Here is a 72,089-nt window from a genome sequence, read left to right as displayed (position 1 = left end):
AGGAGCACCCCTTCTGAGGCTACGACACACCCCACTACCAGAACTCTTCATGGCTTCTGGCAGAGCAGTGCTTTCAAGGGAGTCCTGGGGGGAGTGAGTTGTTCAGTGGAAAAGTACCGCTTTGTATGGGATTTGAAAAGCCCCAGAGATCTGTGAAGACCGTCTGCTGCAAATGCCTTCATGGGCTTTAATTTGCTCTCGTCCCACAGCAGATAGAAAATATTTTCAAAAATTTTGTTTCTGTTAGAAATTTTGATTGGTATTTTGATTTTACAGAACTCAGAGTTATGTGGAAGAATTAAGTATCTATCCAGTGCATATTTTGATGTCTTTAGAAATTGAATGTCTATCAGGTTATGGAAAGAATTATGGCTTTGACAGAATTTGGCTTGCTCGTCATCTATAATACTGGCTGTTTTTCTTTAGTTGCAATAATAAACGCAAATCACTCTCAGGTTTACAAAGCCCTTCTGCAGCCTGCCTGCATCTGCTCACAGATGATTATGACCCCAGTTTTATAGAAGGCGTAGGGGCTGAGAGGTGCAGGAACATGACAAACACACAAAGGTAATAACAGAATAAGCACTCCAAAGTCAGTCACTGGACTCGGATTTTTTCATCTGTATTCAGGATCTCACCTTCTCCCATTTGTCTGTAGACATATGAAGACCAGATTCCAAAGGAAGACAACCAGAACAATTGGAGGGCATATTTTCTAAAATTAATATTGACAGGAAAAAAAATAAACCTCAAGATCCAGAGATGATGTATATTATGAGTTCCATTGCTTCTCCGTTCTCCTTTCTCATTGCCAGGCAGATGCTACTTTTGCCCCAGAGTGAATTTATAGATAATAGGAACCCCAACTTCTGGGTCTGGGATTCATATAAACATCCCAGCAAAGCAGAAGTTCACTGTGTTACATGCTGGCACAAAATGGAATTGCTATCACGTTCCCATATGCAAACAACTTGCCAAAACAGTGTAGTGCTTCAAAAGCTGTGTACTGGAAGGAGACACGATCTCAGTACAAGCCGTGGGAGCAGGGGGGAACCTATGAAGCAGAAAGTATGGCTGAGGAAGAGATCAGCCCAGTGACAGTTGACCGGCCTTGCTGTTCTCTTAAGAGGCACTAATGGTAGTGGACTGGTGCAGTGGAAGAAAACCCAGCTTCATTTAAAGCACTAGCATGAAATTGACTGCAATAAAATTATGCATTAAGTGTGCATTATGTTTAATAAGACCGGATTGTACTTCCCATGTTTACTCTGTGACTATTGAGGCTGATCCAATTTTCTCAAGTTCTCCAATTGGTTCACGATCGAGTTTCTGGCCAGAAGGTCAAATTTCCCTTGCTGTTATTGTATGTCTCTATTACTTTACTATGGCATTTACACTTTATATTCATTACTTTTTTTCTATCTCCTGAACCTTCCCCATTCCAAAATGTTCCCTGTAGATGGCCCGTTTGACACAAATTAGAACAACCTTGATAGCTGTCAACTGAAGACGATCAGAGAACAAAAGGACATTATCACAAGCCAGCACTGGAGGTAATTTCATGTGCTTTCTCTGAAGGCTTCTTAATAGCCTTTGAGAAATAATACAATTCAGAGCTGCAGCCAGGAGATGAAGAGTGGATGTTGGACAGCATGACTAGCACGTGACTTGGTCCTTAGACCCTACTGTCCTGGGCTTAGGAGGATTCTCATCAGAAAATAGAGATATCCAGCCTCATCTCACTCATGTGTACAGCCATTAGTTCATCTAACTAGTGAACACTCCACGGGAGCCTACTGAGTGCCAGACACCGCGAACAGGATGATGCTACAGCAATGGATGTCACGGTCCTGCTGTGATTTCATAACAGAATAAGGATGGGAAAGAGTGCTATTGGGCCACAAAGACAAATCCTGATACATGAAGCAAACAGATGAAGATGAGTTGAGGAAAAACAATTCAGTTTCTAATGAACAACAGGGATACTTTGTGGACAAACTGAAGCAGCTCTCTTGAAAAGAAAAAGAAAGAAAGAAGAGGCACTGCAGGCAGTAAGAACGAAATAGGTAGAACGTGGAAGTATGGGAGAAAAGGACATCCAGAAAACCGCAGGAAGAAAACAAGGTGGGGACATCAGTGATATGAGGGTTATGGGAGGACACAAAATACCTGGAAATGAGGCCAGAGTACAGAGAGAGCTCTACACAAAGTCATCAGGGATTTAGAGATAATCCCACTGTCACGGAGGAATAATAAAAAAGTCTCCCAACCTCTATTATGATGCTTAATCTTTTACTTCTACAAATGGGTTCAACTGGATGAAGAGCAGAGACAGCTCCTTCGGAGTATCATTCTGTATTCCCTCACATGCTGAGGCAAATGCAAGACAATGCATTGGTGTATGTGCTGTGGATATCACGCTGTATAAATAAACACTAATTGGCCAGTAGCCAGACAGGAAGTATAGGCGGGACTAACAGGAGAATTGAGGGGACAGGAGAGGAGAGGAGGAGACTGCTGGAGCCGCTGCCAGGACAAGGAAGATGTAAGGTACCAATAAGCCACGAGCCATGTGGCAAAATACAGATTAATAGAAATGGGCTAAATATAAGAGTAAGAGCTAGACAATGATAGGTCTGAGCTAATGGCCAAGCAGTTTAAATAATATAAGCGTCTGTATGTTTATTTTGTAAGTGGGCTCCGTAACTGGCAGGACTTGGCGGGACCCAGAGAGAAAACTCCAGCTACATGTATGCATGTGTCTGTCTTTGCATATCTGTATCTGAACATGCATACCTCATCTATAGCAGGTGTGCTTTAGGCCCTGACCCCCACAGTGGATTCCTGGCATTGAAAATGGTACTAAACCTTGGTGGGATAACCTTTTTGTACACTGTGAAGATGTGTCTCTGTTTTATCTCATCTGCCTAAGGAACTTTCTGATTGGTTTTAAAAAGAGCTGAAAGGCCAATAACTAGGCAGGAGAGGATAGGAGAGGCTTCTGGGCAGAGATAGGAACTCTGGAAAATAATCTGAGGCACAGGAGATCTGCCAGCCAGATGCAGAGGAAGTCGGACATACAGTACTGAGGAGAGGTGATGAGCCACGTAGCAAAATGTAGATTAACATAAACAGGTTAATTTAAGTTTTAAGACCTAGTTGGGAATAAATCTGTTTAGTTAAGGCCAAGTTTTCATAATTAATAAAAAGTCTCTGTGTCATTATTAGGGAGCTGGAGGTCCAAAGAAAGACCTGTTATAATACCTTTTTTGTACTAGGGTCATCCTATACATACATATTTATAAAAATCATAGTAAGAGATTAACAAAAGGCCATGGTTTGTAGGTCTTGGTAAACTCAGCCTGTGGGTTGCTTATAGATTTTTTTGTTGTTTTGTTTTTGTTTTTTCTTTTTCTTTCTTTCCTTATTTCCTTATTGGGATCTTTCAACTTTTCACTTTGGGAAGTAATTTGTTAGTTTTCTCTAATTTATCCTAATTCCTTTATTCTGTACTTTGGGCAATTACTAATAAATAATGAGTTTAAGTTTAGTTTAACACAATAAATGAAATACTGTGACAGATTGTCTAGTAACAAAGATGGCTACTGGGTACTATGGAGCATGTAGATGCCAGACAAAGGGATTTTTGTCCATGAATTTCCTCCAATTGTCAATGAATTTCCTTACGTTTATAGCAAAATGTCTATCTACATGTGAGAGGGAAAGATTGAAACAGGCCTGGAAGAAACAGCTGCTTGCAAAGTGTGAGATGATCAGAAACCACAGGGCTCACATGATGCTGACAGATGCTGGGTTTCTAGCCCTCTCAAGGAGACTGTCCTCCTCTCTTAAGTCCAGACATGACACATGTTGAGATAGGACTTTGACCTTAACCAAAAAGTAAGACTTCCTTTAGAACTGAGTTTAAGACCAAGCCTTGAAGAGACCCAACTGAACAGTTGGTAAATTAGCTGGTAAATTTCAGAAAGAGAGAGATAGGTGGTGTGTGTATGTGGGTGCGGGGGGAGGGGGTGGATCCCTGAGAGAAAAAGTAAGACAATAACAAAACCCAGATTATTAACCATGTAGCAACTACAAAATCCAAGGAATAAAAGCTTGTTAGATATGCTGAGGAGCAGAATGATGTAAGTTATTAACGAACACTGGTATGCAAACAGAAAAAAAATGAGACATTGTGTTTAATAGGTAAAGAATTTTAAATAATATTATTATACATGTGTTCAAACTATAAAATAATATACACAATGAATAAACAGATGAGGAATTTTAGTCGAGCAAAAGAGAGGAATTTCTTAAAGGAGCTTAAGGAAAGTTCTGGAGCAAAACATCACAGCATGTGTAACTAAATTTTAATTGAAAAATTCAATAGATGGTCTTAATATTATATTGAACACTAATGAAGGGAAATTGGAGAATTTTAAGACAGAAAAATAGAAAGCATACAGACTAAAGAAGTGAATGGAGAAGGAGTGGACACTAAGATAAAAAAATTAAATGAATTGTATCTGACTCTGGGAAAACATCAAGTAGTTTAGTATATGTTCAGTTGGAGGCCTGGACAAATACAACAAGGAAATAAGGAAAGAAAAGTAAATTAAAAGACGACATTTTTCCAAAAGCAGATGAAAATACAAATAAAAAAGACTGAATAAACACACAAAAAAACATATACATATGCACATACATACACATTCACATACACACACATATATACACATACACGCACATGCATACACACATATACACAATTGTAAATTTTCTGGAAAAACAAAGAAATCTCAAAGGCAATCAAAATAAGGGAAGATTTTGTTTAGAAGTTAGCAGTGATGAGATTGCTTTAGAAGTCACACCAGACTAGGCCAATGAAGACGGAACAGACATCTATAAAGTGCTGGGAGGATACATTTTAAAAACCTTATGTGTCCAGAAATGTGTGTGTTTGTATGCATGTGTATACACAGAGATATATAGCCTTCAAAAATGAAGGTGAGATAAAGATGAGTTTAGATAAACAAGAGCTAGAGAAACATGGTGACTGCAGATATGCCTTCCAAGAAATGAAATGTTCTTCAAGCTTAAATGATTATGCCCCATTGAAATTCAGACATACAAGAAGAAACAGAGAGCCTTTATATATGATAAATATGCCTGTAAGTAAATGAATACTAGTCCTACATACTTTAAAACACCTTTGTCCCACTTGCTTTAAAATATTTTTTAAAGTTAAAAATGACGTTTTGTAAGCTTTAAAAGCATAAGTGGGTATAAAGGTATAACACCAGTGAAAAGGTAAGGTATATAAGTTGCTGTCCTCAATATAAAGTTCTTATGTTTCTGAGAAATGGTACAACAAACACAGTTAAAATAGATACAAATGAAAATAATTATACGCATTATCATAGAATTGTTTAAAGGGGGTTGGTCTAGTAAGTTAGAAAGGGGGAAAATACAAATGGAAAATAAATATTACAGTAGACTTAACATTATTCATATAATAATTAAACTAGACATAAATAAGCTAATTACACCCAAGTAAGAGACAAAGATTAATGGACTATGTAAGAATATTTGATCTAATCATATGATATCTATGAGGCATATATTTTAAATAAATATAACTTAAAAGTAAGAGTAGAAAAATAAGAACCACACTAACACTAATAGAAAGGAAATTGTTCATAGACTGTCTGCATCAATAGCATGGAAAGTAATCTGATGAACCAATTAATCAAGAACACGTAATAGTTTCCAGATGATAACACACATGATAACAACTTCCTAATGTATGATGGGAAACTAAGTGGAGACCACTTGCAAAATTGTAGTGGAAGATTTTAACACGTCTTTATCAATATTCAATGAACAAATAGTTAAATAATTAATGAAAGTACTGGATATATATATATATATATATATATATATATATATATATATATATATATATATAAACTTACATAGGACATTTTTACAGCAGCTCAATTAGCCCCTGCAACACGTTTTTTTGCCAAATGAAAAACAGAGTATGCATCAAGATACACCATATACTACAACATAAAATCAACCTTAACTACATTTAGTTAGGACAGAAATGACATAAAATTCATTCTTCAAATACAATATAATTAAAGAAGAAATTAATAATGAAGAGATAACTGGAGATCTCCAAATACTTGAGAATTAAATAATACTTATAGTAAATAACCCTCTAAAGTCTGATGTAGAGTGCTGGCCTAACATGCATGGGATCCTGAGTTCAATTCCTACAACTGAATAAAGTAGGCATGCTGTGGGCATGCTGCTACACAGCATGCCTACTTTATTACACATCTCAGGACTCAAAGGGTAGACACAGAACAATGTGAAGTTCAAGATCATCATTGGCCGTATAGAAAGTTTGAGGTAGCCAACTGTCCTGGATAGTTTTATATCCGCTTGACCCAAGCTAAAGTCATTTGAGAGGCGGGAACCTCAATTAAGAAAATGCTTCCATAAAATCAGGCTGTAAGCAGATAAGCCTGTAGGACATTTTCTTAATTAGTGATTGATGAGGAAGCTCTTCGCCCATGGTGAATGGTGTTATCCCTGGGCTAGTGGTCCTGGATTCTATAAGAAAGCAGGCTGAGCCGGGCGGTGGTGGCGCACGCCTTTAATCCCAGCACTCGGGAGGCAGAGCCAGGTGGATCTCTGTGAGTTCGAGGCCAGCCTGGGCTACCAAGTGAGTTCCAGGAAAGGCGCAAAGCTACACAGAGAAACCCTGTCTCGAAAAACCAAAAAAAAAAAAAAAAGAAAGCAGGCTGAGCAAGCCATGATGAGCAAGCCAGTAAGCAGCACCCTCCATGGCCTCTGACTCAACTCCTGCCTCTAGGTTTGTGCCTCATTTGATTTCCTGTCCTGACTTCCTTTGATAATGAACAGTGATGTGAAAGTGTCAGCCAAATAAACTCTTTCCTCTTCAACTTGCATTTGGTCATCGTATTTCATCACACCATGACACCCACTATGCGTGAGACTCTGTCTTTAAATAGATAAGTAAACAAGCATTAAGTCAAAGAAGTTCAATAGAAAAAATAGGGAGCAGATATTGAGCTCAGTCATAAGGAAAACAAAACAAAGCTTGCTGAATGCAAATACAACATTGCTTAAAAGGCAGTGTACACCTTTCTACACATGTACTAGGAAATAAGAGAAGTTGATAATCAAAACCCTAAGTTTTTACCTTAAGACTCAAGAGTTAAATCCAGAGAGTAGAAAGAAAGAAAGAGAAAGAGGGGAGAGAGAGAGAGAGACAGAGAGACAGAGACAGAGAGAGACAGAGAAAGAGAGAGGCAGAGAGAGACAGAGAGAGGAGGGATGAAGGGAGGAAGGGAGAGAGAGAGAGAGAGAGAGAAATGATAAACAAACAAAGAGTGTTAAGTGATAGAGAAAACTTAAAAATCCGAACATTCATTTTTTTGAAAGATCAGTAGTAGGCAACCCTATAGATAAAATGATCAAATAAGTTAATGTTAAAGATTAAGAAAATATGGTCATAACATGACAGATAACCAGTAACAGAATGAATACATAAGACATTGCTCTGAGTCTACAAGCATTAAATGATATCAAGGAAGTATTTTGATATCATCATGCCAATATATTCACTGACTTAGGATGGAAAACTCATACTCTCATGAAAAGCAAAGCTGGTAAGTTATAGGCCATCAAGACGGACACCTCAGTATCAAAGTTATGATTTAGAACATTAGCATGCAAGCCATATTTTGAAGAAAAATATTTCTTCAAATATTTAAAAGAAAAGGAACTTTTTTTTTTTTTTTTTTTTTTTTTTTTTTTTTTGGTTTTTCGAGACAGGGTTTCTCTGTGTAGCTTTGCGCCTTTCCTGGAACTCGCTTTGGAGACCAGGCTGGCCTCGAACTCACAGAGATCCGCCTGGCTCTGCCTCCCGAGTGCTGGGATTAAAGGCGTGCGCCACCACCGCCCGGCTAGAAAAGGAACTTTTAAAAGTCAATTTTTTAAAATCAAACTGCGTTTTCAGATGCCAAAATGGTATTGAAAAGGTACATTTGATGAAGAGCTTGTGAGGTTGCAGAGGATGTAAAAATAAGACAGTGGACCACAAGGCTGCCTCTACTGCTGCATAAGACAAAGAGGAAGGAAGGACTGATAAACTAGAACCTCAGGCTGCAAAACAACCTGAGCCCATGTAAGCCCTAAAGCAACAGTTGTCCTTCAGAGACACCCGTGGAAGGCAGAAACCGGTTCCACTTGTATTCCTACTAGGCTCTGGCATGGGCTGCGAGCAGCAACTGGTACTGTCAGTCAACAATATTCCCTGGAGTAGACTGTTCCAAAGGAGATTTCAGGCCCATGCTTCCATCGCTCACAAGTTGTCCTGGTAGAGAACAGGGTAAAGGGCTGGATGGGGGCTGCGGTGACGCACGCCTTTAATCCCAGCACTCCTGGGAGGTAGAAGCAGGTGGATCTCTGTGAGTTCCAGGTCAACTTGATCTACAGAGCAAGATCCAGGATACCAAAACTACACAGAGAAACCCTGTCTTGAAAAAACCAAAAAGAAAGAAAGGAAGGAAGGAAGGAAGGAAGGAAGGAAGGAAGGAAGGAAGGAAGGAAGGAAGAAAAATGGGTAAAGAAACATGGGAGACAGTGTCCAAGGGAAGATATATAAATGGCCAGAAAGGACATGAGAACTGGTTCTGTATCATTCATACAAATTATGAGCTCTCTGTGCATACCCACCAGAATGACTGTGAAGAAAAATGATAATGCCTAATATTGATGAGGATGTGCATATATTACCTTCATATATTACTAAGCAAGTGTGAAGTAGGGAAACCTGCCCAGGTAAACACTCAGCTTCTTATAAAGGTATGGACTTAAGAAAGAGAAATGAACACATTCTTCAATAATGTTCTAGTAACTTCTAGGCCAGAGAGAAGGCTCAGCAGTTAAGGAGCACTTGCTGCTCCTGTGGAGGACCTGCACAGGTTCTGAGCACTCACAGGGCAGCTCACAACTATCTGTAGCTCCAGTTTCAGGGGATCTAACACCTACTTCTGTCCTTCCTGAATACCAGAAAAGCACATGATAGATATACAGACATGCAAGTTAATACTCCTGTTCTAGTGACTTTAGTCATGAGAGTTTAAGCTGGAAACAAGTCAAGCATGCATTAACAAGAGTGAGGTAAGTCAAGGCATGGTCATACAAAGAAATACCATTCAGGAATCTAAAGGAATGACCTACTGATATGCACATGGATGAATCTCAAAAGCATCTTTCTGAGCAAAAGAAATCAGACAAAAAGAGCGCAAACCTATGATTCACTCGGATGAATTAAAGTGATCATTTCCCATAATAATTGAAAACAGATCAGCGGCTGCCTCTGGGAGGAACAAGCAATAAGTAACTGGGGAGGGACATGAGGAAACCGAGTGATGGAAACATTTTGTGTCTTGACAAAGTTTGACACATACATCCCTCTGAGGTCATCAAAATGTGTGAAAGAGCTGTGAACATAAAGATTCAAGTATTACATACAAATTAGAATATGCAGATATGATGCTAAACATTGGCTTGTAGTAAAGCAACACATTTAAAATATAGCTTCTTTGTTTTCCAAATGTGCTCAATTCTTCTTCACCTGAAAGGTATCTGGGAAAAACACACAAGCAGAAATTTACATTATCTCAATCTCTTTCCCAGTTTAACCGGATTCAGTACTGAATATAGCTAACACTAACCTTCCACTTTGAGAAGACTCACATTTTCATCATTTGTGAACAGTCTTTTGCTTTGGGTAAATATTTCATTTTACAGCATGGCTGACTCCCTCTGTTCTTTATCCTGAGAGAGTTTCTGGATCTCAAGGTTTCTTTAAATACTCTTAAAGAAGAGAGAAGAGAGGCCCTGGGTCCAGGAGGTGATCACTTGTCCTCTCTGATCTTTCCTAGGAAGTTACTGCTCTAGTCTGGTCTCTGAACTGGTTACCACTAAAATGTCCCATCCATAGCAAGGTACTACTATTGAAAATAAACATCATAGCTCTAGGCACATATCCCTGTTTGAGAGGTCCCTAGGTGGAGTGACCTCCTCACCTATGCAGAGTTTCATATAAATTCTGTCTTACAGTTCTTCAGGATCCCTTCACTGACGCTCATAGAAACTTCTGGATGCTTAATTGATTTGGAGACTAAAAATAATGTCTCCATTTTGTCTGTCAATGTCTTGTTATTCATTACTGTCGTGTGTTGCCCACACACAGTGGAAAAAGTCTTAGGAAGGATTCTCCCTGGAAGCATACTACCTACCATTCTTTAGCGTCTCAGAAGGTCAAAGACTGTGATTCTCCATCTTATCTCATTGTGTTATTTCATTCTCTAATAGCTGCCTTGATATTTTAGCTCATCTACACATCTCTCTCCCAACTGCTAGCTTTTACAAGATGTGTTTTTGATTATTTTTGTGTGTGTGTGTGTGTGTGTGTGTGTGTGTCCATATGCACACATGTATGTAGGTACTCACAGAAACCAGATATAGTCATTGAATCCTCTGGAACTGGAGTCATGTGTTCAATGTTGGTGCTGGGAAACAAACTTGGGTCTTATGCAAGAGCAGGAAGCTCTCTGGACCTCTGAGCCCTCTCTCTAGCCTAACCAATAGGTTTTAGGTTTTAAATGCTCTATGTCATCATATCCTGAGTTTCTTATGCTTCTTTTCCAACCTCCTGGGACTGACACCAGCTGGAAGGCACATCAGCTTACCACAAGGACTGGCTGGGAAGACCAAAAATACTACCACATATTATTCTAATGGTATCCTCAAACTCTTGTCCCATTGTATACAAAGTGCTTGTTCCTAAGTCTGTTCTCATAAGCTTGATGGTCGAACTATTCCCTCTGGGTTTTCTTCCTTTGGTTTTCCCTCCAACATCTGCCAAGGCTTTCCAGCTCTAACCAGTAACATACCTGTTGGTAAAGAGAGGGGCCACCAGTGGACACCTCAGCAAAATAATACCTCTTCAGTAATACAATGTTTGTCCTTCTCTGACCTTTGGACTTTTTAATTATAAATCAAAGTTCTAAAGGAAATTGGAGGATAGTGAAGACAGTAGACATGGTGATACCTAAGGTGGGAAATGGAAGTCATCAAGAACCAAACTCTCCATGGGTCTGAAAGGTTAATCACAACAGAGGCGTATTCATCCTTCCAGCTGTTCGACAGTAACATCTTCATGGAGAAAGAGGCAGAGGGGGAGAACCTGTCCCAACCACACCACATTACAATGATGCCAAGCTCCCATCACAGCAATTGACCAAAGCTGCCCGAGCACATTTCAACTTCTTGAACTGTACTATACCAAGCAAAGCTCTACCTGGTCTCTTCCCAGCTTGAAGACAGCCTGTGCTTTGTCATGACACAGTAGGGACACCACAGCAGCCACTATCATCTCCATCTCATTGCATTTCATCTCACTGTAGTTCACAGCACTGTGTTCACACAACCAGGAACCGTCTGTAAATCAAGTGAGTGGCATTATCTAGAACCTCCGTGTGAATGTAAGTTCTCCTCTACTGTGGCTGTTGGAATCTTTTCAGCTAGTGAGACCCAATTAATGAAATCATTGAAAACAACTCAGCATGCATATGTGTTCGTGTTCAATGTACATGTCTTAATAAGGAAACCCAAGTCAGAGGGTCCAGTCAAGCACTGGACTGAAGACTAGCTGCACTCTGTAGTCTGAACCCCTGACCTGAATGCCCTGTCCTAGGTGTGTCCACACAATACCAAGCACTGTTAGGACCAGTTAAGGCCCTGGCCAGGTCAGGGAAGTCTCCTTTGTTTTGAGCTGTACATTTGATAAGAAGAACCAGCTCTCTGCAGAAAAAGTGGAAATTTATTTTATGACCCTTCTGGAGACCCTTCCCCCCGCTCCCCCGCCAAAAGCTGCCACATTCATGAATTTGGTATGTGTCTTATCACATGTTTATCATTTCACTCTACCTACATCTACATGTGTCCCCAATACATTTCTTAAATGCTGTCACATTGCCTGCATTGTTCTGCCGTTCTTCTTCCATTTAAAATAATGTTTATAAGATAAACTCACATCAGTACATATGGATCTCATTCATTTTGGCAGCTGCAAGCGGATTCCATCACAGGAGTAAAGCAACATTTGCATATCCTTTCTGCTAGAGATGGACCTTTAAGTTGCTTCTAATTCTTCTAAATTTTAAACAATACTGCAGAGCATGTCTTTGTTCAGGTCCCTTGTGTACATGCAGGAATGACTGTAGCAATCCTTAAGGGTGGGGCTTCTGGGTGCTGGAACATGTCTGTCTTCTACTTTCTTATTGATACTGACATTAATTCAAATGCATGTTATGAACAGGGTGGTGACTGTTCTGTAACTGCCATGCTGGCTGGTCCATCTGGAATTCTACTTTGCATCTCACATAGCAGGGGCAGGAACAGAACTCTCATGGCCATAACTACATTTGGGACTCAACTATTTCTCCTAAGAGCTCTTCTGTTCCCACCAAGGATACACGGCAAAGCTCAGCTGCTCATACCTGGAGCTAGATGAGTCCTGCGGTCTCAACTCTCTCTCACTTTCCCCATCCCTCTCACTGACCCCACCACCACCAGGAGATTCCACTCTCTCCCTGTCCAAGAGAGTTTTGTCTCTGTGAATGCCTGTGGCAGCTTCAGATCTAGAATTTCATTCTGTATCTCCCCACGCAGCCGCTAGAATGAGAGTTTTACCTACATCTGATCATCCTGCTTCCTTGCTTGAAATCAGCCATCATCCTTGGAGAGAAGCCTAAATGTTTAGCTCGCCTGTTTTACACACTCTGCTGTGAGATCCTCATCACGCCCAATTCGTCTCCGAATCCCCAGGGCTCTGTGGCTACATGGAATGCATGACAAATAAAAAAGGTACCTGGATGGATGAAAAGTTTCCTGTCTACTCATGCTACAATGGTCCAAACCAAAACGAGAAAAAAAAAAAAAAAACAAGCAAAACAAAGGAAGGCTGACAGACACTCTTCTCCAGCCGGACAGCAGCAGAGTGAGCGCGCAGCTAGCCTTCAAAGTAAACAAACACAGCAAATCTGGGGCTTCAAGGGACCACCAAATAAAATCTTGTTTTTCCAAGCACATTTTAAGTCATCAAATTTGCTTATAGTACAGGAAAACCTCCTTGGTCTTGTGCGTCTTCTGTTTAACAGTCCATGTTAACATACATACAAAATATCCTGGCTACTGTGTGGACATTCCATTTCTGAACTTATTCTTTTAATTAAGTGTGTTTGGGTCTCATCTGACTAGTGATATTTTTTTCAGTTTTTTCTTAAACAGTTATTATTGTTTCCATGTTTGCAGGAACGTTTTAAAATTTGTACAATGAGCATTTTCATACTCACCACCTAGATTCAGTAATTATTAGCATCTTGCCATATTATTTCAGATCTTTTCACGTATATAGATATGCATGAATTTCTATTTTTGTTTAAATTAGTTTATTGTGCACATTATGACACTTCACTACTATTTCTTCCTGAAATTCTGAAACTGGAAAGCATTAGTCTACATAAACAATTCTTTATGTCATCTAATAACTGGTCCATATTCAAATATTTCCCAACTCTTCTCAAATAATACCTCAAAGATTATGTTCAAATCATGAGGGCTGGCGGGTTTTGCTTCATTACTGGGTCTCTTGCCTCTTTTATTCCACACCAATCCTTCTCATAAGAACTGTGTGTGTGTGTGTGTGTGTGTGTGTGTGTGTGTGTGTGTGTGTGTGTGTTATGTGAGCCCATGTGTGTGTTGTGTAGGTGTACACACACAGAGGCCAGAGGAAGGTGTCGGGTATCTTGCTTTATTATACTCTGCCTTACTTTTATAAGCCACAGTCTCTCACCAAACCCAGGGCTACAGTAGTAGCCACCAATCTCCCTGCTGTCCTCTCTGTCCCTAAAATTTGGGTCACAGACACACACACACACAGTCTTGTGTTGCCTTCTTCCCCATGGATACAGACACTTAAACTCTGGTTCTCATGCTTGCATGGAAAATGTTCACATCCATTAAGCTGTCTCTTTAGCCCCTACAGGAAGATTTGGTTTCTTTAGTTTTTAGAGAAGTTCAGATCAAAATGCCTTCCAACATATCAACATTGGATCTGTTGTGAGGTTTCTTTGTAATGTCGTTTAGGTTTTTTGTTTTGTTTTGTTTTTGATAGCCTGTTTTTCCTCTAATCTAAAAGTAAAGACTAGAAGCTTGATTAGATTCAGGCTAAATTTGTTTTTTAAAACAAACAAACAAAAAAAACCTTCATAGGTAACAATAAAGTTCCATACTCTCTCAGAAGTACATCCTGTCAGGCTGCTGTGTGGCTGGTGATGCTAAACTGGATCATTTTCACAAAGCTGGAATTTTCTCTTCAAGATTAACAATTAATTTCATCCTAAGAGCCTAGCAGAGCTGACGTCAGAGCAGCCTCCTGTGCACCAGGCTTAGGGATGTATTTCTAACCTTCCTACCAGTCCTGAAGAAGAAAGGTCACTCCTGTTTGTATAGAGATGAGAAACAGACTCCAGTACAGGAAGACACTTTGTCCAAAAAGAAAACCTGCTTCCCTGTTACATGCTTTCCAAATTGATGAGGATGAGTGAAATGGAGAAGGAACCATACTTTGAGGTGCTCAGGCTCTTTCCTTGATTTATCTGACATCCATAGTCAGATAGAAATGATAACAATGCCTACTCTTATACACAAAATGAATTGTTGAGGATTTATGACTTTCTTTAACTCTTACTTCAGCACTTTCTACACAGTGTTGCTCATTCCTAAACAATCTTAAATACAAAACTGACGAATGAGAGAAACAAAGCCTATTTTATTTTTGTGGTTATTAGTGATACATCTTAATATTAGAAAAATTTCACCACTGGAATTTGGTGGACAGGAAGTTGGGATGATAGGTGGTTGTGCCTTCCTGTCACCACTGTCCGACTGTAAGAATCTCGGATTTCAGTGACAGAGAACGTGTTCATTACTATGTTGTCTAAGCATTCCTGGTTTCCTTCCATCTTAGGGGAAAGGAAAACAACCATCCTCTCAGATACAACCTGGACTTTTCTGTTCCCCTCACATGGACTTATTGTCAGAAGAACCATCCTGCAAGTTGCAGCCTCTGAGCAGGGATTTTCTGGGCTCTGATAGACACACAGGGTAGAAGGAAAAGAAGTTACAAGGGACAGCTATTGTCTGAAAAACAAAAAAGGTAATTACTACCATGTGGGGATTGATATGTTTCTTTTATATTTAATAAAGAGCCTCCTTCTTGGATAGACTGGGAATAGAATGGTCTATACTTGGTGTCTACTGACTCTGTCTCATACTTAATTTCCTACATTCTGGCTCCTGGAACATCCTATAAACTTCCATTTAACATTGTTTAGTCCTATGGCTGAGAGTTCATTCAATGAGTAAAATTCTTGTCAAACAAGTATGAGGACCTAAATTTCAGGAGAGTCCCTGGACACTTGTCTGCCAGCTAGCCTGGTTTACACAACCTCTAACAATGAGAGACCCTGTCTCAAAGCAGGGTAAAGGAAAGGACAAACCCCTAAGGTTATCCTCTGACCTCTAGATGCATGTGCATGTCTACACACACACACACACACACACACACACACACACACACACACACACACACACACACATACACAGAGAGAGAGAGAGAGAGAGAGAGAGAGAGAGAGAGACAGAGACAGAGACAGAGACAGAGACAGAGAAAGGCTGTTAAAAAATGTTTAGCCCTTACATTGCCTGATTTTCTTATAACACTTTATCATATTATATGTCCTTGTTCTCTTATGTGCTTGATCTCTCTCTCTCTCTCTCTCTCTCTCTCTCTCTCTCTCTCTCTCTCTCTCTCTCTTGGTATTCCATCAATCTTCACTTCCCTGACCTTTCTCCCATTTCTCTGACCACTCTTTTCTACTTGCTTTGGCATAGAGAAGATGCTGATGTTCTCTGGGGTCATATTCTTGGCTACCATTGTAGTTGGCATGCTCTTCATGAATGACCTCATCACTGCTGTGGCTTCAACCACTGCTTATGTCTGGATAAGTCTCAGTGTGACCTTGGGGATCCAAATCCCCACAGTTCTCCAGTGGACAACAGACTGGAGTGTATAACTTTCCAAGTACATCTCCACTGTGTGTCCCCAAAGAAGACTCCCTTCCTCTGCTCCCCTATCCTGCCCCCTCCTTCATTCCCCACTCACCTGAATGAAGCACCCCTCTCCACTCCCCCAAGTGAGCAACATAGGACCCAGTTTTGACTTGTCTCCTCTCGCCTGCACCACACCCTGTGAATCATCAAGTCCTTGGGGCTAGTCTTAACTACTTTTTTATCTTTTTCATTTGACTCATAACCCCACTACTCTACTCTATTTGGGGGCTACATTTCTGCATATTTCCTAACTGGTATCCCTGTTCTAATCTGTTTCCCTCCATCCCTCAATAGCCAAGTAATGGATATAAACCACAAATCTGATATTAATCACCTATTTAAATCAATGATATCAATGCCTGTTGCCTATAAACTCCTTTGCACAGTCTAGAAGGTCCTCATGACCTGCCTGCACTTTCCCCTCTGGTGGACAAAACAATCCCCCTACCCTGTAGTCACCTGAACTACATTTCTCAGGACAGTGCCTGCTCATACTCTGCTCCAATGCTTCTTTGCCCACTCACTGTGGCTGAAATGACTCACACATGTCCCTCAAGATTAACTTCAGCCATGTAAAGGTCATCTGGCTGCTAAATCTGTCACACTGTTGATCACTAGAGTTGGTTTGGCTGATCTGGCTTGCTAAGCAGGTGTCTCCTTTTCCCCTCACGGGACCATGTGTGTCCCTCCCGAAGTTGTGTACTCAGTTGAAGAAAAGGACCTTCCCTGGATATGAAGACCATTCTGTCACTGGTATATAAGTAGCTGTACTCCCCTAGCAAAGCCTCTAATCTCTCAACATTAACTTCAGATGGCACCATAACCAGGAAGCTTAACAAGCAACGTATTTTCACTCTTGTCCCATCTACAGATTTGCGATCTCAACTCATTAAACATGTCCGTCATTAGCAATGATTGAACGTCTACTTTAAAATCTGAGATACTTAGGTTACATGTTCACCTGGGGCGAAAAGAATAATTTTGGTTCTCTTCATGAACATTGTTCTTCTTGTGGAAAACAAAGTCCCGTTTACAAACCAGGTAGCCTAGTGATCATCTATGGAAAATTAAATTCCATCCACATTTTTTCACCATTTGTCCAGACAAAACCACCACATACATTTATATAGGATGTGTTCTTGGCAAAATCACCAAGGAAGCTTTAATAGTTACTGTTAACTGTCATCTTGAGAGGATCTGGAATTTCGTGTGAGATGGACCTCTATTCATGCCTGTGGGATCATCTTGTTGTTAATTGATGTGGGAAAATTCATCTTAATTATGGGCAGGATCATTCCCTGAGAAGGGGATCATGGAGTGGATAAAATGTAGAGAGTAAACCAAGTGTTACCATGCATCTGTCCTTGTCTGTTTCCTGATGGTGGATGTGATGTGACCAGCTGCTTCAAGCCCCTGCCACCTTGACTTCCCACACCACGAACAGGGAGCCAAAAAAACCCTCTCTCCTTGATGCTGCTTATGTCAGAGCCACAGGAATGTAAACTAAAATGGAACCCGTGAAAAAATCATGAGCCCAGAGCCTCCTCTGTAACAAATGACCACCTGAGTCTAGAATGGCATAATGTACACATTGCAGCCACATCAATGGACTGAGGTAAAACCGTTCAGTTTCAACCCTTTTCATGTCTCTAGGAGATTTTGTCTTCATTAGCTGGCTAGCCATTCATTTCAGGTGCAATCCTACGTCCAGCAAGAGGCAGAAGTATTTCATGGGGGACAGGGGGACAAAAAACTAACTTGATTATGGGGTCAGTCAGAACTAAGCAAAAAAATTTACCTATGTGTCAAAAATGCAAAATTTTATAGACTGAATAGAGTAGTGGTCATCCCCCTGCCTAGATGATTTATTCTTTAATTCTTTAGGGAAGAAACATAAGAAAGTAAAACTGTACTAATCAGAAACTCTCTAGTTGCATGCCCTGGGTTCAGTGGAAGAGACGTCTTAGTTAAAATTATTGCCACTTATGTTTTTGGGGTTTGCTGGGATTTACTCCCACTGGTGCTTACACACTCAGTAATATTTTATTGTGTGAGTTCTCAACAGATATCTGGTTTTGTTCAAATTATATCCCCCCTCTCTCTTTCCTTCTCCTCGGATACACGTAAAATGCTGGGATTAATCAGTTGAAAAAATGAAGTCTAAGATTTCTTGTCAACAACAGTTCAAGTTATTTGACAACAAACCAAAGTAAAGCAAAGCAGCCCAAAGTGTCCCCAAGGTCAAAAATGACATTTTAGAACTGTCTAGGACAATGCTTCCAGAGTCTAAGCACAGGCTGAGGAGGTGGGGAGCATTTTTCCATGGTAGATGGGATGAATGTCTCCAGTGTAGATAGAATATCCTTACCATTCTTTTGGACTTCTGTTCCAGACAAATCTTTCACAACATACCTAGATCTATAATAGTTAAGCCTTCTCACAGTCTTATGTCCCCTAGCCAAATCATACTGTCAAAAGGAAGAAAAAACATACTAATGCCGAAAATATTTTACTCTTGGAAAATAAAAGAAACTACCCAACAAGAAAGAGCATCAAGGAAGAAACAAATGGTTTTCCCAGTTGTTTGGATTGCTTATATCAACCTCAGTCTTGATTCTAATACCCAGTACAGCAGTTCTCAATCTCCCTTATGTTGTGACCTTTTAACACAGTTCCTCATATTGTGGTGACCCCAACCATAAAATTTTATTACTACTTCATAACTGTAATTTTGCTACTGCTATGAATCATAATGTAAATATCTGATATGCAAGATATCTGATATTCAATCCCCAAAGGGGTCGAGGACCACAGGTGGAGAGCTGCTGCCTATCACAAAGAGGAACTGTGCCCAGTGGAAAGGACATGGTTGTTCTGAGACAGAAGAAATGAATTGGAATCTCTTCCCTAGCTCCACAACAAGTGCTGAGTCTGCATATAGACAGTCCAAGTCTCTCCTAGCCACATGGTAGGATGGAATTTTCCACCCACTTAAGTTAGCTGTGACCAGTGAAATATGAACTCATGTTTCCAGCTGAGTTGTTTCTGAATGGCAGATCTAAGAGTACACTTTCCTTTTGCCGTGGTGATGGTCAGTACTGTAGTGACAGCCACTGTGTCAGCCTAGACCCAGGGTGAGGACCATGGCAGTGGAGAACAAGCCTTCCAGGGAATGCTTAAACCCACACTCAAGTAGAGTCACAGGGAATTAATTTTTTATGATTTGATGTGCCTGAGATCTGGGCATTGTTTGATCTTGTCACATGATCTGGGCTGTCCTGGTGGATACAAGTTCTTTCTTTAGATTATTAAACACAGTCCTTACTTATTTGAACATCCTGGTTCTCGTTTCAGAAATGAAGATAGCTATAAAAATAGCTACTGCCATCCAAGGATCTAAAATTAGCACCTAAACAGTAAATCTTCTTAAGAATGGCCATTCTTAGCCTTGACAGGTCTCCATTACCAAGAATGGAGGACTCTGTCCTAGGAACTTCAGAATGTGTTTCCTTTGAGAGCTCTGGCTTTGTGTTAAAAAGAGCGGTCTCACAGCTAACAAAGCCCTCCAATAAACTTTATCATCAGACTTCCATTGAGAGGTAGAGTCTGGGCTGGAGAAACTGCTCTGCAGCTAAAGGCACTTATCATAAGAGCCTGGTGACCTGAGTTCCATCCCAGGGAGTCACATAAAGACAGAAAGAGACAGTCAATCCCACAAGGTTGTCCTCTAACCTCTGCATAGACATGCCCCCTCACCCAACACACAGTCACGCACACACAAACATGCACACACAATGATGATAAATGCATAATTTTTTAAAAGTAGAATCTACTTGCTCACACATTAGCTAACAAAATTAGAGACAAAACTAAATTTTTTTTTTCATTGGAAGGAGGTCAGATCTAAGATTAGCACTCCTTTCACTGCCTGGCAACAAGTTGACTGAGCAGTAGAGTATTTCAACAGAGTACTCTCTCACTCCCCAGACCAGAGAGGCCATCCCTTTACCTGGCAGGGCTGTGCGACTCAGGCCACAACCAGGCAGCAGGAGCCTGCCTGCTGAACAAGCAAGCACTTCTCTCCAATGGGCTGCCGTCCTGAGTTTACTTCGTTGTGTTATGTGTGAAGGGCTGTGAGCCGCAGCAAACTGCAGATATTGAACCCATATTCCTTCCCCAAAGGCAGTCCCTAAATAGTCTCCTCCTATAATGACCATTAGGTCAAACTCACAGCATTTTCTATGAATGATGGCCTTACTGAACCCCAAGATTCCTCCATCCACAAAACAGTCTCTCTTACATTTAAATAATCAAATAGAAGTCTTAGGACACCCACTCCCTGTGATGGGTCCCATCTCCTAAAAGGAAATGGAGTCAGCCTACCTTTTCTTTCCTGGAAACTTCAAACATCTTTACGTGGACCCTTACTCTTTAGGTCTCCTCTGGACTCTGAGTTCTGGACCCCCTTACTGCTTCTCAGACCTATAGTTTTCATTATCATTCTTCAAATATGAAAGGCTAGAGATTATTTTGTCAAGTAAAATGCAATTTTGTTGGTAGCATAAATCTCATCTACCGTGATAATAGTTAGTTCTTCACTGCCTGTCAAAGTTTCTAGCTCTTTATAGGGGCTCAATAAGTATTTTTGAAAAAGAAAAAATGTCAGTCACCCTGGCTAGCATGGTCTTTATCAGTTCAGCTGAGACCACATCTTTCTATTGTGACCACAGACCTTTTCTATCTCAAACAGTTCTCCTTGCCACTTCCTTTCTCATGTGTGACCACAGGAACGCATCTAACTGGACCCTGCATCTTATCAGAGCAAAAAGCTCAGAATGTTTGTCTACCCCACCCCCCCACCCCCCCGCCAATGACCCTGCTAAACTCTCCAGACAGCTGCTTCGCTGGTCTCCTCCACGCCATAGGGCCTCCAGAACTATCTCAGGCTATACCATCTCCTGGAAGATGGGGGTCTTCCCCTGACACAAAAATATCCATGACGTCTGCTGCCTGCCTCCTCCAAATCCCTTTCTGGTCACCCCCACTGCGGTGCACCTGTTCTCTGAGCATCTGCTCTATTCTGGCTCCATGGAAAGGCTGGGTTTCTTTCTGTCTGGAGGCCTTTCCACAAGCTTCTTCCTCAGTGTGAAAGGTCACCCCCTCACCCTTCCATTGCTCCTCAGTTTGGTGCCCCATGAACTCGGGCACTCAAGCATGGAATCCTCAGCAGCGGCACCCCATCCAACATTAGGACAGGATGTTGTTTGGTTGCCTGCTACCATACCCCCTTCTTTTAGAGAATTAGTCAGAGTTGTTAACTATGAAGTGATTTATGTCCAGCTCTCAGCTCCATAGAGGCGAAAACCTTATTTATTTTGATAATTTCCCCCAGTGTCTAAAAGGACAGTAGATATATAGCAAGTACTCAAGGACTCTGCCTTGAAAGAATACAGTAGCATCTTTCTTCATTACATTTACAGGTTTGTTGCTGGAGTTTTCCTGCCTGGCCCACAGTCAGGACAAATCTCTATCACCTGCCAGTCCCACAGCCGCTCAGACCCAACCAAGTAAACACAGAGACTTATATTGGTTACAAACTGTATGGCCGTGGCAGGCTTCTTGCTAACTGTTCTTACAGCTTAAATTAATCCATTTCCATTAATCTATACCTTGCCACATGGCTCGTGGCTTACCGGCATCTTCACATGCTGTTTTTCATCATGGTGGCTGGCAGTGTCTCCCTGACTCAGCCTTCCACTTTCCAGCTTTATTCTCCTCCTTGTCCCGCCTACACTTCCTGCCTGGCCAATGGCCAATCAGTGTTTTATTTATTGACTAATCAGCAACACATTTGCCATACAGAACATCCCACAGCACTAGAGAGGAGAATTGAGGAAGGAGGAAGGAAAGGGAGACCGGCTGGAGCCACCGCCAAGACAAGGAAGATGTAAAGTACCGGTAAGCCACGAGCCACGTGGCAAAGTAAAGATTAATAAAAATGGGCTGAATATAAGAGTGAGAGCTAGACAATGATAGGCCTGAGCTAATGGCCAAGCAGTTTAAATAATGTAAGAGTCTGTGTGTTTGTTTTATAAGTGGGCTCTGGGACTGGTGGGACTTGGTGGTGGGAGCTGGAGAAAAATTCTCCAGCTACACAGGTTTCTTGGTAACAGACAATATTATATTTTAATTTTTAAAGCATATTTACTTTATGTGTATGAATGTTGTGCCTATGTATATATACATATGTATCATACATATATACACCATATATATACACACAATATATGTACCCGTGCCTATGAAAGTCAGAGAGGGTGCTGGATCACCTGGAACTCAAATTACTGATGACTGGGAGCTGCCATGTGAATGCTGGGAATTGAACCAAGTTCCTTTCAAAGGGCTGCCAGTGCTTTTAACTGCTCATCCATCTCTCCAACCCCTATTGGACCCTTAAGGAAGGTTCTACTAAGTAAATCTACCACAAGGCAGCTAATAAACAATAATGTGAATAGAGAGAGACAGATAAGAGGGCAGAAAGACAAAGGGGGCATAATTAGTAATAATGTCCCCTTTGTTCTTGGCAGTACCTCACTTTGAACAATAAATTACAAGATCTCCCTAAGTGTCATTAATGTTTTAAAATTGTCTTTTCAAACAAGGAGCGAGGGATTGAACTGGGGTTTGGATTGGAGACTTAACTTATATCTGCAGAGAGTCATGGGCACTCAAAAGGACAGAGAGGACGATTTAATTTCTGATAGCCCCTAAGGAATGTGCTGTGGGGCCAGGAGGACATGAAGTGAAATTTTAAATAGGTATAAAATGGAGACTCAATTCTCAACTTGGTTTCTTGGTTATGTAAGTAGAAAACTGAAATGTCTCCAGAACATTCCCCTATCCTGTAACACTCACATCACTTTGCCAACATGTCTCAATTTCTTTGAATAAACAAATGTATAGATTCACCATGGTATTTGTGAGTAGATAGAGATACTACCACTCTTAATGTACTGTGTAATCCAACAACTATATATACATATATATATATATGTATATATATACATCTATTTTTCAGTAGATGTAATATTGGTTAATATAATGCTCATGAATTTACTCATTTATCCATTTAAAACATATACACTATATGTCTTATGTGAATCAGTCTTAGGTTTTTTTTTTTTTGCTTTATACATACCAATGAGCAAACATCTGAATACTACATTCAAAAGGAACAATAAAACATAATTTCCTCGACAGCGTAACCACCAGGATGGGATAAGAAAGGTCTGAAACATGTCCTACAGTGGCAGGACGGGGGGATTGCACATTTCTAGGAGTGATGAAGTGGTTGTGCAGATTTCATCGACATGCGGAGATTTGTGCCAAGGCACAAGGAAGTCAGGAAGCGGTTTGTGTGAGCTCTGCTGGGGAAGATGTTGCTGTACAGAGAAGCAGAAACTGAGGTGAGAACGCAACTGGCATCTGTGGAAGAGCCGGGAATCACTTGGAAGGGAATGATGGTGGAGGAAGCATTGGAACAGCAGAGAATGGAGTCAGCAACGACTGAGAGCAGATCATGTACCACATATGTAGACATTAGATGTAGCTGCTGTGCACGTATGCATCATACACATACCTGGATATGTTTTTTAATGCAAGTTTAGTCCTAGATGTGTATTTTGGATATTTTTATATCTACTATGGTGTTTTTCAAAATAAAAAGGGGCTATTTATTTATTTATTTATTTATTTATTTATTTATTTACTTATTTATTTATGGGGGATGCTCAGTGTGCTTGTGGGGGTCAGAAGACAACTTGCGGGGGGTCAGTTCTCTCCTTCTACCAGGTGGGGCCTGGGACTAACTTAAGTTGTCAGATTCAGTGGCAGGCACCCTTACCCACTAAACCATTTTGCTGGCCCCACATGTATATTATTGCATAAACATGCTATAAATGTCTGCTGGATGTAAATAGGTAACATCCATGTAACAGTTTTATTTAATTGTTTCTATATCTATTCTACACAAGTGTACTTGTACATGTTCACGTAATATCTATTGTGCAGCTGAATGAATGTGGAACTTTATAGACTACATATGTGGCTTTCCATATGCATGTGTGTATATTTTCATGTTATACCAGTATACATGCTGACATCTCATAGACATGCGTATCTATCTATGCATCACTTCAGGTGACCAAAAAGTCTCATAGATCTATAATGAGCTCTTTGCTGACACCTGACAGGAGACAAGTATTCATATCATTTGTCCCGGTCACCTCTCATCTGTAGTAAACTCCATCTCATGCAGGAAACATTGGTGTTGAAGTTATAAGCAAACCATATAAGTTTTTAAGATGGTTAGGGTTCATGAGACAAGAAAATGCCAAGTCATGAGCATCTGAGGCTGGAGAATATGCAAGAGTTCTCAGATAGCCCTTCTCATCCAGCACTTACTTGTATACCCTGGGAGTTAGCAATGCTAGTCTGTTCTTTGACTTTGAAAAGAGAATTTCTTTTCTTTCCTGTATGTTGTTTCTTCTTCAACTTGTTGCACTCAGATAAATCACTGATCCATTTGGATTTTAATTTGTGGTTTTATTAATACAAAGTTTTGTGTATAGGATGAGATGTGAGGAGTATGTTTTTTTCTTTTTCATTTTCCATACTTTGCAAAGTTGTAAACCCTAAGACCAAGTTAATTAAAGTCAATGAAGAATGTATTTTTATTAAACTTCTTCTTTCTATTGATTTTTCCTGCTCATACAAATAGTACAGAGTTAGTTCTCAAAATCAAAAACATTGTAGAGCAAAGAAAAGGAATAATCAGCCTCCCAAGATGATTTACCAACTCCAACCGAGACTTCAAGAGTGGGAGGATTCAGAGATGAGTGAACTGGAAGGGTGACAGGAATCTGGGTCAGCTAAAGATAGGCAGACCAGCTTTGTGCCAGCTACCAGCTCCAGGTACATTCGGTTACAAACGTGTGTAGGTTCCTTCACACCACAAACACGGGGGTTGGCCATTGTAGCAGCCTCTCCCAGTCCCTCCCCTCCCCCCCCCACCCCCCCCCCCCCCCCCCCCCCCGCCGCCGCCACACACACACTTTTTTAGTCCACTCTCTTCTATCATTCTCTACCTGGCAGAGGGGTGTGTCTTCCCAAGGAATTATCTAGTGATATCATTTGCAGTCTTGGTGTCTCCGATGGCTTCCTCTAGTTTAAGGTTAGTAAACAGCAGCTCTCACGGCAAATCCATCACATGTTTTATTGCCTACATCAGTCATGACAGCAGAGTTGAGTAGTTTTGAAAGGGACCACATGGCTTGTGTAGCCTGAAATAGTTAGTATCTGCCTTTTGTAGACAGAGGTGTCAACCTTCTTTCTAACTCAGTGAATATTAACTGTTTTCTTGGTCTCACATTCAGTGCCTTCAAGGCAATGATGGCAAGTTGACTTCCCACTTGAACCCCTTCCTGTACTTCTTCTTTACAATGCTCATTTTAGGGCTTGGTAACCCTTAAACACCCACTGGTGGACTGACCCATGCCCATGTACTCTCCTGGAAGCATCGCTAGACTTTTCCTTTGGGAAATTGCTCCTTTTACCCCATCTTTCTACTTGTAGAAAGGGCTAACCCCTCCCCAAGCCTATCTTCCTCCTGGTCAGTCCCAGGAAGGAACACATGACGAGCTATGGTAGTGGGCACATAGTCTCTTGGAGTCTAAAGCAGGACCAAAAAAGCAACATTTGTTCTGATGCTTTCTCGGAACTACTGAGAATGAGAGTCTTTTCCCCACCAGGTTCTTAGATCTATCGACTGTAACTTATCACTGGAAAAGATTGTCTTGAGAGTGAAGCCAATACAAAGAGACATGAAGACATGGAGAAAGAAAAGTATTCCTGTTCTGGTGACATACTATGAGGTACCTGGTTCAAGATGTACCATTTCTGTACCTGCCCCTTACATAAACCAGCCAGGTTCCTTTGTGGTTCTTGTAACAGTTTGAACAGATTTCTGTCACTTGTAATTGAAACAGCACTGTCAACCTCTTCCTGGTTATTTCCTCACACCACTGTTCTGTCTCCTCTTTCCTTCTACCTTGTTTCTGCTTCTGCCTGACCACACCTTTTCAAGGCACCACTTCACAAATCTGCACACCATCCTTGCTCAGGGGCCCTGCTGATCTTTTGTATCATTGGAGCTTCAATGAAACTAATTGAGGCTGTGAAACTAAACAACAACCTGGCCATATTTTACCCATCTTTGAAAGTTCCTTCTCACGTGCCTCTTCTCTATGGAACTTTCTCCTAGGCAACAATAAGATGCAGTCTCTTTCACTTTTATGCGTCATATGTTCTACCTTTCTTATTACCTGTGTTTACATGTAATACTATGCCCGTTACAAGATGTGTTAAATAAGGAGCTAGTGTTGAAAGACAGACTCCTGTAACTACTGTCCGGGCACAGGGAGCTGGGGAGAGAGGAAAGGCTTCAGGCTGCAGCATCCGGCCCTTTGACTTTATAAAACTAATCCTGGTTTTTATAATATTGAACTTGTGGACATGTCACAAGAGCAAAGCAGAGTCCTTATGTCCTCGTTATGCAGATTTTCAAATGTCAACCTCTAACTGTTTTGGTGTCTTCCTCTCCAAGATACACACAAACACACACACACACACACACACACACACACACACACACACACACACACATGTAAATTATTCTCATTCTTTTCCAAGTCTCTCTCAAGCACTGTATTCTCAAAGCAGGCTCACACTTGGTACAATATAAACACAGGGCACCACTACTGGAGATGTCTCAGTAATTAAAAGTGCTTGCTAATCTTCCAGAGGACCTGAATTCAGTCGCATATAACTCTAGCACCAGGGGGAATTAACACCCTCTCCTGACCTCTGTAGGCACCTTCATATATGTCTGCATGTACACACACACACACACACACACACACACACACACACACCACAAATATAGACAAATAAAAAATAAAGTAAATATTTTTAGAAAATCCAGTGTACCCATCTAACTTAGGTGATTCATATCACTATATGTGGTGGTTTCAAAGAAAATGACCCTCAAAGGGAGTGACATTATTAGGAGGTGCGGTCTTGTTGGAGGAAGTGTGTCACTGTGGAGGCGGACTTTGAGGTCTCATATATGCTCAAGACATGCCTGGTGAGACAGACCACCACTGTTGATGTAAGATGTAGCACTCTGTGCTCCACTCCAACACTAAGTCCATGTCCAGCCACGACGATAATGGACTAAACCTCTGAAAAATGAAAACCACCCCAATTAAACATTTTTCCTTTATAAGAGTTGCAGCGGTCATGGTGTCTCTTCACAGTAGTAGAAACCTTAACTAAGACACTACGTGACCTTCTTTTGATGCACAAGCCCTATTTAATTATTGCTTTCTTATCAACATCATTTTTCTTTCTGGCATGGATTGAATTGAGCATCATACACTGTACTAGGTCTTTCTTGACCTTGACGGTGGCAGTTTGCAGATTTTTCTCTGTACTCTTGACTTTATCATTGCTGGGACCACAGCTGTCAGAAGCAATCTACATGAAAAAAAAAGACTTACTTTGGCTTCTGGTTTAAGCCCGTCATAGTAGGGAAGACGTTACAGAACAGCTCCGCTCATGGTGCTGGATAAGTGGCGGAAGCTCTTCACAACACAGTGGACCAAGAAGCAGAGAGAGAGAGAGACAGGAAGTGAGCAAGGATAACATATAGCCAAAGACCCTCCCCTAGTGAACAACTTCTGGCCACTAAGCCCCACTTTCTAATGGTTCCATGAATTATCAGAATGGTATTACCAGCTGAGGACCATGCACTCAAAACATGAATCTGTGAGGGACACTTCATCGTCAAACCTAATATCCCCCAGCCTGTATTCATTTCATATCTCCTTGTGACCAAACCTGGGCAATGTGCTTTTGCCAGATACATCACCAAAGTAAACATTCCATTTCTTTCAAAGGAATCTGGAGTGAGTCACTAAACGTCACCATCTCGGACATGTAGTGGTGCCAAACCTCGATCCTCTTGTCAAATTGTTTTGGGCAACATTTCTCCACTGTAGAAATCATTGCCTTTTCTCTTTGTGTCTAATAGACGTATTGGACACAATGTCCAAGGTAACCAATATAATATACTTCAACAAGCCACTAGTCACCTCTCTGGGCATCCCCTGATAATCCTTATTGGAAGCCACCACCACCATGATGGTTGTGGACAGATTCAATCTTCAACATGCACCTACATTTCTCCAAACTGAAGGGTTCTCTCTCCCTCACCTTCTCCTCTCTCTTTCTTCCTCTCCTTGGCTCATCCCTCTCTGCTCTTCCCTTTTCTCCTTCCTCTTTCTTTCTTCAATGTAGACACAAAGATCTCAGTTTTAGAAAACAGATAGAAATTTACTAGAATCACTTATTTGATGTTTAACCCCTCTTATATTTGGCCAAGCAGGAACCTCTTCAAGCTGAGAACCCTGTTGACTTATCCCTGTGTTCTTTCAGCATGTTCCTACTTTATGTTGCCAAACATTTGGGGGCCCATCTGAAACTCTTTTGGTGGCTTTCAGCTTTGGAATCAAACTTTCCTTCCCTAAACCTTGGTTTTCATCAGTGGAAAAATTCTGTGGCTAAGAACGGCATTGATTCCAGATGTCTTCTACAGACAGTGATAAGAAAAAGGTAAGAATGTATATACACACACACACACACACACACACACACACACACACACACACACACACACACATGTATATATGACCTCACAGACATATACCTATACACGTCTGTATGCATCTGTGATCAATTCTACATCCACACACATACATTTAAAAGCAATGCTGTGAGTTTATTCTCTATGTCTAATTCCTATCTGACACCATAGGTTTCTTTGCAGACTTCCCCTTTCCACATGTCTAAGTCTTTTCCCTAACCATGCTCAATATGCTCTGATACCTTAACAAATTGCAGAAGTCTGTTCTTGCATGTGTACACAATAGAGAGCACCCAGTGTTTAGAAATTGCAGGTTCTCATCCAGTGCTCTTCTTTGCTCCATAGATCAGGGACAGTGAAACTCTTGACTAAAGGAATAATTATATCAGGAGACTATGTTGTACCCTATTATGTGATGAAAACTGATAGGGAAAATTCCTTTAACTAGTCTCATTGACTTCTTTTGTTTAAAAATGTGTGTGTGTTGGCGGAGGGTTGCTAGTGGTGGTGGTGGTGGTGGTGGTGGTGGTGGTGGTGGTGGTGGTGGTGGTGGTGGAGAAATGTGTGTGTGTGTGTGTGTGTGTGTGTGTGTGTGTGTGTGTGTGTGTGTGGTGTGGTGTGGTGTGTTGGTGTATGTCTGTGTGTGGTGTGTGTCAGTGTGGGTCTGTGTGTCGTGTATGTGGTGTGTGTGGTGTGTATGATATGTGAGTATAGGCACATGGATGCTATGGGATACATGTAGAGGTCACAGGACAACATTCAGGAGTCGGTCCTCTCCTTCAGACTTGTTGAGACAGGTTCTCTCTTATTGTTTCCACTGTTTCATGCTCAAGGCTAGCAGGCCTGTGAGCTTCTGTGGATTCTACTCTTCACCTCCTCTCTCACTGTTCAGGTTCTGGGGTAACAGATGTGTGCCAATGCATCTAGTTACTTTTCGATATGAGTTCTGAAGACTGAGCTCAGGTTGTCAGGCTCACCTGACAGGCATATTAACCCACTGAGCCATCCCACAGGCCCCTCATAAACCACTTAGAGTGAGGACTAAAAAAGGACTCTCAACATCTCTCAGAGGTTCTCCAAGGACAGATGCTACATAAACCCAAAGTACAATCATTGTTGCTATGTGGAAAAAACGTCCCCATCTGCTTTGTTCTACCATAGATGGAGCCTGATTTTGAGGAGCGTTGCTATTCTCAGGCTTCCAAACAGACACAGCAGCTAAATATTGCATGAGACGGATACAGTGGCTTCAGTCACAATGAATTGCAAACCCTCGACTTCCACATTTTACATTTTCCTCAGACTTGAAAAATGCAGCATGACAGAGGGAAAGGATGCGAACCTGCCTCTCCTGTTAACTCAAGGAGGGCCTTCGACTCTGAGGTCAGACAGGGTGTGCTTGTCCAAGGCAAAACAACCAGCAACAAACCAGAAGAGTCCAGGTGGCTGTCGCCATAGATTGCTCTGTCTTTTCCTCACTTGACAGCATCTCGGAAAATGATGCTCTCTCCTGCTAAGGCCTTTCTCTTAGAAGGAAGAAATTGATTAGGTCCTGGAGGTTTCCATAAATGCATCAGGCAACTTTCTCAGCAGCATCTGAAGTAGTTAAGTGAAGAATCAGGACTCACAGAATGCTACCTTTTCCATTTTTCTAACAGCTGCTTCCTGGCCTCTGGATGTAGGGTTATTGCTCCATGATTATTCATGGCCAGCTGTGTTTGGGTCCACCCAATGCAGAGACATACAGAGACCCAATTTCTGTTTTGAGCTTTGCCTGAGATCATAAGAATAGCTGAGATAAAAGAATACTTGGAGATTTCATCCACTTGCATCATTTTCCAGATGAAAACATTTTGTAGATTAAATCTGCCCGAATCCGCTTCACTCCTATCCACTTTGCTTCCCCTCTTGTAATCTGCCCTCACGCCTTCGGGAACTATATCTTGGCGAGGGGTCAGCTCTGGGTTTACATATCAAGGTAGCACACTTTCCCTACCTAAGTTTTAACTAACAGGAAATGGCAGGGTGAGATTTCCGTGCTGCATGCCTAGCATAGAGGAAGGTATATCCAAATGACTCTAATTCAGCCACTCCTGTCAATCAGCCGAGCAAGCTGGATCAGATCTCTAAACCTCCATCACCTCATTTTTTCAAATATAAGTACCGGATGAAAATACTTAGTCATGGGCTGGGGAGATAGCTCAGTGGTTAAACTGCTTGTGGCATAAACATGAGGATTGGAGTTCGGATTCCTGGCTCCTATGTAAATACTGAGTGGGTGTGGCAGCCTTTCCGTGATTCCAGCCTTGGAAGAAACCGATGGGGATCCCTAGGGCAAACTGGGTACATGAAATCAGTTGTATCTGCCAGCCCTGGCTGTGATTGAAAGACGCTGCCTCATTGGATATGCAGAAGGGCAGCCATCACATATACTCACATATGTATTTTCCCATGACATACACTCACACATATATTTTCCCACACACATGCAAACACGCTAATACACACACATACACATAGAAAAATGGGTAGCATGCACATAGAAAAAAAAGAGAGACAGAAACCCAGGGAGTGAGAGAGAAATGGGAAAAAAAACATAAAGTACCCACTCATTCAACAAATACTATTTAAAAATAAAACTTTTCTCTGTCATTTAGTATATGGCCTTTGGCAAATTATTAGACCTATCTGTAAGTCAGTCCTCTCATCTATGTAGTGGGGAATTACAGAAATAGTTGCTTCGATGACTTCCTGCAAGAATCAAATGCATGACCATGTAAAAGCACTTACAACAGTGATTGACACACGGTACTTAAACATGCTTACTGTTACTGTTACTGTTATCAGTATATTGTTGCTATCTCCTTGTTGCTCACTGGACTTTGTCTGTTTTTCTTTTCTCCTGCTGAAGCTGACTTTCCTCCTATTGGTTAAGTACAAATTCAGGGCCCAGTTCAAGTCCTTTTCCAACCAGCCCTCTTTGATTTGAGCCAGCTTCGTTCCTGAGACACAACTTGACTCAAATGTCCTGTGTGCACACATCAGATGTGTTCCCCTCATTTCCATTTGAACCATCTTTAACCCATGGAGCAGGCACAGATCAACAACTTATAAACAATTATGTTAGTTGAATCATGGGGTATAATGTTGCTCAAATAGTAGACCTATATTAGTTGTGTGAATGTGTTGATTTCAAATCAATATAACAAAGAGGCCTATTTTTCTACTTGTTGTTTATAAAATGGCAGATGATATACACAAATAAACAAAAATCTACATTTGCAGTCCCAAATTTTGATCTTATATTTTTGGTTGTGAGCCTAGCCTTTAACGGCTGAGCTATCCCTCCAGCCCCCAAATTTTGATCTTAATCAAGTCAACCCACCTCATTCTTGGTATTTTTTAAGTTTATGAAAACCTGGTTCACATTTTTCAAATAGTTTGACCCAGTAGGAGTGTGTGTGTGTGTGTGTGTGTGTGTGTGTGTGTGTGTGTGTGTGTGTGTGGCCAAAATGGGAAAGCTCAAGTGTCTATTAGCTGGGACAGCATTCTCCAATTTCCCTTCCCTACATGAATTATTAATTTCTATGAACAAACGGATGACCTGAGAGTCTCTTTACTCTTTTTATGTTCGTCTCAATATTTTCATTCTACATAGATGATCCCCCAATAAATGATACCAGCTGTTAAGAAGAAGTACGTTACAAAGAGTAATATTCTGAATGACAAGAGATACGGGATAAATTTGACCAAATGTGTATGAAGGTGAATAACCTAGTTTACATCTCTGGGTTTCACTATTCACATCTTAAAAATGACAACAATTATACTAGCAGCATAAAGCTCGTTCAGAGATTTTGAGATCATCTTGATTATTTAGCATTATCCCACCACCAAAATGCTATTTGATTTTGCTAGATTTAAGCCTGTCGTAAGTGAAGGTATCTTGAGAGTATTTTAGAAGCAACCCCTGTAACTATTTGGGTTTTTCCTTCTAAATGTTTATGTTTATGCACATAGACTAGTGCTGTCCTTAACCTTGACCAGAGAAGTTGCTCTCTGTCTTGGTCAGAAGTTCATGCAGAGAGTCACAAGTGGTGCTGAGAATAAATGACCATTGAGTACTCAGCCCTAAAGGGGGCATCTATATCAACCTCTCCCCTGCCCAAACCAAGGCTCGGGGTACATTATTGGGAAGAGGTTGGAGAGAACCTAAGAGCCAGAGGATGGAGAACAGTGCTGTAAGATGCTGTGAAAATCTTCCAGACATAACATAGTTATTGCACTAATTGGACTCAGTAGGTCACGAGAAATACCAAACAACAATAATGACTACAACAAAAACAGAGAAGACGTGAAGTGAAGAGGAAATATACTGGCAGTGCATACAATCCATATACATTGTGTACCCATATGAAATTGTCAGTGATAACATAAAATACATGAAAGATACGCTATTTTTAAAGAGAGATTGAAACTAAGGTTTTATTTTTACTTTTATTTGTGTGTACGTGTGTTTGGGTGTGTTCACACATGAGTGCAGTGTTCATAGAGACCACAAGAGAACTTCAGATCCCCTGGAGCTGAGGTAACGGTGAGCAATTGTGAGCTCCCCGATACTGGTGCTGGGAACCAAATCCGGGTCCTCTTCAAGAGCAGTATACACCTTTAACAGCTGAACCATCTTTCCAGCCCCACAAAGAAAGAAATATTGATTTTAAGATATTTTGAAGAAGGCAAGAACTTGTCTACATTATTTGGTGGAAGAATCAACAATTTTGTATGAATGGGGCTGTTGGCCACAGAATTCCAAAGGCTTGCCTTGGCACCTCTTTATGGTTTAGCAGTTGGGAAAATGTGACTGGAAGTTCATCTCTGATGATTAGTGTTAATCAAACCTGTTTGGTTGCAGGTGACAGAAACACAGGTGACTCTTAGGACTACCTCATGGGCATATATCCCAGGGATGCTGTGTCCTATCACAGGGACACTTGGACAACTGTGTTTTCTGTTCCTCTTTTCACAGTAACCAGGAAGTGGAACCAGCCTAGATGTCCATCAGCAGATGAATGGTGTGTAATGAAAACGGACATACACACAATGGAATCGTATTCAACTGTAAAGAAAAAAGTGGAATTATGAAATTCACAGGAAAATGGATATGACTGGAAAATGTTGCATTAAGAGATGCACTGCAGACTGCCCAAGACCACAGGTGTTCTCTCTCACATGCCGGCCATAGCTTCTGAGTGTTCACTGTGTGTTTCTGGGTGGGAATATATGAGGATAAAGCCAGGAAATTAGAAAAAAGCCCAGAGATGGGAAAGGAGGCATTAAGGAAGGGGACTGGAAAGTCTAGTAGAGAATACATTAGAACAAAAGCAGGAGGGGGGAATCCTGGGTGTAGACACGTAGAGTGGAGGTGGGGGGTCGCAGGAAGGTGGGGGGAGGAGCTGGACAAATGGAAGAATCCACCACAATTGAGTATCATGAAAATGACACAAGGAAACATTTCTCTCTAAGTTAATGTTTAAAATGAAGAAATATTTTAAAGCCAGGCTGGTGGCACACGTCTTTAATCCCAGCACTTGGGAGGCAGAGGCAGACAGATCTCTGTGAGTTCAAGGACAGCCTGTTCTACAGAGTGAGTTCCAGGACAGCCAGAGCTGTACACAGAGAAGCCCTGTCTCAAAAACCACCAACCCCCTCCAAAAAAAAGAAAAGAAAAGAAATATTTTAAAATTAAAAACAAAATTAGACACACTCATGCAAGTAAACATATAAATGTTTTTTAATATTTGAATAAATGTAAATAAGGTTTGTTTAGGTCACAGAAACCAGACACTTGCAGCTGTGCTTGGAGAATAACTGAAGTAGAGACGGAGAAGCTGTGTGGACCTCCAGTGCTCTCTGCCTGTCCCCTCCATGCACTCTGCCCAGGACACGTGGCTATTGCGTACATCTTTGTCTTTGCCACCGAGGAGACACAATTTTATCTCATATTCTGATTTGAGAAATCTGAGGGAAGGACTTTGTGCAGCTTTATACACGTCTATACCCTTGGCCAACTGTGGAGAAGCACTGTGAGAGGAACAGTTCTACACAGCAGGGTAGGAATACGGTGGGGTAACAGAGAGGCCAACCAGTGTCCACTTTACTGTCTCTTCGGCATCCAGGTAGAAGCACATACAAAAGAGTTGTAAGCCAGTCAGTGACACTGCACGTAATGCAATGAATCAGGACTCAGTTCTGCCACCAACTACTTATGTGACATTAAACCATGTTCTTCATCTCTGAATTCTGGTCACTAAAAGTGGCTGATTACTTAGTTTAACTAGGGCTTTTTGACATCCAGATGCCAGTATTATTCATATTTACCTCTTTGGTACTAAGCACCCCTTAACAAATACTCTATGTTACTTTTTTTTTCAGTTTCTCAGGGAATTGGACCCAGGTCCAATTAAGCACATGCATGTTCTACCTCTGAGCTATGTCCCCAGTCCTTCTATAACAATACACAAGCAAAATTTTGAGTCAGGCTTATTGCGGTGCTTAGAACAGATAACATTTTCAATGAGGTAAAGAAAGCAAAAAGAATATAAACAAGAAAGATAAAGCAAGATAAGCATGTAAAATCTTATTAGAAAATGATGATAATGCATTTGACTTTAAGTGTCTTAACAGTTAGGGCAAAGACAGGAGATGGGAACACAATCCTATAATTAGTATTACAAGATAAAGAAAAAATAAAAAGGAAAACAATAATGAAATAATAGAAAGTCTTAAACTTGAATTTGTAACAAAAATAAATAATTTTTCCATTCTATGTTTATGCTCTATTTGGAAGAACATACTAAAAAATCATTATCAAGAAAGGTATTTATTATCTAGAAGTCTTATATCTGGGCAACATCACCTATAAATAGAAGAGCCAAGCCAGTTGCTCAGGTGAGGTGGAGATTTTTATAGGCATGGGCTTCTCCAGAGAGTCGATGCGGTGTTTAATGGTGCTTGAGTAAATGCGCTCCTCTCCACTCTCCAAGTCTTGGTTGCCCATCTGTACAAGGAAGGAGTTTGGCTCAGTGACCCATTAGTCTCTCCCTGACCAATCCCATTGGACTGGGATTTTTCCATGCCCTAGCATGGAACTTTTAGACTCTTATGCAGCCAAAGGTTGGCAACTGGAGACTTCCAGACTTCCACTGAGGTGGAATCTTTATTTCATTCAAGGGGAAAGCCTGTTATTCTGCCTTGGGCAGGTGGCTCTGCAGAGCCCTCACTCTCAACATGTCCTTTATCTCTCTGACTGTACATGTACCCTTCCCCACAGAACTCCTAGATCCAGCAAGAGAGGTGATGATTGCAGCTCTCCTAAAGAGTTTGGAATAAGCTCACTCCAGAATCTAAAGGAAGCTCAAGAAGCAACCTGACTTATCCCAGGGGGGGTAGGCCAGTGACTCATGCCCATCTTCAATAGTCTTCCCAGGATGGGATGATGTTGAATAAAGAACCTAAGCCACAGAATCTTCTAGAAGCATGCTCAGTTTTCCATAGTGTAACCCAAGAATTTAAAAAGTGGGGAGAAGTGGGGGACAAGGACTTGTTGCCCAAGAGAAACTCTTTAAGCTTAGATTTATTTTAAAGATAAATTTTATTATTTATTTGTGTGTATGTAGTAAGGGGGCATGCACAAATGTGGGCAGGTGCCTGAGGACGTCAGAAGAGGGGTCAGAGTTCCTGGAGCTTGAGGTGCAGGAGATTGTAAGCAGCCTGTCACAGGTACTGGAACTGATTTCCAGTACTCTGCAGGACTAGCTTGGGCTCTCAGCCACTGAACCACCTCCCCAGGCCCTAGATTTATTTCTTAAGCCATCATTTTAGTAGGCTCATTTAAAGGCTTCAAGATAAGAAAAGATAATCTGGTAGATCCTTTCTCTTTCCTGGACTAGGCATCATGGACTACACGTCATGGACCACACTGGAGATTTCAACAGCATTGTACCACTTATAAACCCAGCCCGCTCAGTAGGCTCCTTCCAATCTCTTCACCAGGCTTCTGTCTGCCCTGAGAGGTCCCAACTCAGCAGTCAGACAGCGGTGTGCTTATCCCTGAAGATGGCACATACTCCCACATGTGGAGCTTTTGAGGCTTCCCTCTGCCTTTAAGACGAAGCTCAAGAGACACCACTTCTGAGAGCCTGTCCAAGTTGCCTTGAGAAATTAGTTATTGCCAGGTGTCTGTGCATGTCTCCACCTCTCCGCTGACACGTTGCTCAGCTAGTGACTCATTAGCTTCTTGTGGGCAGTTGTGCTTGTCAGCATGTAGCGGAGCATTTAGTGTAAGTATTTAAAGGAGAAAAGGGAGGAAAAGAAGCCAGAAAGGAGAGAAAAGAAGAAAGAGCATTTTTACAGTTGTTGGGGTTCTTCAGAGAAACAGAAGCAGTGGGAAGAAGGTGTGCGTGTGTGTGTGTGTGTGTGTGTGTGTGTGTGTGTGTGTGTGTGTGTGTGTGTCTGTAAGAGACAGAAACAAATAGGTAGGTAGACATAGGAAGTAAGTGATTTGTTCTGAAGCATTGGCTGGTGTTGACCATGAAGGCTGACAAGTCCCGCAATCTGCACTCTGGGAACTGGAGAAGCAGGGAAGTTAATCACGTGATTTGAAGGTCCAGGAATCGTGAGCACCAGGGGCAACTGAAGGTCAGTGCCAGTTCAACTACGAAGCAGAGCGGGTGACTCTTCCCTCCACCTTGTTATTCTCCTCAAGCCCTCGGCTGATGGGACCGTTGGACAGGTCAATGCGTTGTCACTCAGCCTGCTGACTCAAACTCGAGGCTCTTCTGGAAGGACACTCACAGACATGCCCAGAATGGTGGGCAAGATCTGGGCATCCCAAGAGCCAATCAAATTAGCGCTTCACACTAACATGCCAGTGTTCCTTGCTGTCTCTGGAAGGAAGGACAGCCACTGGAGTTTTGTTTATTTGTGTTATTTTGTTTGTCCGGAGAGCAACCTCATTGCACTTGTTTCTGGGTTACATAAACAATTCATTTTAATACATTTTAACTGTTTTTTTTTTTAATAATAAAGCATTAGGACTGTGGGATATAACTGTCTGGGCTGTGCCCCGGGTCTGATCCAGGGCTGGAGTCATTTTGGAAGGAAATATCTCGTTGTCTGACCTGGCTTCTTGTATGGTTTGTCTCAGTTTCCTTGATTTGTGTCTTCTCTCCTTAGAGAACTGTGTGGGCTCAGCTAGCTGCACATAATATGGAATGAAGGCAATCTGGCGTCACCATCCACCTTCACTTCCAGTCAGCTTGCCCTGTGCTGCCAATGCTCCTTCTCAAATATTTTTCTTATCTGTTTCATCCTCCCTAGCCACCCTGAGGTTGCACTCAACTGAACTAAACCTCTCCCATCTGAATGATTGCCTCAGTCTTTAGGCCATCAACTAGCCCCTGTGTGTCCCCACATCACCAGAATGAGCTTCTTAGACTCCTTTAGAAGTTGCTTACTTGTTGTTATTGCGCTCTCTCTCCTCTCTCTCTCTCTCTCTCTCTCTCTCTTTCTCTCCCCCCCTCTCTCTATTCAACACAAAGAAATGAGCTCACAGAGCAGGACACCAGTCAGGTTAGATGACCGCTCAGCCTAATGAATTCACTTTCCACTTAGCTATCTCTGCTAAGAGTTCATCTCAAAGTGAGGTTACATCCTGAGCTACTGTGGAAGGATCAAGTTTCCCAAATGAATTTTGGAGGGACACAGCTCAATCCATAGCATCACACTTCCAACCTCTTTCATATCCGCAGGGTTTTATAGACACTGGTCCATTTAGAACTCTTTCCCATGACCTCTTACCTGCACAGGCAACATTAACAGATCAAGGCCTTCTGTTTTTCTTCTCCCTGGTTACTATTTTCATGAATTCTGCTTGTACTGTAACCCTTATTTCAATTAACAAGACCTAACCATGTCCATGTCTATCCCTTCCCCTATCCTTCAAGGCAGAGACGGTATAATTCACCATTGTATGGCCAGTACCTACCACTGTTCCTGGCATACAGCATGGTAATTAACTGTTTGGGAGAAGTAAATTAGAAATGAGCCAGAGGAAATGACACCTAAGCTCACCCGGTGAGCATTAAAACATATCCAAAAAGAGGAAATGAGGCCTTTCCAGGAAAGTAAAGCAAAGCAGAGTGCTGTAGACCTGTTAGTATGAAGGAGGGAGTTAGAAGCTGTAGGAAGGCCAGACATGCAGGCAGACTAAGAGCATGAAAGAACTTGTGGGTAAAATGTTTGGTAAGCGTCTGATACTTGTTCTTCATTATGTATACACATACATAGATGTATTCAAGTCTTAGCACACCACAAGTCTTCAGAGCGGTTTTTAGAAGTAAATCACATGATCACATTGGTTTATGGTGATAGTAATACTGGTGGCGAAATGGAGGTAGGTTGAGGGGAGTCAAGGCTGGAAATAAGGAGGCTGCTGGAGCTGCCGTTGTCCTGGCCATGGATAATAAATGAATGAGCCGGGAGACATTATGAAGGGTGAGAGGAGGGGACAAATTACAGTAGTTCTTAGAAGGTAAAGGTGGCTTAAGTTGGATGTCTGATTAAGCAAGAGACAGAAGAGGAATGAAAAGAGAGAAAATAAATATCATTCCTGGTTGGATGAAAGAGCTGCTGGCAGACTTCAAAGTCAGAAATAGAACACCCTGGAATGCATTTAAGAACAAGTGGGAATACAGAGACCCGACTCACAACCAGACCCTGTGCAGAGAGTGAGAGACCCCGGAACACTCAGTCCTTGAATGGAATGTTTCTTCTCCAGTGAAGTCTCAAGGTATACAAAGCCCAGTTAGGGATACACCCCATGCCCTGCAGTAGTTGGCCAACACAAAACCAACTCAGTATTTTTAGGGAGTTTTGGGGGCTTTTTTTTTGTATCATATTGCTATGTCTGGCCTTTTGTTTGTTTGTTTGTTTGTTTGTTTGTTTAGCATTATAGATCTTTTGATTATATATTATGGTTTCTGATTTTGTTTTTATGGGTTTTCTGTGTATTTGAATGTGTGTGTGTGTGTGTGTGTCTCTAGTGCTTTCTCTTTGACTCATTTTTATTCTCTTTGCTTACTATTCTGATTTTTTATATTATTTTTATTTTATTATCATTTTTAAATGCCTGTTTATTTTCTGATGAGACAGCAAGAAAGGCTATGGATTTGGGAGATAGGGAAGGTCTAAGAGGATTTGGGGGAGGGGAAATAGTAATCAGAATACATTATATGAAAAATATACTTTCAATTAAAAAAAAGATATGTAGAAAGACAAAAGTGAAATTTAATGTGCCATCTCCCCAGTCCAGCAATAGTTTAAAAAAATCCATAGAACTTTAATAATCCCATTTTATTTGTTATTATGCTAACTCTATTTTGTTTAGTATTTGTATGGCAGTATATCATATAAATAGAGTCAATATTAATAAACCAAAACTCCCCAGGAGTTCATTCAAAATTAAAATTATAATAATTATGTTAAAATAAATTTATCAGGAGACAATTAAAATCTGTCTCCTCTTCCTAAGTTCATGAAAGAAAACATAGAAATAAAAATCCTTGATCTGGGGAGGTAATTCAGCAGGTAGAATTGCTTGCTGAACACATGTTAGGACACGACTCTAAGTCTCCGGAATCTAAGTAAAAGGCAGGTGTGTCACATGAACATCTGCAATCCCAACTCTTCTACAGTTGAGATGGTGGAAGGCAGAGACAGGAGAATCCCTCGGAAGACATCAGATGGGCTAGCCTGACCTATGCAGCAGGAGAAAAACAGAGTGATCCTGTCTCAACAAGGTAGAAGTTGAGACTGATACCCAAAGTTGTCTTTTGACCTACACACATACCACATTCACACCACACACACACACACACACACACACACACACACACACACACACACACACACACACTACACATACCACACACTACACACACCACACACACTACACCATACACCACACACACACACCACATACATACACACACACTACACCACACACACACATACTACACCACACACCACACACCACACACACACTACACCACACATACCACACAGACACACACACACTACACCACACACCACACACCACACACACACACCACACACACCACACAGACACACACACACACTACACCACACACCACACACACACACCACACACACCACACAGACACACACACACACTACACCACACACCACACACACACACACACCACACACACACACTACACCACACACTACACACACACCACACACACCACACACACACACACACACACACACACACTACACCACACACCACACACACACACCACACACTACACACAGACACACACACACACTACACCACACACCACACACACACACCACACACACCACACAGACACACACACACACTACACCACACACCACACACACACCACACACACACTACACCACACACACACACCACACACACCACACACACACACTACACCACACACCACACACACACACCACACACACACACCACACAGACACACACACACACAGACACACACACACCACACACACACACACATGCACACCACACATCACACACACATACACACCACACCACACACCACGCACACACACACACACACACACACACACACACACACACACACACACACACACAGAGTAAGCTCTCTACTTGAGAAGGTTCCTATGCAACCACCACACAAAAACAAGAACATTGAAATCTTCTTGGCTTCCAGATGGACTGTTTCATTATTCAATTGTTTAATGCTGCATTTGTTACTTACCATTGCTGAAACAAAACACCCAACTACAGAAACTTAAGAAAGAAAGAGTTTATTTTGCAGAGTCTGAGCTTTAATTGCTCACTGGCAGGGAAGGTAATTGACCAGGCAGGTCATGAAGCATCTGGTCACATTGCTTCCATGGTCAGGAAGTAAAGAGAGACACATGCTGATGCTCAGCAAACTTTCTTGTATTTAGTCGTGGACTCCTGCCCACATTTAGGGTGGAGTGAGTTCTCCCAGTTCAGTTAACCCAATCTAGAACCCTCCCCTCGCAGATGTACCCAGAGGTTTGTCTCTTCGGTGATTCCAGATTCATTAAGTTGACAACCAATATTAGCCATCACAAATATCCTCTCTATGTTCTAGTTTTCATCTAGAAAACAAAACTATACTGTTCTGGAAGCTTGATACCTGTTCTTGTCATTAAAATGATCAGTCCTGTTTCCTTATGAGGCTGAATCTTTCTGCTTCCATTGGCTGTGGTTACACACAACATATCTGGTGGCCCACATACCAAAAAGAAAAAAAAAAACATTTTCCCACATTTTATTGATAAAATTATTGAAAAGAAAAAATAATTTGGAGAGATGGCTCAGTGGTTAAGATCACTTCCTGCTCTTGCAGAGAACCAGAACTTGGTTCCCAGCATCTGTCAGCTGTTCACAGCTGCTGTAACTCTAGCTCCTGAGGATCTGATGCCCTCTTCTGGCATCCATTGATACTGCATTCACGTGCATAAACTTACACTCTGATACACACATATACATGAATTAAAAATAAAAGTTAATTCTTCACACAATCATAGTAATGTATATGCCAAAAACATTCATTGAAATATGAACTACCCTGGAAAGGTAACAACTCACAATAGAAAAGGAACTAAATAACTTTTATGGCTCAAAAATGCCATGTTCAGAAAGAAAGAAAGCTGGAGAGGCTATTCAATTATATTTCTGTAACAATCACAGCAATGTCAAAATGCTGTGGTCATATTGACAATGACTTTAAGGGAACTCCCCAAAAGATAGCTGTTGATATGCGACTGTTAATATGTGGGGTTGACACTACCCTAACTGGGCTGTCTTCTCTTTGCTGTGTTTTCTATCAATAGTGATGAATGCGTTTATGTAACTTTTGACATTTGCTAGAAGGAATGAAATGATGTACTGCTTCTTGTGTTAAATGAAGACCCAGCTCAGTCTAAATTCTGTGGTTAGAAATGTAAATTTTAGCACGAGGCCATCTCTTCCTTCTGTTGGGGGAAATGCTTCTATGCCCTGTATCTTGGGTTCTGAGGTGGTCTAGCCACCTCCTCCTACATATTTTCCCGTGATTACTCATGATAGGGGCTGAGGATCTTAGCTGATTCTTATCTGGAGACAATGCATTAGCGTGAGCCATCTTTTGAACTGAAACTGTGTGTACTGTGATTGGGCTGTGAAATGCAGAAGAAAGAGATTTTGTGGCAATCTTTGTTGGTTGGCTCCAGTCCCTTTAAGACTGCTAATGCCAGCAAGCTCACTGAATCACAGAGAAAAGACTTGAAGACTCACTTAAATGATTGACCTATTTCTGGGCTCTCTGTTGTGGCAAATTACAAGAATATACTGTGTGCATTTTCAGGTAATTTGATACTATTACCTTAAAACTCACAGGTTGCACCTCCCCCTGCCCTCCCCTGTTTAGATGGAACAGCTGACCTTTTCCCTTGGCAGGCTGCTTCTCTTTTCCAGGTAACTGGTGATGATTTTATACCCTGGATGATAATCAATATGTAGAAGCTGTCTTTATTGATTTGGATAAAACCACCAATTACAGCTATTTTGAGCAGAGCTCAATGGGATTAGCTGTGATTACATGGCAGTGAGGTGTGAGCCTATCAGTACCCAGAGGCTGCTGGGTGGCTATTTAATATTTACAGAAGTAATATAGATTAATGGTGACTGAGACCCAGCACCTATTCAATGGATACTCTCTCCAGCCCTCATGGAGCAGAAACCCCAGGTGAGGCCACCTAGCCACACATACTTCAGACCATCAGAGCTCAGAACTGAATGAGTCTGTCTCCAGGTTAGCAAAGGTGGACTGGCTCAAAGAGAAACAATCATTGGAACCAGCCTCTGTGCTGTGGGATGGTCTTTCTGCATGCTGTGAATATGTGTTGCTACCATTGGTTAATAAAGAAGCTGCCTTGGCCTATGGCAAGACAGGTTATAGCCAGGTGGGAAATCCAAGCAAAGATACAGGGAAAAGAAATGTGGAGTCAGGGGAGACACTGCAGGACACCAGGGGAGTAAGATGTAATAGAACACAAGTAAAGCCATGAGACACATGGCCATAGATAGATTAATAGAAATGGGTTAATTTAAGATGTTAGAGCTAGCTAGCAATAAGCCTGAGCCATAGAACAAACAGTTTGTAATTAATATTAAGCCTCTGAGTGATTGTTTTATAAGCTGCTATAGGGCCAGACAGGACACAGAAAAGCTTCTGGTTACACCTCTACCATGCCATTTACCCAGAGAGAAGCAGCAGCAACATGTCCAAAAGCATGTGGATTTCAGTCTTATCTCTGTGAATGTTGGTAAACAGGAAGAGAGAACACAGCACGCTGGGCAGAAGCAGATATCCTCAGTGAAAACAGCCTGATCAAGATCACCAAACATCCTGAAAGTTACAGATTTCCTGACTACAGCCTCCGTGGAGACTTTCCCTCATCTGTTCTGGAGAGCACCTCTATATCCCAGGGGTAGGGAGCAGTGGGGAGCACAGCAGACACCTCTATACCCCAGGAGTGGGGAGCACAGCAGACACTTCTATACCCCAGGAGTGGGGAGCACAGCAGACATCTCTATACCCCAGGAGTAGGGAGCACAGCAGACACCTCTATACCCCAGGGGTGGGGAGCATGGTCTTTGGAACTAGCCTGATACTTTTTATTGAAGTGACTTCCTACAAATTATCAAATCTTTCTATCATCTTTATAAAACAGGAACATTAACGAAATACTTATAACTGCACTTGGCCTCTGTCGTTAGTCTTCTGTCTGCACTGAGAAAGCAGGCTAAATGCACACAGCACTCCCTACTCTTTCTAGGTCTGGGTCTATGCCTATATGCCTTCACCTGTATCATTTACATTAGTTAGCAAGTAAGATGGCCATGACCCATGAAAGGTACTCTCTCTGACTGTAGATTGGTCCCAAAACAAGTGGAAACACATGGCTGTTGTTTCTTTTTCTGTTGCTGTGATAAAACACTCTGACAAAAGCTATTTAAGGGGAAAAGGGTTTATTCTGGCTCATAGTTTAGAAGTGTAGTCCGTCATGGCAGGGGAGTCAAGGACACAGGAGACTGAAGCACATGGTCATATTGCTTCCACAGCCAGGAAGCAAGAACACATGTATGTGGTGCTCAGCTTACCTCCTCTCTTACCAAGTTCAGGATCCCTACCCAGGAAAAGGTTCTGTCTCCAATCAAGACAGGTCTTCCCATATCAATGAACAAAACCAAGGTAATCCCATACAAGCTTGCCCAGAAGCCTAGCTTCTAGTCTAGATTCTACCAAACTGATAATTTACACTAACCATCACACAGATATTTCTTCAAGAAATTGAAAGGTACGTACCACAAGAAGGTCACAATAAGAATACCAACTACCTATATTCTATCCATGGTTATCATTCATGCATTTGCTTATTGAAAATAACTTACTGATCTTCCTCTGTTTACTAAAAAGATATTTTTCTGGGTACTGGGGTAGAGTGACATGTAATACTAATGAGGAGCCTGATACAAAGAATCCTACATCCCAATGAAGAGGGAGAAATACTAAACTTATGTAAACAAATAAATGGGACAAGATAACCTATGTGTTGTAGAAATACAAAGCAGGGTTGGACATCCAAGAATAGTTAGACTGGGGACATTGGGGGAACCTGCTAACTTGATTAGATTGTTCTTTTCTAAAGACATGCCACCAAAACCCAGAACTGGGGACCAAGCTGGGTATGTCCAGGTGAAGGTCTAGACAGAGCTACAGCAAATCTACAAGGTTGGAACAGGTCGACATGTCTATGGACAGTGAAAGCAAACTCAGAAAGTCTAAACCAAGCACAAGGGAAGACTTTTCTTCGGGATTTATGGTATCATGTTACCACTGAATCCACGAACTTCTGCTTCTGGATAGGAGACTGATTGAGGAGCAGTCATGACTCAATTCCTTGTTCCAAGCCATCAGCACATATCCTCAGACCTTACCCTATATGTAGAACTCACAGTCCCTTCTCAGCAGTGGATGAATTTCCAGAGGATATCCAGCCTTGTTCCATCTTGAAACCCACACAAAAACAAAACAAAACAAAACAACAACAAAAGAACATTTTAAACAAGAGCTCAGATTATACTACCCACTCTGACTTGCACACACATTTAGACATCTCTCAATTTCATGATGCCAGAAAATAAACATGGATGAACCACTGAAGGCTACCTTCTTCTTTTGTCCTCTTCATTTTCATGCGCTTTGGATTTACCAAAGAACATTCTTGTTATGTTAAAAGAAAGGAGAAATACTAGTCTAGTTTGTTGTTGGAGAGAGCTTCTTACAAAAGAGGCCAGCTTTTTCAAGTCTGAAGACAGAACAATTGGAAACTCCAATTGTGACTTCTGACCCCATCATTTAAGGCTGAATTCTCCTCTCTGAGACACAGTGATGGTTGCTGTTGCATAATGCAGTTTCCTGGCATGCACTTAAGTCCTATTCACACAAAGTGGAGCTCAGCTTGCAGCAAACGTAGAGTATGTGAGAGCCTGTGTGCTATTGCTGATGAGAGAGAATTTACCTGCTAATCCTCCCATCCATTCTGACACTGACCTGGCATCTGGGAGGCAGAAAGGGGATAGTGATGAGGATGATGTTGGCTGAGCCAAGATGCATAAAGATTTGTAGCAGTATGTATGAATAACTTGCTTCTTACATATAAAACTGATATATGGATCACCTTTGACACTACTTCTGAGCATACTGCCAAGAGTTATCTAAAAGACAGCAAATGTGTTAGGGTCAAGGGTCTCTAGTCTGAGAAGAATTGGCCCAGCTATGGAGTAGGTTAAGATGACTGAGGAAGCTCCTTTCTCTTTGTGTGGACATGTCATCACCAGGGCAGGAAGCACATCCGTTGTGCTCTGTTTTGTTTTCCCAGATGTGGTTGTTCGACCATAAGATGATACAATTGCTGAGACTCAACACACCACAGCTCACCTCAGCTACAAAGACAGCAAAACATAGTGTTTTCAAAAACGTGTCAATCTTCGGAGAGTTGAATTGTATAATGTCTGTAGCTTCCAAGCACTTTTCCCGTCTTCATCCTGACACCACTAGACTGATGGACTCTCACTGGGTGATATTCAGAGTTACTGAGAAAGAAAACAAATCTGCCTGAGTCCTGTACCCTCTTCCCACTGCTTGCTCTCTAGATGACTCCTCTTCTTCCTTCATCTGGCTTGAACTTCACTTAATAAATGAATTCACTTCAACATTCCTCTGTGGGAGTCACCACCTAATGCTGACTCCTGCTTGCTCCCCTTCCTGCTTTCTACATCAGTGTGATTGTCTGATGAATACCCACTGCTGCTTGGCTACCATACAGTCAATTATTCTCACACTCCATGGCTCTCCTCTCTGCCTTTCTCCCACCTCAAATCTAGACCTCTGGTCGTCATCTTTCCTCTTTATTCTCAATTTCTAATTGATGGTAAGCTACCAGTACGTGGTGCTCATTCAAGATATAAACGTTGACTGAGACTTTCAATCTCAGTGTACCTCAGCTCCCAAAGCAGCTCACCATCTGACCTAGAAGGCTTTCCAGGGCCTCAGGAGAAGGTTACCCTCTGTCTTTATATGTTACACCCGAGGAGAGTGAGGTTGAGAGCAGAGGCGCTTGATAGCCACTCTTGATAACTTACCAGCAATGTCTCTTCCCAAGTCACTGAGCCTCTTTCCAAATGTTATCACATATGTAACATGCATGTTTGTAGAGCTTTTAAGAATTATTAATCATAAATGTGTGGAAAATAAAATTCTATACAAGTTCTCATCACTGTACTACCCTATCCATGTGAGTGTTTTTTGTGACTAAAGTGTAAGTACAAGGTATATGTTGGGTGATGATCTGGCTTTTCTAGAAATCTCAGAATATTCTCCAATGCAGAATAAGCTCTTTGACACCCAAATCATTTTAAAAAAATTAAATTACCTGGAGAGACAATAGAACATAAATTAAGTTTTAAGCAGCATCATTGAGGGTTATCTTGGACTTTGGAAGTCATTCATCTTAGCTACAATCACTAATCTTGTGTTTCTTCCTGACTCTTGACTCCTGCCTGGTTGAGGGGATGGTGTTGTTTATACACAGACAGACAGGCAGACACACACACACACACACACACACACACACACACACACACACACACACACACCATACACATGACACAGACTACCAACCTCTTTCTTACCTTTAAACACTCTGGAAAAGGCTGCCTTCACTGTAGAGTGAACATAAATTCACTCACTGAGACACTTTTGACAGTAAAGGAGACATTAATAGTAATTACCCTGAAGCAAGGAGCATTCATCAGAATCTCCCATGCAGCATGGTAGTTACTGCCTTCTGATGTTCCATCCAGAACCTTCTTAGTGCTGTATGCACACCTAATCCCAGGGCCGTAGAGGAAGCCCCTCCCACCTGACCCACATTTCCCTTCTGTTTATCTGTCTGAGTCTCATGTTTCAGTTCTCTCCTCTACCCTCTCTGAGCTCTCCACACTGGGAGAGCTGCTTGGCTGTTTAGGACCCATGGCTCTTCTGTGTAAAATAATATGAGAGTTTTGAGAGAGAAGAACATCTAATAAGTTTCCTGAAGCTCCTTTTGTTTCCATTTTGTTCCCAAATATCACTCTTTCCCTTTCCTTATCCATGCAAAAGTCATTTCCTCTTTTGCCTATGCCTGCTCTTTACAGCCAACTTCTAACAATTCGAGTTATGGCACCCACATTGTAACTTACAGTCTTGGGCGAGGGAGTCAAGGTGCACACACATCTCATGATACAAGATGGCGAGTGTGATTTCCATCCTCTTTCAGCAAGCAAGAAAAACACTTTAGACAGTAATAAATAAAGAATTCATGGAGGTGATGAGAGTGAGCAAGACCTTTAAAGACATACACACCAGGCAATGAAAGCCCTCTCCAAGAGACAGGAGTATACAGGCAAAGGCCTGGGGCAATGAAAGGCAAGAACTAGAATGAGAATCATCACAGCCCTGAGAAAAGTTAGGAGAACTGGAGAAATTAGAGCCAGATGGCACAGGGCCTTGAATGCTATGGTCCACCCTCATGTATGTGTTCAGTTTGTAACAGAGAATCACTGAGAATATGGGAAACCATGAACTAATCCTAGCAGAATCTCATAAAGATGGGCGTTTCATGTTGTAAGAGACTAGAGGCAGTGAAACAAAGGCTTTTCAACAGCCTGACCATGTATTCTGATTCTTTGCTGCCTGATTCTTCATTAAATACTTTTTTAAACTAATTTTTTAAGTTAGTAATCACAGTAATGAGTTTAATAAATTCATAATTGTATATGCATCGTTATATTCTGTTTTTATTCCTTTTCCTCCCTCACTGTCCTATATGCTCCCTCCTGCCTGTGCCAACTGGTTTCCTTTTTTCCCTCATGAGTCCTCATTTCCTGTTTTCTCCTCCATTACCCTATTTCCCCATCTCCTTTAATATCACCTCCTCTCTTACAATGGTTTTCTAGTTTAATGATTTAGGAATACACATATAAATACACACACATGCAGGTGCACAAATATATAGAGAAAATTTTAAATCTAGTTGCCATGTAGCAGAGAAAAACATGGTATGTATCTTTCTGAGTATGCCTTATTTCGCTTAACATAATTATTTCCAGTTTTCTGAAAATGTCATGGTTTTATTTTTCTATTTCTGCACAAAATTTTTTTGTGTATGTGTACCACATTTTCTTTATCCAGTCATTTGATGATGGACATTTAGGCTAATTTGTTCCTTGTTTTAATAATGCAACTATGGACATAGATATGGCAAGCATCTCTATTGACTTTGAGGCCTCCAGATATACATATATACCCACCAAGAGTGGTATTGCTGGGTTATATGATAGTTCTACTTGCATGTTCATTTTGCAACTCTCATTCATTTATATGTGTGCCCAGTGCCAGACAATCAATTCATGCCCAACTAATACTACGTTCAACTCATCCTGCTTGTATAAAGTCTAGCAGAACATGCCATGCAGTCAACACTTAATACATATTTGTGGAGGGTAAGTTATCTTCAGATTCTGAATGATTTTAACAATAAGAAACACGACAGTATCCATACTGGCAATGTCAATGGGGTGAGGCTTCACTAGGCAAGGATCTTGGTGTTTCACATGCATCTGTGAGTGACATCTTCACAATAATCTCATGATGAGACTGCTACCCCATCTTATACATGGATGAACTGGTCAGACTTCCCTCTGGTTCCCTCTGAGTCAGGAAAGAGAAGTCATGTAGAGGGCACTATGAGACCCCATGAAGGGTTGCTGAGTGAAGAAGCAAAAGAAGAAATGTAGCAAGAGAAGGTGGAGGGAACCCCAAATTAAAGAACAGTGCCTTCCTTGTACTGGGAAGTCTTGTCTAAAACTTCATGGGAGGGAAGCATGGCTAGAATAAACACTTGAGTGTCAACTTCAGAGCCTCTGCCCCCCTACTCACTTATCTCCTTCTGCAGGTTGCCGACTGATTCTGAACTCTCTCATCTAGCACATGCTGAGCACATCTGGAACAGCCAGAAGCTGATCCACTCGGCCAGTGAAGCTTCTCCAGAGGGTCCAGTTAGGATGGACTGTGCTCCTTCTCCATCTGCATCAGGGAAGAGAAGTCAGGCCGAAGAACACTGAGACCTCATGAAGGGTCTCTGGGTAAAAAAGTAAAAGAAGAAATGGAACAAAGGAAGGTGGAGGGAACTCTAGATTTAAGATGTGGTGCCCACCCTGCACTGGGCAAGAGGTAAAAAGTTCTACTTTCTGTTCCTTCCTCATTCCCATTTGATTTGTGAAAAAACAGTCTCAGAGAAGATAAAGAAGTTTCACAAGGTCACACCACTAAGAAGTATCAATACAGGTTTCTTTGAATTCCTCCCATCTGATCCCTTTGCCTAAATAATGATGTGTGAACAACCAGCAGGACCAAAGAGAAGGGAAGTGCCCTTTACCAACTATGGAGAAGGAAGACACTTTGAAAGAACTCTACGAGTCAGCATCCTGGTTTTGTGGTAAAGCAGAATTGTTCTATTTTTTGTTTGTTTGTTTGTTTTTAATTGTCATGAAACCCAAATTCCCCCACATATTTTAGCAAAGTGATGGTTATTCCTTATTCCAGGCCTGAGCAGGTGGAGGACAGAGATGGCTCCCCTCCAAGCCCCTTAGTCTGGGGTGGGGGCACAAACAGGTTGGGCAACATTATGGTAAGCAAGTACAAGGTGGGGAAATGAGAGACAGAGACAGAGACAGAGAGACAGAGACAGACAGAGCGGTGCAGAATGGTTCACAGGCTGGTGAGAAAAGTGTATCTGAACAGGGGAGGGTGGGGAGGAACAGGCGGACATGAATGGCCTGCTAAGCACCAGAGTCCAAGATGATGTCTGGACTTGGGCTATTGCCAAGCGCCAAGTCTTGGTCTGAGGCCCCCAAGCAGCCAAAGAGGGCTGTGTTGATGTCTGGGGCTCCTGCTGCCACTGAGGGCCGTGCAGAGGCCTGTAGTTTGGGCCACCACCTGCAGCTGTGTTGGTATCCAAGGTCCACGCTGCTGTGGAAAACAGGACAACCTGAGAGACCTACACTGCCATCACCATCACCATCATGGTGACATCCTAGCCTAGGCTGCTGCCAGGGACCATGCCTAGGTCCACCGTCCTCCCAAAGCTGGGGTCTGTGTTGATGTCCTCGTGGCCTGTGTTAGCACACGGGGTCATTAGAACCATGCTGTGCTGAGGCAACCCCACCCTTCACTGGTCCTGAGATAGGTGGTTCTCCCCTTGCTGGACACTGCAGCAAGATAACTGACCCTGCTACTCAGTGGAAAGCTGCCCCACCTCAGGACAGATGGCCCCACCCCTCATTACAAGCATACATCTCATCTGGGCAGCACAGTAGAGTGGACCCCGTGGTTGGGGACACCGGTGAGCCAACCCTGGGAACATGAGAACAGGAAAGCTGATCCTGGCCCACTCACCCATCTGCCGTGGTGGCATGGGTGAGAGAAATTTGCCCTCCCTGCTCCTCCATTACCACCTGTGGCAGGTGAGAAAGCTGTCCCCAGGGTCACAAAAGTAAGAGAACTAGCCCAGCTTCTCACCAGCTGCAGCACACAGGCACACAAGAAAGCAGGTCCTGCATCCCGCCTGGACAACACACTAGAGCTGTCCCTGTTGTCTGTTGGTGCGGGGAGGTGCAGGTGAGCCAGCCCTGGGGGCATGAGAGCAGGAGAACTGTCACTGCCTCCCCCCTCATATGCTCCCTACAGCAATCAGGAGAGAGGGCCCTGCACCTTGCCTGGGAAAAACAGTAGAGTTGGCCCTGGTGGTGTGAGTGTGGATGAGCCAGATCAGAGGACCCGAGAGCAGGGGAACTGGCACTGCTCCTTGCTACCTGCTGCATTAGGTGAGCTGGCTGAGAAAGTACTGGAGAGCTTGTCCAGGAAGTGACCACAAGGGAAAGCTGGTGGGCTGACCAACCCAGCTACCACTCAGACCCAGAACCAGAGCTATGAGTTGACCCAGCCCAACATCCGCCTCATCTATGAACTGTTGGAGCATGTGAAGGGAACAAACTTACAGATCCAAAACCGCAGGATCTCCATGACACTGGACAACCACAGGATCTCCAAGAGGAGCCCTAGAGAGAGCCCATTATTGATAGTGTAGCAGAAGCCAGAGGCCTGGAGACAGACCAATGACTTCTGGCAATGAACACTTACAAGTAAAGATGAATGGACTAAAGGTAAATTATGTGACTCAACGGGCCACACTACAGCTTTTGTTGTTGTTGTTGTTGTTGTTGTTTGGTTTGGTTTGGTTGGTTGGTTTTGTTTTTAGTTTTTCTTTTAAATTTTGTTTTGTTTTTTTGGGGGGAGGGAGGTTGCAAGGGCAGAGGGCAGATTCAAAAGGACAGGGAGATAAGCGGGATCAGAATGCATGCTGTGAAATCCACAAAGAATCAATGGAAATTAAAGGAATTAGAAAAGAAAAATAAAACCCACCTCAAACCATTGCCCATAACAACAACAGAAGACATTAAAGTATAAGTTTTCCCCCTCAATCTATAAATTACTAGAGGCTTCAGATTTCTCACTGGGGGTCATGTGGATGGGATTGTCTTGTCCTTGTCTGATGATTTTTATCTGGAGCATGACCTGCCACTTACAGTAAACAATTAAAAACAAAATTCTGAAGTTGTACAATATGCATCAAAAGCAAAGATTGGTCTGAACAACACAGCCTCAAGCTCCTCAGTGATTCTCTTGATGTCCATATGTTTTAGGAGAAAGGGGGATTTAGGGCTTATTTTATTTCAATTTAAAAATAGTAATAGCAGAAAGGAAATTTCAAAGACCTAATGGTCCATCAGACCCAAAGTTTCCTCCAGCTCTTTAATTGGATAAGACAACAATAAAAGTCTCTTCTAAGAGCTCCTTCAGAGGGGCTCCCGTGGAGCTGAGCCCCCAGAAGACACAGGCAGAATGGTACAAGAGATCAGCAATCGTTGGCTGGTACTGTAGCTCATCAGAAGGCTTGTGTAGCCTCTGCAGAGTCCTAGGTCCCATCCCCAGCACCACATAGAATAAGGACAGTGGCACACAGATGTGACCCCAGTACTTAGGAGGGAGAGGCAGGAGGATTGGTAATTGAAGCCTAAGCTACATAGCAAATTGAACCTTGTCTGGGCTACATGAGACCCTGAGAGACAGAAAAGGACATTGAGAAAGAACACATGAAAGCAAGCAATCCTACTGCAATAAGAAAGAACAATAAGCCAACAAGCCTTTATGATGGATCTAGCACCTTCTTCCACCTTCAGAGTAGAGAATACATTTGGATCACCCAATCTGTACTCACTCTCTATAACCAATATAGCCTACAAGACTGTTGCTGGGCTCCTTCCAAGTCATGGGCTGCAGTCCTGAGACATAGTGTCTAGTCTCTTCTCCAGCTCCCTGGGCTTGGTGAAGTCCTGGAATCCAAACTGTGGACTCCAGGGCCTGGTCACTATTGGGTGTCACATGAAAAAGGCCCTGGTCACTGGGGCTGGTGTAGAAGGTCTACAGATTACCAGACTGGAAGCTTTTCTGGGCCATAGTGAGGAACAAGAGCCACTCAATAGGACACAGGGGGAACCCCTGGGGGTTGAGTAATTGATGCCAATTCCAAGAGGAAGTATCAGCTCCCAGCTTATGGGGAATGGCAAGATGAAAGATCTGCTGATCCAGTCACCATGGAATGAAAAACTGTGAGGATGCTGTTCATGTATTCATAAAAAATGTACTGAGATCTTATGTGTCAGGCATAGGAGCTATAGAGATTAATAGACAGACATTTGAACATCCCCCCTGGAAGCTTGTAGACTCATGAGGAAGATCGAAAATTGAGGGAAATGAGGTTGAACAGATTGCCCCAATCTGGACAACAAAGACAGTCAGAACTGATCGATCTTTACAGAACCGACTGGCATTCGGAAGGGACTGGTGTCGCATGCCATAGACAGGTGTCCCCTGTGTACCTGAGCGCTGACCTAACCCTTACACACAGAGATGATCCCAGCACCAGCAGCTGCCCGAGCTCTTTGAGTGACAATAGAAAACAGATGGGAAATTGAAGTATGAGATACACGCTGCTGATGGACGTCATTTGTGTCTTGTTTCTCCAGTCTCTGGGGTCACTATCTTAGGCTGGACTGACAGACTCACACCAGGGACTGAGGAGAAAAAACACTTTATGATACTTTGTGAAGTGTGAAAATGAGGCCAGAAGATCTGAATTCATATTCTGTTCCCACCAATTGTTAGCCCAAATAATGACTTAAGGCAAAAAGTATCTCTATCTCATGAGAATAAAAGAGTTAGCACAACTCCTACTACTGAGCAATCATTTGGTAAGTGGTAATAAACATTATTGGCCTAGTGGATCACCTAGCTTCCTCACAATGATAGCGTATGGCAGAGTCACATGACAGAAACGGCAGTGACCTCACAAGTGTGTTGAGAGTGTGGATTTGGCTCATCTTATCCTAATATCTCACTCCCAAAGTTGTGATCTTAATTGCATATTGCAAAATTCCTCTGAGCTTTAAGCCCAGGCCTAAAGGAAGAATCAGCTACATAGACCAGATTGGCTAAGTGTACTAGTAAACCTGGAATGGACAGTAGACTTTCAGTACAATGATGGGAAGGATACCAACAGAGATGGTCCATCATCCTGCCTCACATGATCTCTGGTTAAGCTAGAAAAGCCAAGAGCTATACAACTGACCACGCTCTGTTTCATATTGTATGCAACTATGGACATCCAGGACGAATAAATGAACTAGAGAGAAAGGCCTTCTAGAGCTCAAGGAGAATGGTGGCCTCTTTGCCTGTAGTTAAACTTGATCTATACTCACCCAACAGGAGCCCTCTGAGTGTTTTACTTACCACAATCATCAAGCTGTTGGAACTCTCTCTTTGACACTCACCATGACTGGACGAAATATGGCCTTCCCTGCTCTACACTTCTGATGCTATGTTAGATGATAACTCTGACAGGCTGCTGCCGAACGGTTTCTGCACGAACAGTCCATCCTCAAGGAAAATGTGGCCAGGCTTCTTTTGTGTCCTGTCTTACAACTGTGGATCAGAACAAAAACATGGCACCCTTTTTAATTCCATGACTATGTGTGACCTTTGTCTCCAATGGTGCAGGACAAAGTCAAGTTGTCAGGCTGTCTGCCTGAATGAAAAAACCCTCCCTTCCTTCACTAGGATGCTGCAAGTACTTACAATTCAAATGTCTGAAAGTGCTGCGCTCTCTAACACAACTTCTAGAGCTTTCTTCCAAAATTCCTGCATCGGTTGCTGAAACTGTGTGTGTGTGTGTGTGCGTGTGTGTGTGTGTGTGTGTGTGTGTGTGTGTGTGTGTGTGTGTGGAGAGAGAGAGAGAGAGAGAGAGAGAGAGAGAGAGAGAGAGAGAGACTTCAAAGTAACTGTGGAAAATATTTTACTTTGGGGCTCTCTCCCTCGGCTTTTCTCTCATAGTCAAAGACTTAAAGGCAGTCAGGACAATGCCTGGACAGAGGGCATACCTTTGTTGGAGGGATATGGGAAATAAGTCAGTGGCTTCCAGCAGCCAGTCAGCTTTTTTGGTAACTTGAATGACTCACAGTGGCATAAACCAGACTCGGTTCAAGAAGCATTGTACCTTCCCTTATGATGAAAAGCAGAAACTTCCTGGTGAAGTTGTGCAAACACCTTTCCATAGCATATGTCACTTGATCAGGGTGAGCTGAAGGGACCATCTTGAAATAGAAAGGTTTGGAAGAGACTCTAACAAATGGCACCCTTCCAACACACACACACACACACACACACACACACACACACACACACAAAGACAAAAAAAGAATGCGACACATACGATATACTGATTTCTGGTTTCCTTAATATAGAACAATTTCTTATAACTCAATCAGAAAATTATTTACTAAAAATAAACTGGGAAAAGATCACAAGATCATTTCTTCATAGGAGACACAAACGACTTACCAAGATTTGAAAACATCAGAGCCTGGTAACAGAGGTCTGTGATCCCAGCTACTAGGAGGCTAAAGCAGGAGGGTTACAGGTTCAAGGTCAGCCTTCTCAAGTTTGTGAGATCTTCTCTCTAAAGAAAAGTGAAAAGAAGCTAGGGATGTAGTTAATTGGTAAAGCATTTACATAGCATGCATGAATCCTGAGGTTCAATTGCCAGCATCTTAGACACACACACAGACACAGACACAGACACAGACACACACACACACACACACACACACACACACACACACACAGATAGAGAGATCAAAGGGAGTTTTAGAAGATATTCAACTTCATTAAAAGCAAATAAAAGTAAATAGAAGCACTAAAACCAAATAAAAACATTTAAGTTCTCAGTGATTATTTTTTTAAAAAATACATAATAGAGGATATTGGTTAAAAATGTATAGGTATTTCCTTAAAATATTCCTGAAAGTATTATGGGCACAAATGCCTGGGCAAAAGGTGATATAAATGTTCAAAACCTGTAATAAACTAATAATAGAAACTTATTTTATAAAACAGTAGTGTATCTTAATGTTTCTATTGCTGTGATGAAACACCATTAACAAAGCAACTTGGGGAGGAAAGGGTTTATTCAGCTTACATTTCCCCAGCACTGTTCATCACTGAAGGAAGTCAGGACAGAAACTAAAACAGGGCAGGAACCTGGAGGCAGGAGCTGATGCAGAGGCCATGGAGAGGTGCTACTTACTGGCTTGCTCAGCCCACTTTCTTATAGAACCCAGAGCCACCAGCCCAGGGATAGAACCACCCACAGTGGACTGTCCATCAATCTCTAATTACAGGTTTGCCTATAGCCTGATCTTGCAATGACATTTTCTCAATTGATGATTCCCCCCTCTCCAGTGGCTGTATCTTGTGTCAAGTTGACATAAATCTAGCCAGCACAGCGACGCGCTTATGGACACATGCTGAAACATTTTGAAATAGCAAAGGAACAGATCCATACTGTATCAGTGATTTTTCTCATTGCTGTGACCAAACATTTGACAAAGCAACTGTAGAGAAGAGGGATGTAGTGTGAGGGACAGTCCATCACGGCAGGGAAAGAATGATGGTGGGGGTGTGAGACCTGCTTGCTCAGACCTGAATGAAGCAGGAAGCAGGACCAGTTGACAAGCCTTGAGGCATCAGCTCACATCCTCCAGCTAGGTCTCACTTCCCAAAAGTTCCACAACTTCCCCAAACAGCACCACCGTTTGGGGATCAAGTATTCAAACATATTAGCCTATAGAGCCCATTTTACATCTAAAAGATGACTCCCACTAAGTGCTCATCAATTAGAAACGATTAAATAAATCACCACACAATGAGCCACACAGCAATAGATACCACAATCCTCCTAAGAATGAGTCAAGCCTATATGTACTAAATTTTGAAATTTAGTACATATTTTTTTAAAATCCTTATTAAATTTTTCACACAACGTATTTTGAGAGCATTATTTTCCTTCCCCTAACTCCTCTCAGATCCTTCCCACTTTCCTATCCATCTAACTTCATGTTCTTTCTCTCTCTGATGGGGAAATTACTAAGTATTCAACTAATAAACATAAAGAAGGCTGTAGTGGTGTATTCCCACTTGCAAAATATGGAGACTACATAAACAGATATCAAAAGAGATAGATGCCATGTTCGTATATACTTGTGACTATCTAGGAAATTCTAAGGCACACGAACATGAATATTACTTGTCTATTTTTACATCTATTTATATCTTTATTTTATGCTTCTGGGTGTTTAGCCCACATGTGTGGTTGTGCACCATGTGTGTGCAGCAACCACAGAGGCCAGAAGAGGAAGTCAAGTGCCCTGGAACTGGAGTTACAGAGGGTTGTGAGTCACCATGGGTGCTGGGAATCAAACCCAGGTCCTCTGGAATAGAAGCCAGTCCCCTGAACCACTGAACCATCTCTTGATAAGTTATCTTTTACAAAGTGGATGAGGGTCATTGTGACACACAGAGACCTCCTTCTGTTGTATAATACTCAAAGTTTTTCTATTGTGTGTACTCAAATTTTTTCAATTCTTCTCTGAAGGTATTAGGATAATACCTCTGTGTTGCAGTCAGTCATTTTGACTAATAAGAACTGTCTAGAAGAGTGTCAGTCTCAGATGTCTTCTTTATCTGTCAGTCATCTACCCAGCATCCCCATATTGTAATAAATGTCTGCCGCTGGAAGACCTGGTTGCCCTGATGTCTAAAGCATGGGTTGATCTCATTCTATGTAGTGAAGATGAGGTGCCAATCTGGCTTCCTGTTCTACTCTCTCTTCTCATGGCTCCCACTTCATGGATGAGGAGTTGGAGTTCAGGAAGAGAATGAGGATGAAAAGTTTTGTCTAAAATCCCACAGCAAGTTGGCAGTGGGATTATGGGAATAATTTCCTCCCTCTAGTCTTGTCCCTCTCTCAGAATACTTGAGACCTGAAATACTTAAGAATACTTGAAATGCTAACCCAACGTGTAACCTGATCGGAGAATGGATACTGAGTGTCCTTTCTTTGAAGAGTTATTGCTTCATGACCTTCCTCTGTCCAAGGACAGACCTCCATAGAGAATGATGATGCTTCCTTAATTGATCTCCAGAGTGTCTCAGTAGGACCACAAAACTCTTTGTTGTGGTAAAGGTGGTGTGGTTAGCAGGTATGTTGAAGAAACCAAGATTAGCCATCACATCTAGACTCCCTCACTTGCTTGCTCTCTGGCTAAGGAAAATTAAGTGGCTTAATGTCCTGAAACTGTCCCCTTCTCTTTTAAGCAATAGTGGGGCCTCAGAGGGTATCCATGGGACTCAGACAGAATCATGAAAATGACTTGCAAACTATTAATCTATAAATGTGAACTTGAAACATTTCAGAGAGCTAGCACGTCTGCTTGGATTCATTGAAATAATAATACTGTGAGCCTCTAGAGACATCCCATGCTATCTCAAGCTACCCTTGCCCCATAGCGGCTCTTTAAGACTTTGGAAGACTTCACAACATTGAAAACTCAAATTCCAGACTTTCATTTAAAGTTAGGTGAATTTGTGAACTTCAAGCCCAATTCTATATGGAACTATAATTTAGTGAGATAGTGAGATCTCTTTTAGATGGGATGTGTATCCACAGCTGGCCACAGTCCTTACTCATTCTATTTGTCTCAACCTTAATTCATTCACCCCTTCTGTCTTTAGGCCTTTGAACTGTAACCTGTCCTACCATGCCCTGGTGAACATCAGCCAAGAAGAGCGCAGACCCACCAACTCCTGCTCTAGAGCCTGTTTACATCACTGAGTGTTATCTCTCTTGCTGTGATAAAAACACATTGACAAAAGGCAACTTTGAGGAGGAAAAGGTTGATTTCAGCTCACTGATCCATGTTACCCCCCATCATAGGAGGGAAGTCACCGTTGGTAGGGGCTTGAAGCAGCTGTTCACATCCACAATCAAGAGCAGAGAGACATGAATGCGTGTGTGCTTGGTACACAGCTAGCATTCTCTAACAGGGCCCAGGGCACCAAACCAGGGAACAGTGCCACCTACTTTCAGGCTGGGTCTTTCTACATCAATTAAAGCAATCGAGACAATCCTCCACAGACATGCCCACAGGCCAACCTGTCCTAGACAATACTTCATTGAAACTCTCTGCCCAAGTGATTCTAGGCTTTGTCAAGTTGGCAACTTACACTAACCATCATAGAACCCCTTGCTCTGTAATTGACCTGTGCCTCACACAGCACGTGTGGACCTCCAGGCCCATAGTTAAGCCTATTTATTTTCTACAAAGCTAGAAAGCAGAGATTTTTATTTTCCCTTATTAAGAAAAGCTAAGTTTCAAAAAACTTTAAAGTGTGCCATAGCTTCATTCTTTAGCTTAACTTCTCTTGCCCTCCACCCTGTAGTTTCCTTAGGCAGTTGCCTCTGTATTCGTTACTGCTGCTCACGAACCCTCCTGTTTCTGGGACTCACCACCTGATAGGGTGGTGACATTGCAGGGCAGCACATTCCACAGAAGCCATTCTGCTGGGAATAGAAACCCAGACAAGGCTCAGGGGAGCTTTGAGAAGACACTCTTGAGCTGGACTCTCCATTACCGCAATAGAGGCAATAGATACACAAAATCAGAGACTGTGTGTGTGTGTGTGTGTGTGTGTGTGTGTGTGTGTGTGAGAGAGAGAGAGAGAGAGAGAGAGAGAGAGAGAGAGAGAGAGAGAGAGAACATTAGCATCACATAGTATGTAAATGGTATAAATCACACCTCCACAAATGGAGATACTTGATAAAACTGACACATGAACTGTTGAGATATATGAATTGATGGGCATTGAAAATGGAAACAAGTAATATATGAATTCATTTACTTACTTATTTTGCCATTCAACAAACATCACTGAGTGCATGTTAATATTCTTAGCATTTACTAAGACTCTTAGATAAAAAAAATATTAACTCACAGTAAACAAGCTCATTTTCTGGGCCCAAGAAGTTTGCCTGACGCTATAATTATTTGTGTGGTGAAATAGCTTGGCCTACACTCTCTTTCCATCTCAATTCTTTCAGCTTTAAAATAGGAATAATGGGCCAGTAAGATGGCTCAGTGGGTAAAGGTATTTGCTGCCAACCTTGATGACCCAGGTTCAATCACTGGGACCCCACATGGTAGGAGGAGAGACCCAACTCCCATAAGCTGTCCTCTGACTTCCACACACATAACCAATGAGAAATAAAACAAAGATAATGCCTCTATGGGTTCTGTGAACCTGAGTAAGGTTTGTTTAAGTTTAAATGCCTTCAACTACATCAAACAGCAGCAGAAACTTAATAAACATGTGGCTAAACTGAGCTTTTGACGTAATGTCCTGAGGTCCAGAGAGGTCAGAAAACTTGCTCTGGAAGGCAGCTAGCTGTCAACTGAGCTAGTTTCCAACTCTATCACAGGCATTACCATAGCTGTTCCTTTGATCTCCTGAGCTACACCAGGACACCTTGTTTTGTGTGTCATCTCAATCACTATATAAATTACTACAGCACAATTTTGAGTTTTTACATATTTAGATTTCTCCAATAGAAATCTTGCCACTGTCATCCTGCACATTTTGTGTTACGTGTTTAGAAACAATCAATAAGAGTTGATTATCTTCTCTAGCTTCCCAAGGGAGTCCATTGCACCACACCATTTGAAGAATTCTCACTTTTGAATGGTTAGTTTAAACCAGAGACAATGTTGTTCTCAAGTCCCAGAGACATCTGGCACTATCTAGAAACACGGTGACTACTGACATCTATTTACAGTGCAAAGGACAGCTCTCTCAGTGCAAATAAAATGATAGAGTTCAACCTGTTCATCATGCTGCTTGGGAAAGACTATTGTCCAGCAATGTGCAGCAAAAAAAGAGGTTGCCAGACCATCTGATCCTCCCATTTGTGCTCCTCTCTATTGGTCCTCTTGCTTTTTCTCAGACTGATCCCAGTGGTTTGGTTTTAGCTTTTGTTCTGCAGTCTTTCACCCACCTAGACGAGTTGACTGGTTGTTCTAGATCTATGAGCCAGAAGCTGTGTGGGAGCATTTATGAGTGCATCTGGATTTGCTGGACCAACTTCTTAGAAACTGAATGAGAAGTTCCCTCAACAAAAAAACGGGATGGTTCTTGCAGCTTTGTCTAGCTTCCCAGACCTTGTTCTGACTCCACATCTAATCCAGTGTTTTCTATAAGGCAACTCTTACTTAAAATACCTGGCTCCTTGTTAAGGTCCAGAGAGCGATGGGGAAGAAGGAAGAGGTGGGAAGATGTGGCATTTTCTATTCCTGGAGACCAGTCATAACAATGCAGGTTCACCTGAAATTCCTTCTCTTTTCTTGTAGTGATCTATTCATCTCCAAAGGAGACCCTTTCATGTGTTGATTTTTTTAAATAAATTTCTTAAGTGATAGAATGAAGATTGAAAACTCCAAGGCTTTGTTTTAAAAAGCAGAACAAAGAGCAATAGTCAAAACAGCATTGGTAAAACTCTTGTAGGAGACGCTTTGACAAACAACTTGTCTTTACTTTGGCACATTTTCCATTACCCATCCAGGCTGTGAGTGACATCCTTTTGGCTTAGAATTCCTGAAAACATCTGGCCTGGCCTGTCATGGACCAGCCCTACCGGGGACTCTCTCTTGTTCTATAACACCAACAAAGACGTGATGCTTGGGATAACATAAGTGCAGAGATTAGTCAGAGGCTTCTCACTAGTCAACCACCCAGTTCCAAGTGGACTAGGTAACTCTTGAGTCCTCATTCCAAGGTCAATACCTGGAGTTGGGGAAAAATGAAATGTTGATAAAATGAATGAATTTTGTGAATGAATAAACAAATCATGACCATACTTTGGGGAAGATCTGTTGCCCATTTTGCTGATAAGGGGAATCAGGGACTTGCCCAAAATTACAGTTTTGATGATGGGCTAAGCCAGGACATGAACTATGGGTCACCTGATTTACCTGATTGTAAACAGCTTCCCTAGAGTCCATACCCTGCCCCCAACTCCTTTATTTAATGGAGATGATTTAGTCAATATTCCTTAAATGAGCTACAAAGTGATCTAGCTGGGACATCAGTTAGACCAACAGTGATCATCATTAATGACAGCAGGCCAGTTGGGAAATGCTATGTCAGGAAAATATTTAAAAGGTTTGTTCATTGTGGGAGTTGCAGAGTTTTTGATTTGCCAATACTTGGCAAGAATAGAATGACTTCCTTAAACCTAGACTAGGAGCAAATTTAGGGAGAGTATAATATTAGCATTCTCCTAAACTTCTTTTTAGAAGCATGAAGCAGACATTTTCACCTGTCTTGTCTCAGCTACCTGATTGGATGGTAGCCAAAATGAAGAAATCATCTCACTTCATCTTCAGAACAACCCACTTGGTTAATATGAACATTAGTAGCTATTTCCCATCATCTGGGTACCAGACACAAGTGCAGAGAGCTGGCAAGAAGATCTGGATTATTCCACAGTAGCTAGAAGGAGTTAAAAATCAAAGGAAGAAATTTTCTGCAGTTGCTTCAAACCTACTTAGAAACAGAGCAACATTCTGGAAACAGTACTTCCAGAATCATGCTTTCTCCATTCTCGTACTGGCAGTTGACTTAAAAAAATAGGTAAATAATTAGGTAAATGAAGCCTGGTAGAATACATAGGAACAAATAAAGTTGGAACCATTGCTCTCCTCTCTTAGGACAGAAGTATACTGAGTACACTGTCAAGACAATGCCCGCAGATCCATTATATGTGAACATAGGGCATTGCTTTTAGCCTAATTCCTTCATCACTGGTATGTGTAGCGGTCATTTGTTAATAGACAGGAAAATAAAACTGATGTGGTGTTCATATTGAGCTTTCCTACTCGGCCCTAGGACACCCAAGAATTAAAAAAAAGACGCTTTTGATTTTCTGTTTCAAATTGAAGGCACGAACCAAACTATTCTGTAGCATCTGTGGCCTCATTCTTTCTTTATAAAGTTTTATATGAATATTGTGTCACTTCAACATATAATCTTTTTGTAGTTATCAGGCTCTGATGCTCCATAGATCTTAGGGGGAAATAGTTAAGACGTAGTTATCTAGCAACTAAAGTAACACTAATAATGCCTCTCCACCTTAGATCCACAGATAGACACTTCCTGTTGGTCCACCCACAACATGGATACCTAATCCCCACCCCTCCATTTTCACAGCTATCATACTAATTCCTAAGAGTATCGGGGTGGTTTTTTTTGGGGGGGGGGAGAAATAGCCTCTTACACTCTCCCATCCACCTTGTCCAGTCCAACGCAACTCCTCCAGAATACAGACCAAGAAATCGTTTAACGTGTAATAACACGCGTGCCCCTTCCCACTCTAAATCTTCCAACACCGTCTCTCAGGGCAGCTCCATGTCGCTCCCTGGGAATTGCATTTGTGTGTCTCAGAGCTCCTGCCTGCTCCGGGTTCGGAATTTCGTCTTCATCATCAGGGCTCTCCATCTCTCTTCTCCCTCTTCAGCTCCACATTCCCTTGTTTGTATTCAACACGTCCCTGCTTGTGCAAGAAAAGCAAAGGATCCCACTAAACTCTTTTCTTTATCCTCTTTCCAGAAAAATGGGCCAATTCACAGCTGCAATCATTGGGAGGATTTCCTGTCTGGGAGCCTGAAAACTGCCAAGAGCGGAAAGCAGCAGCCAGCCGGCGGCCTCTGTTGTCATTGGCCCAAACAACAATAAAAACAACCAGTAACACAACAAAACACGCCACGTGTGCACAGGCACCCACGAACACGCCCACAGAACCCAAACAAACTGCACTGGAGAGCACTGGGCCGCTTCTGGCCCTGCCAGGCATAACCTTTGGCGTCTGGCCATGGCAGCTCCGTTCCCACCCCCACCCTCACCATCTGTCACCACGCTCTGGCTCCTGTAAGTGCGGCGACACAGTCCACGGAGGCTAACAAGTAGCAAATGGGGAGGGGGGGGAGCCATGGCAGTCAGGAGGAGGAGGCGGCTATGGCTTTGACACCAACTGACAAAATGCCGGGAAATTCAAACTGAAAGCTTGCCCTAAAGACCTTCAGCTGTGAGGCTGAGCTGCCGAGCAGGGTGTGCGGTGAGTCAGGCTGGCAGGGGCGACCTGAGAAAAACCTGAGGAGGTAGAGCTCAAAGAGCTGGCTTTTTGCAAACTCCATTTAAGTGAGACTCTAACGTCCGAGCTGACCCTTCAAGGGGTGCCTGACAGGCTTTCCAACTTGGGAAATGGGGCACGAAAAGGAACTTTCTCCACTAAAGTTTCTGGAGGAGGCACTTAATCAAAACATTACATGTAATGTAAGACAGGTGGCTGAATTCTCTGTCAAACTATCACCCCCAAAGAGGATGGGGGAGGGGGCTGTGTTGCCCTAAAACTGAGAGTTATTAGGCTAGGCTAGTTAAGGCTAGTTAATGCTGTCACTTAAAACTTTGGAGACCAGGACTGAGGTATTTGTCATTTTTCACTCTATTATTTTTATTAATCTATTTGTCTACCAAAAACTACTTCAAGAAAAGAAGGCAGCCAGGTGATGGTGGCGCACACCTTTAATCCCAGCACTCAGGAGGCAGAGGCAGGCGGATCTCTGTGAGTTCAAGGCCATAGAAAAGAAGGCAATGGACAGGATGGATACCAGCTGCTAAGTCTGGAACTCTTGCTTTGGTCATAGGCACTATGGATAGATAATAATCTTGGGGTTTTCCCTCGACCCTCGCCTTTCATTACCCCCACTCATGTCCAGGCTGTTCATGTAGATCTCATTCCATTTCTCTGTCATTGGGCGATCCCTGTGTCTTTCTTGGGGTCCTGTTTTCCAGGTAGCCTCCCTGGTGATGTGAGTAGCAGACAAGTCATCCTTGTTTCATGTCTAGTATCCTGCTATGAGTGAGTACATACCATGTTTGTCTTTCTGAGTCTGGGTTACCTCACTCAGGATGATTTTTTCTAGATCCATCCATTTGTCTGCAAACCTCATGATGTCATTGTTTTTCTCTGCTGAGTAGTATTCCATTGTGTATATGTACCACATTTTGTTTATCCATTCTTCAGTTGAAGGGCATCTAGGTTGTTTCCATGTTCTGGCTATTACAAACAATGCTGATATGAACATAGCTGAACAAGTGCTACATGAACAGCCTGGACATGAGTAGGGGTAATGAAAGGCGAGGGTCGAGGGAAAGAGAGCTTGGGGGAGCGGGAGATCCCAGCTGGATCAACAACAGAGAGAGAGAACAAGGAATAGGAGACCATGGTAAATGAAGACCACATGAGAATAGGAAGAAGCAAAGTGCTAGAGAGGCCCACAGAAATCCACAAAGATACCCCCACAACAGACTGCTGGCAATGGTCGAGAGACAGCCCGAACTGACCTACTCTGACCTACTCTGGTGATGGGATGGCCAAACACCCTAATTGTCGTGCTAGAAACCTCATCCAACTACTGAGGGATCTGGATGCAGAGCTCCATGACAAGGCCCCGGGTGGATCTCTGGGAGTCCAATTAGCGAGAATGAGGAGGGTTTATATGAGCGAGAATTGTTGAGACCAAGGTTGGATAAAGCACAGGGACAAATAGCCAAATGAATGGAAACACATGAACTATGAACCAATGGCTGAGGGGTCCCCACTGGATCAGGCCCTCCGAATGGGTGAGACAGTTGATTGGCTTGATCTGTTTGGGAGGCATCCAGGCAGTGGGACCAGATCTTGTGCTCATTGCATGAGTTGGCTGTTTGAAACCTGGGGCCTATGCAGGATTGTTTGGCTCGGCCTGGGAGGAGGGGACTGGACCTATCTGGACTGAGTCTACCAGGTTGACCTCAGTCTGTGGCTGTGGAGAAGGCTTTGCCCTGGAGTAGATGGGAATGGGGGGGGGGTTGGGGGGAAGGTGAGGGGGATGGGAGGGGGGAGAACAAGGGAATCCGTGGCTGATATGTAGAACTGAATTGTATTGCAAAATAAATTAAAATTAAAAAAAAGAATGGATAAAAAAAAATAATCTTGGGGTTTTTATCATCATTAAATGCAGGGATTGATTCCTTCAAAACCTTAAAAATGTGGCCCTGTGCTCCAGGAATTTGACAACCACCACACATGTTCTGCATTACTCTATGTGAGAGATAAACCAGACTAAAGACTCAGGGTGATGATGCATGCCTGCTAGGCAGATCCCACCTGCAATCCAAGGACCTTATGCACTCCAAAAATGCAACCCAACACACAAAATCATATACTTGCTTGAAACATTCTGATGTGTGTGTATGTGTGTTTGCATATATATTTTTTTCACTCAATTGCATGGTTCTCATGCATGAATTTTGTAGATGTCAACATCATGTCACAAAAGTCAAATGTTGAACTCACCTGCTCAGGTATAATCCTAGCACTTAACAGACGGAGACAAGAGATGTGGTGATATTTTGTTTGTGCTGAAATGTGGTGATATTTTATTTGTGCTTTAATAAATAAAACTTGCCTGGAGATCAGATGAATAGGAATAACCATTATAAGTAAACAAAGAAGTCAGGCAACAGTAGCACATGCCTTTAATCTAATCAATCACTTGGGAGGCAGGAATCTGTCTGGAACTCTGCGAGTCTAAGCCCACACTGGAAACAGCCAGGTGTGGTGGCACACACTTAAATTCCAACACTAGTTAACCACAGAGGTCTGGAGGTCTGTACAGACAGACAGGAAGTGACAGAGCTGGACAGAGAGAACAAATCAGATGGCAGAACAGCAAGGCACATAGGCGTGGGTAGACAGGAAGTAACTGGCATTTGGAAGCTGCAGAGGTGGTGAGGTAAGGTTAGCTGTGGCTTTCCCTAATTCCCTGATCTCTTTCAGGCTTTCACCCCTATATCTGGCTCCATGTTTTTTTTTATTTAATAAGACCCTTTAGAAATTCATCTACAAAGAGAATTCCAGGTTCAGAGCTGTCTGGACTATATAGTGAGAATTCATCTTTAAAACACAAAAGGACTGGGGAGATGGATCCATAGGTAAAATGCTCACTGTGTTAGCATTAGGACCTGACACCACAGAAAGCCAAAGGAGCTAGTGTGGATCTGTAATCAAGAGCTCCTATGGTGAGATGAGAGTCAAAGACCTTGTCCCAAACAAGATAGAAGGCAAGCCCAACCCCCAAAGTTAACTGCTGACTGCCACACTCCAATGTAGTAGCATTTGAGAGCATGCACAAACACACACATACACATACACACACACACACACACACACACACACACACACACACACACACACACACACACACTGGAATGTGGATGCATATATATAGATGCATCAAACACAACTTCTTTAGGGTATTTTTTTGTTTTTATTTTTTATTAATTCTAGTTACGCCCACCCTTACTTCACTGCCCCCTAACTATGTGTATTCCCCCTTTCTCTCTCAACTCATCAAATCCAGTTGGTGCCACCCATACACTCCTGGGTGTGGGATCATCCACTGGAACATGGTTGACCTATCGGGGGCACACCATTAAAGAAACCGACTCACCCTATCCCAGAAGTTCTCTACGGTCAACGGCTTCTCAGCTAGAGGTGGGAGCTCATGAACCCTTTCCTACTCCATGCTAGAGTGTTGGCTGGCTTGCTCTTGACACAAAAAGATTTTTCTTAGGAAAAGAAAGGGAGAGAAAAGTAATAGGAAAGGGAGGGATGAGGGTACAAAGGGAAAGGAGTCTGATGTTAGGGGAGTTTAAAATGGCCAGTCTTCAAGATGTTGAGGCCAGCCTTGAGGTCCTGCCTTAGACGGTGTGGCTCTGAGAAGCTGTGGCTGCCTTGGGTTGCCTTTTACCTCCTACCACAAAACCACAACTGCTATAAATCCTCACTCCCCACTCTTCGAAAGTTATTAATTGAGCAAGAAAATCACAGTACATTTTAATCAAGATAACCAGAAACAAAGCAGCTTTCATTCTATTCATCTGTTGATTGAGAATTGTTATTCGATCATTCTTCATATAATAGTTTGATTGCTAAAAAATAAAATAAAATAAACTCTGGGAAAAAGTTGCACTCCGCAAGCAACTCTGACTGACAGCATAATAGCTGAGCTCATTATCTCTAATCGCTAGAGTAAACATATATTTACAAATAAAAACACACACCAGATGTATTTTCATCCACAAGGTGATGCTGTCAACTAAAACAGAGAGTGTGCACTGAAGTACAGCATCCATCATTTTAAAGACAGATCCGCCACCGTCCCCCATTGGTGATTCACAGATGAAAGCCTATATGTTCAGATGCCTATGCTACTGCCACACATGGGAGGAAAGGGTGAATGCTTAGGATAATGTGGACTCCAGCGTCAGAAAAACTAGCTCCAAGTGTAGTCTCTGCCTGACAGCCCGGTACCTCAGTGTCCTTATCCGCAAACTGGCTGTATAGTAGCATTTGTACAACTGTTCCATATCGGATGAGATAGTGAACGTGAAAGTGTTTTCCACATAGTAACACAGGAATGTGGCTCCTTTTTCCACACCCACCCCTTTATTCAAAGCCCAGTCTATTTCTCCCAGAGTGATCGATATATCAACGTTTAAAGAGACACTAAATTCCTCTCCTCCCATCCTCTTCAGGAGGTAAAAGTCAATCTGATGGAATTCATAATATTTTGGAAACAAGTCTGACCCTTTGCATGGAAGCCCCACTTGGGATTTCTCCTGTAATGAGAGGAATGCACACAGACAGCCTGGATTACCCGTTCCTGTGGAATCAGACAGCATCTTCAAAAATCCCTCCACACTTGGCTCTGCCATGAGTGGGCTTTAAAACATGAACTGGCCTTCATCTGTGTCTGTGCACAAACAGTGTAAATTAATGCCTCATAGCCATGCCTGTAACATTCATTCATTTGCCAATTCAGCGAGTGTCCTGATTTCACCAAGCACATGGTGACAGCAGGGAGCAGACAGGCTTGACCCAGCCAAGAGAGGAGGGTGTGGCAGCACATTTCCCTACAAAGTAAAGAAATGTTTTGTTTTCAAAATTGGTCTCCAATTTTTAGGATGTTTCTGAATTTTCAGAACTGACTCTTGTGGAAGAACACAAAATAAAAGCTGGGGATCGCCTTCTCTTCCGGTCTCCACGCAGTCTCAGCACATCTTATCCAAGGTTTGCAACCACACAGTCCTGGCATGAAATAGGTCACATTTTAGTCTGTCCTATACTGCGCTGGAAGCAGCCTGGATGGGTCCCGCTCTGAGACCAGCCCACATCATCAGATGCTGTAAGGAAGTTCAGTCCCACACAGAAGTAAGGCCCAGAAAATAGACAGGCCCAGTTCTAAGGGCCTCTCTAAAGCTTGCCTACTTGCTGGTATGTGAGGACGCCATTCATCTCTGCCCACAGTTTGAGCTCTCCCGCTTTCTCTGAATTATTCATCACTTCATGCTCTGCTTTGCTGTGGATCCATCCTGCTTCTAACTTCAGTACTTCCTCTTTGTTCCCGTGCACTTTGGGCTTGATGATGGAGACTGTGGTCACAGCAGGACCTCTTTCCATAAGATTCTCCTCACATAGACAGACTGCTGCAGGCCCAGCTGGCTGGAAATAGCCTTGGCCTCTATCCACTTGAGCTCTGATATTAGGGGTCCCACACTTACCAGTTTTATCTCATGTCTTTGAACAGTGCCAGAATATGATCATCACCAGTGAGACAAGAGAGCCTAGAATCAGAGAGCTGAGATCTTAGCAAGACTTCTCATAAAGTGGGAAAGACTATAGATATAGATGAGGTCTATAAATAGATACAGGTACAGATGAGGGATAGTAGGCTCCCATCTACTTGACATGAGTTTAGAACTTGAGCTCAGGTTCATGATGCAGGGGAAAGTTGCAGTATCAATGTCCTAATGTCTCCAGGCATCCTGCAGGCACATGAGAAGAACAGCTGTTAGAAACCATTAACATATCTGAATCTTTACCTCCAGGACCAATAGTACTGACCTTTCGGTTAATGAGTCCAACATACCATCTCTGAAAAAAATGTAATTATGACCAAATCTGTTGTTCAAGACTGAAACTCCGCTGTTTCCACTTTGCATTTCCCTGTCAGTAGCCAGGCTAACTCAGCTGGCCAAGACTGACCCCATTTAACTAGACCTTGGAAACTGTAGAGTTCGAAAACCCTGTGGGTCCGGTTATATACGCGCAGCCAAGATCTCCATGTGAAACAGGCAATAGAAGGGCTGTCCATGTAGGAACAGGTGAGTTGGTAAGGACAGCGTGGTGCTATAGGGTAAGGGGACAAGAGAAGGAAGGAGTCACAAATGAAGGAGCGTTAGGAATGTAGCTTTGTTGGTAGAGCGTGGCACACATGAGGCTTTAGGCTTAACGCCCTGGGCTGTATCATCTGTGTGTAGCATGCGTACTTATAATCCCAGCACTCTTAAGTGACACAGAAGACTCAATAGACCAGGTCATCCTGAGCTACGAAGTAAGTTAGAGATCAGCCTGGAATACATGAGCTCTTGGGTTAAATAAATAAATAAAGTATGTCAATAAATAAATGAGTCGGATAAACTAGCATTTCCCAGAGACACAATAAGGACCGGAGAATAGACGCATTAGTAAACACTTTCTAACTTCTCTCAGATTCAGGATGAAGGATAAAAGATGGAGGCCAGAGATGAACTTTTCAACCTGAACTACTAGATTGCAGCCAGCAGCAGTGACGGCTGAATGCGGAGCACTA

The sequence above is a fragment of the Peromyscus californicus genome, unplaced genomic scaffold (assembly GCF_007827085.1).
Source record: "Peromyscus californicus insignis strain IS unplaced genomic scaffold, ASM782708v3 Scaffold_5__1_contigs__length_169319896, whole genome shotgun sequence".
In the NCBI taxonomy this organism is placed as follows: domain Eukaryota; kingdom Metazoa; phylum Chordata; class Mammalia; order Rodentia; family Cricetidae; genus Peromyscus; species Peromyscus californicus.
This window is presented reverse-complemented; position numbering follows the sequence as displayed.